This window comes from Amia ocellicauda, unplaced genomic scaffold (assembly GCF_036373705.1).
Source record: "Amia ocellicauda isolate fAmiCal2 unplaced genomic scaffold, fAmiCal2.hap1 HAP1_SCAFFOLD_61, whole genome shotgun sequence".
Lineage (NCBI taxonomy): Eukaryota > Metazoa > Chordata > Actinopteri > Amiiformes > Amiidae > Amia > Amia ocellicauda.
Genome location: NW_027102991.1, coordinates 256182 through 325571, shown reverse-complemented (window position 1 = coordinate 325571; position 69390 = coordinate 256182). Strand labels below are relative to the sequence as shown.

General features: G+C 44.1%; 13 non-coding genes and 28 pseudogenes across 13 annotated transcripts; all 41 read left to right on the top strand.

The window, feature by feature from the left end:
- The first annotated feature begins 32785 nt into the window (after positions 1-32785).
- Positions 32786-32904, top strand: LOC136739554 (uncharacterized; annotated as a pseudogene).
- A 208-nt stretch (positions 32905-33112) lies between these two features.
- LOC136739481 (uncharacterized) lies at positions 33113-33231 on the top strand (annotated as a pseudogene).
- A 210-nt stretch (positions 33232-33441) lies between these two features.
- Positions 33442-33560, top strand: LOC136739414 (uncharacterized; annotated as a pseudogene).
- A 209-nt stretch (positions 33561-33769) lies between these two features.
- LOC136739549 (uncharacterized) lies at positions 33770-33888 on the top strand (annotated as a pseudogene).
- A 210-nt stretch (positions 33889-34098) lies between these two features.
- Positions 34099-34217, top strand: LOC136739415 (uncharacterized; annotated as a pseudogene).
- A 210-nt stretch (positions 34218-34427) lies between these two features.
- Positions 34428-34546, top strand: LOC136739588 (5S ribosomal RNA). The gene has a single exon (XR_010812912.1). It is a non-coding gene; the product is annotated as a 5S ribosomal RNA (ribosomal RNA).
- A 227-nt stretch (positions 34547-34773) lies between these two features.
- LOC136739628 (5S ribosomal RNA) lies at positions 34774-34892 on the top strand. The gene has a single exon (XR_010812951.1). It is a non-coding gene; the product is annotated as a 5S ribosomal RNA (ribosomal RNA).
- Positions 34893-35101: 209 nt separating this feature from the next.
- Positions 35102-35220, top strand: LOC136739487 (uncharacterized; annotated as a pseudogene).
- A 540-nt stretch (positions 35221-35760) lies between these two features.
- Positions 35761-35879, top strand: LOC136739540 (uncharacterized; annotated as a pseudogene).
- Positions 35880-36100: 221 nt separating this feature from the next.
- On the top strand, positions 36101-36219 carry LOC136739569 (5S ribosomal RNA). The gene has a single exon (XR_010812910.1). It is a non-coding gene; the product is annotated as a 5S ribosomal RNA (ribosomal RNA).
- A 220-nt stretch (positions 36220-36439) lies between these two features.
- LOC136739427 (uncharacterized) lies at positions 36440-36557 on the top strand (annotated as a pseudogene).
- Positions 36558-36773: 216 nt separating this feature from the next.
- On the top strand, positions 36774-36892 carry LOC136739563 (uncharacterized; annotated as a pseudogene).
- Positions 36893-37101: 209 nt separating this feature from the next.
- LOC136739601 (5S ribosomal RNA) lies at positions 37102-37220 on the top strand. The gene has a single exon (XR_010812925.1). It is a non-coding gene; the product is annotated as a 5S ribosomal RNA (ribosomal RNA).
- Positions 37221-37429: 209 nt separating this feature from the next.
- On the top strand, positions 37430-37548 carry LOC136739514 (uncharacterized; annotated as a pseudogene).
- Positions 37549-37758: 210 nt separating this feature from the next.
- On the top strand, positions 37759-37877 carry LOC136739546 (5S ribosomal RNA). The gene has a single exon (XR_010812908.1). It is a non-coding gene; the product is annotated as a 5S ribosomal RNA (ribosomal RNA).
- Positions 37878-38096: 219 nt separating this feature from the next.
- Positions 38097-38215, top strand: LOC136739544 (uncharacterized; annotated as a pseudogene).
- A 213-nt stretch (positions 38216-38428) lies between these two features.
- LOC136739515 (5S ribosomal RNA) lies at positions 38429-38547 on the top strand. Its single transcript, XR_010812905.1, has one exon. It is a non-coding gene; the product is annotated as a 5S ribosomal RNA (ribosomal RNA).
- Positions 38548-38763: 216 nt separating this feature from the next.
- On the top strand, positions 38764-38882 carry LOC136739472 (uncharacterized; annotated as a pseudogene).
- Positions 38883-39101: 219 nt separating this feature from the next.
- Positions 39102-39220, top strand: LOC136739404 (5S ribosomal RNA). Its single transcript, XR_010812889.1, has one exon. It is a non-coding gene; the product is annotated as a 5S ribosomal RNA (ribosomal RNA).
- Positions 39221-39430: 210 nt separating this feature from the next.
- LOC136739482 (uncharacterized) lies at positions 39431-39549 on the top strand (annotated as a pseudogene).
- Positions 39550-39763: 214 nt separating this feature from the next.
- On the top strand, positions 39764-39882 carry LOC136739585 (uncharacterized; annotated as a pseudogene).
- A 215-nt stretch (positions 39883-40097) lies between these two features.
- Positions 40098-40216, top strand: LOC136739501 (uncharacterized; annotated as a pseudogene).
- Positions 40217-40427: 211 nt separating this feature from the next.
- Positions 40428-40546, top strand: LOC136739413 (uncharacterized; annotated as a pseudogene).
- A 227-nt stretch (positions 40547-40773) lies between these two features.
- Positions 40774-40892, top strand: LOC136739562 (uncharacterized; annotated as a pseudogene).
- Positions 40893-41102: 210 nt separating this feature from the next.
- Positions 41103-41221, top strand: LOC136739580 (5S ribosomal RNA). The gene has a single exon (XR_010812911.1). It is a non-coding gene; the product is annotated as a 5S ribosomal RNA (ribosomal RNA).
- A 211-nt stretch (positions 41222-41432) lies between these two features.
- LOC136739412 (uncharacterized) lies at positions 41433-41551 on the top strand (annotated as a pseudogene).
- A 221-nt stretch (positions 41552-41772) lies between these two features.
- On the top strand, positions 41773-41890 carry LOC136739627 (5S ribosomal RNA). Its single transcript, XR_010812950.1, has one exon. It is a non-coding gene; the product is annotated as a 5S ribosomal RNA (ribosomal RNA).
- A 216-nt stretch (positions 41891-42106) lies between these two features.
- On the top strand, positions 42107-42225 carry LOC136739578 (uncharacterized; annotated as a pseudogene).
- A 218-nt stretch (positions 42226-42443) lies between these two features.
- Positions 42444-42562, top strand: LOC136739467 (uncharacterized; annotated as a pseudogene).
- Positions 42563-42772: 210 nt separating this feature from the next.
- Positions 42773-42891, top strand: LOC136739609 (5S ribosomal RNA). The gene has a single exon (XR_010812933.1). It is a non-coding gene; the product is annotated as a 5S ribosomal RNA (ribosomal RNA).
- A 215-nt stretch (positions 42892-43106) lies between these two features.
- Positions 43107-43225, top strand: LOC136739591 (5S ribosomal RNA). The gene has a single exon (XR_010812915.1). It is a non-coding gene; the product is annotated as a 5S ribosomal RNA (ribosomal RNA).
- A 229-nt stretch (positions 43226-43454) lies between these two features.
- Positions 43455-43574, top strand: LOC136739527 (uncharacterized; annotated as a pseudogene).
- A 214-nt stretch (positions 43575-43788) lies between these two features.
- Positions 43789-43907, top strand: LOC136739455 (uncharacterized; annotated as a pseudogene).
- A 221-nt stretch (positions 43908-44128) lies between these two features.
- LOC136739566 (uncharacterized) lies at positions 44129-44247 on the top strand (annotated as a pseudogene).
- Positions 44248-44468: 221 nt separating this feature from the next.
- LOC136739519 (uncharacterized) lies at positions 44469-44586 on the top strand (annotated as a pseudogene).
- Positions 44587-44802: 216 nt separating this feature from the next.
- On the top strand, positions 44803-44921 carry LOC136739574 (uncharacterized; annotated as a pseudogene).
- A 214-nt stretch (positions 44922-45135) lies between these two features.
- Positions 45136-45254, top strand: LOC136739470 (uncharacterized; annotated as a pseudogene).
- Positions 45255-45470: 216 nt separating this feature from the next.
- LOC136739497 (5S ribosomal RNA) lies at positions 45471-45589 on the top strand. Its single transcript, XR_010812903.1, has one exon. It is a non-coding gene; the product is annotated as a 5S ribosomal RNA (ribosomal RNA).
- A 208-nt stretch (positions 45590-45797) lies between these two features.
- On the top strand, positions 45798-45916 carry LOC136739530 (uncharacterized; annotated as a pseudogene).
- A 221-nt stretch (positions 45917-46137) lies between these two features.
- On the top strand, positions 46138-46256 carry LOC136739465 (uncharacterized; annotated as a pseudogene).
- A 6449-nt stretch (positions 46257-52705) lies between these two features.
- Positions 52706-52820, top strand: LOC136739598 (U5 spliceosomal RNA). Its single transcript, XR_010812922.1, has one exon. It is a non-coding gene; the product is annotated as a U5 spliceosomal RNA (small nuclear RNA).
- The last annotated feature ends 16570 nt before the right edge of the window (positions 52821-69390 follow it).

Here is a 69390-nt window from a genome sequence, read left to right as displayed (position 1 = left end):
TAAAAAAAAGTTCTTTGTTTTCATATTAAAAGAAAACATTTGTATTTTCTCTGCACACTTCACAGCTCCAATTAGCACACTCAACTAATCCCTGCCCCCCTCAGAACCGTCACTAAAGAAAGGTACTCACAGTCATTTTAAATATGACATCCTGTAGTGCTTGTTTTCAAAATATGATCTTATTATCACTTGAACCAAATAAATCCTTTGACCCACTAATACCAAATTACAGTTAGGGGGGCCACAGATGTGATTTGAAAATACGATCTTCCATGTCTTTCTGTTGTGTTTTGACCTGGGGATCTGTAATTGTCCAAGTGGCTACTGCACATGTACTTATTTAATGTTAAATGTGTTATTTAATTAGGCTTGGTTCTGGTGAGCATGTACAAGACGTCAGCTTTTTAAATAACTGTGTGTATTGGATCATACACATTTTAGAAATACTCTCTCAAACTTCCCGCATTGGTACCTCACCAGGGAGGTAGAAAACAGCAATAGCATTGAAAAAGTGTGATTGTAGTTCTGCTCTTCTGCAATATATTTCTACAATATCTTTAACATCTTCTTTAACATTGTTTTAAAGGCTGGGACCAATATGGTGGAATATCTCCAACACACGGACATTGAGAGACTCGACCCCTTTGTGCTGCTGCTCAGAGACCAACTCTCAGTTGTCTCTGAGTAGGCTATGGATCAACTTCCTTTCCTAATATGAAGGAGACCATGGATACAAAACCTATGAAAAACAGGTGATTATTGTTATTCTTCTCATTATAAACTACTTAATACATCTCTCGCATAAAGTACAACAGGATAGTGGTGACGTCATTCAGGATTGGATTGCCATTGGTCAAAAGCCCTCTGAGAGAAATTGTGTGGCGACACTCCACACTCTTAGAAGAAATTGTTCTGCACAGAACCATAAAGGGTTCCTCGAGTAATCGCTCTGGTGGATCCCTTTATGGTTCTATGTAGAACCCCTTCAAAGGGGTTACATGAAGAACCCCCAAACATAGCGTTCTACACAGAACCATTCGTTTTAAAATGTTATATATAGAACCCATTCAAAAGGGGGACACGTGCTATACCTGAATTTGTTTTCCAAATACAATCTTTAAAAAATGTATGAGTTCATATATACAAACACACATACACAACGTAGAAATCGCACTACTAGTGAAGTAACTTCATTTACATTATATGCCACAACTCCTCAATTTGGAACGCAAAAACAAGACATCTGATGTAAAAGTGTAAACTAATTACGAACAGCACTTTTGATTTTTATCTTCAATTCAGGGGCTACTTATTCGAACAGTAAACTGTATTCTCTCTTCAGAGTGACTGGAATGTTTTTGCCTACATTCAACTTAAATATGAAAGTTTCCAAAAACGGCATAGTTTTCTTTAAGGCTATTCAATGCCAAACACAAAATTCTCTCTGCTTTCAGTGCTTGTCCTTCAGCACAATTACACAGGTTCATGATGTTCTCATTTCAATACATTGTTTTCTTATTTAAACTATTTGACTTTGAGCTTACATTGAGAATAAAATCACTTTTGCAAGTAAAACCTGGCCAAGAAAGGAAGCAGCACTACAATAAAACAATACACAGAATACAAAGCAGTTCCTTCAAAAGTGAAAGTGATAAAGAGTGATGTCTGTCAGTAAATTACGTTGAGATACATATTGGTTATTTTGAATTAGGAGTCCAACTTCAATAACTTCTATTAACAAGCCAAAATACAGATCAGAATTACGGGTAATTGAAAATAATATGTAGCGCCTAGGTAAGCTTGGATGTGTTCAGAGAAACACTAAAAACGGACCTTCCTCACACCCGTCTTGTTGAGGTGGACGTGGTCATACAGGTGATGTGGCTGGATGTCTCAGTGGTGTGCCAGGTGGACGTTGGGGAGGAGGGCACATCTTCGGGATACTTCTGCGTTGATGGCCTGGATGATGTGCAGGGGCACGTCTGTGCGGGGCAGCAGTGTGGAGATGGTGATTTTGGCAGTTTGGAATTCCTCTGTGGCTTTCTTTGCCACCTGTCTCAGGGCTGAGGCCACATCGCCCCTGCGGGCACTCAGGTCGTTAGTGCCGGTGTGGATGAGGATGTGTTTGACCTGGCACAGCCTCCTCTTGGAGAGCAGCTCCAGGGCTCTCTGTGCTGTCGGGCACCAAAGCTTTTTCACTTTTCGCCCAGGGAAGAGGCGCCTCTCATCCAGGAACTTCCCATTGGAGTCGCTCAGAATGACCACCTCTGTGTTGACCTGCCACTCCGGGTTTTGCGTCGGGAGTGGTGGGGGCAGCGGGTGTGTTTTAGGGGAGTGGCGTTTCAGGGGTTTGTGTATTAGTGGCAGGTCTGGTGATAGTGGGGGTGTCAGGAGTGGTGGGGAGTGTGGGTGGATCAGTGGGTGCGTCAGTGGGTGCGTCAGGGGTTGTAGGTGTTGTGGGGTCAGTGCAGTGCAGTCTCTGTGCTCCTCTCTTAGCTTCTCCAGCTGGCTCTGCAGGCTCCTCAGCTGGCAGTGCTGGGGTGTCCTGGTCAGCTCCTCCCTCGCTCTGTGCAGCTCCGTCCTCAGGGTTTGGCTCTGCTCCTCCTGGTCTCTCACTGCTGCTCTCAGCTCATGGATCTCAGCCTTGTGGTGCATCTTTAGTCCCTGAACTCCGCAAACTTCAGCTCCAGCACTGATAGGCATTCCTTTAGTGTTTTAATGTTGCTGGAGAGTTTTGGGGAGACAGGGGGGCAGTCTGTGGGAGATGGGGCACTGTCTGGCTCCGTGTGGCTGGGGGCAGACTGCAGGGTGGCCGGCTCTGGCTCGTGTTTCTCTACCTCAGTCTCCTGCTTTGAGGTGTGGAAGCCGAGAGCTAATTGGTCCAGGCTGCTCTCGCTGTCCTGCACCATGATGGTCCCGTTGTGGTATACATTAAAAGTGAGCATCACACTGTCTGTGTCTTTCTCTACCAGCACTGAGATCTGCCTGCCTCTGCTAATGCCCCTCTTGTTGTTATTGGCGTATGTTTGGCACAGGGTTTTGTGAAAGGCGGTGGGGTACTGAGTGTAGAACAGTAGATTGTTCTTGACCCTGTTTTCTCCTTTACCGGTGTAGTCTAGGATGAGGGTCTCAGGAGATGCTCTCATCACAGCTTGTTTGTAGTCCTTCTTAGCCTGTGCAGAGCGAATGTCTTCAGGGTATCGGATTTCAAAAGGCAGCTCTGCAGTCAGACTGCTGTTCGATAGATTTGTATCAGTCTCAGTGGCAGTTGGGCTCTCTCCTACTGTCACTCTATTCAAATTGGAGCTCTGCATTTTCATTGGCTGAGTCAACTACTGAGAATGCTTATTTATTTTATTAATACATATTTTTTTGTTTAATTATTTGTCTCTATAGGTGAAAGGTCTTACCTCCAATTCTTGTCTTCAGCTTTTCTTTTCTGACTTTTCTTCCTGAACTGTCTCTCTGCTTTCTTCTTTTTGTGTTTCTCTTAAAATTATTATTTTTTGAATACTTTTTCTTCTGAATTTCTATTCCATGTCTTCTGTGTATGTTTATAGTGCTATATATTCATTTGTAAATGACAAATTAAATCCGCTTATGTATAAAAACAAATGTTTTTTAGGAGCTCATATTCCTCTCTCTCTCTCTCTCTCTCTCTCTCTCTCTCCCTCTCTCTCTCTCTTTCTCTCTCTCCCTCTCAATTCAATTCATTTGTATTGTCAAAGCAATTGGACATACATACATATACATACATACATACATACATACATACATACATACATACATCTACACGGAAAATAAATAATAGAATTATGAATCACAATAAGATGTAATGAAGTACAGAAAATGAAAATGTAAAAAAATGTGATCTTTAATACATACAAATAAAGAAAATAGGTTTACTATTTCCAGATTCCTTTTTTGAAATACAATGACATGCATAACAAACAAGTATTTACATTATATTTACAGCCGGTGCTCGTGTGTCACTGTGTCCCTCAGGCTGTGGTAGGCGCTGACATATTGGGCAGCCAGGGTGGCTGTGTGTCCCTCCCCCAGGAGGACTGGCGTTTTTCTTTTTTCTCAGTTTTGTCACAGGTTGGGTGGGCATCCATTATGTTGTTACAGAATTTGTCCCTTATTTTGGGCTAAAGCTTTCCGTGGAGGGGAACGTGGATCAGTTTGTACCATTTTTGGGAGAATCTGCCTTGTTGGGGCGGAGCTGTGACCAGGTGAACAGTAGATCGGGCATAGGTGGGCATGTGGGCAGAGGAGTTGGAAGGCCGGTCAAGCAAATAAGCTTGCTAAGGTACGCAGCAGCAGCAAGCATCCCCCACATCCAGCCAGCCAGCCAGTCTGGCTGGCAGTGACTGAGTGGTTGTCAGACGGCAAGCAACGGAATGTACGTGCTCTGTGATGTCATAGCAGTCAGCTGAGAGAGGCTCGTGATGTCATCGCTGAGCTGGCTGGCTGGCTGGCTCTGTGTGTGTGTGTGTATGTCTGTGTGTGTGTGTGTGTGTCTGTTTGTCTGTTTTTCAGTCTGTCTGTCTCTCTCTCTCTCTCTCTCTCTCTCTCTCTCTCTCTCTCTCCCTCTCAATTCAATTCATTTGTATTGTCAAAGCAATTGGACATACATACATTCATACATACATATATATATATATATATATATATATATATATATATATATACATACATACATGCATACATGCTAGAAAGTCATTACTATGTTATCTTAAAGGCTAACTAAGCAGAACATATATCATTATAGAACAGAGTCCATAGGTCTACACATGGTTTTAGGGAACAGGCACGTAGGTCATACCGTTTGACATTGTTTCCAAGGTTCTCATCGTAAATAACAAACAGAAATCAAACTAGCTTCTGGCCTGACCTTCTAGCTTGACTCTATCTTTCCGCCTTATATACTTGGTGAATAATTGAGGAAGTAGCACCAAGTGACTACATTAGGCTGCCTGAGGGTTTCTGGGGAGTGTAGTTGTCTAGGGTCGGTTTTCTTCCCTAGAGTGCAGACCTTGCAGCAGACCTGGCCTGACATATCTGCCATGTATGACCCTGCCCCTTGGTTGGTCCCACATCCTCCCCCCCAGCTGCGACCCCATAGGTCGAGCGACAGCCGCAAAAAAGCATGCACCCGGGACAGCCCATCAACATTCCCCATGGCCTTCCCTGGCCTGTGCTGCAGGGTGAAATGAAAATGTTGGAGACTCAAAAACCACCTCATCACACGGGCATTCCTGTCTTTCGAACGATGCATCCAAGTGAGGGGGGCATGGTCAGTGATCAGGGTGAAGTGCCTGCCCAACAAATAGTATCGAAGACTGTCCAAAGCCCACTTCACTGCCAAACATTCTTTTTCAACTACCAAATAATTTATTTCATTGGATTCCAACTTTCTGCTAAGGAACAACACCGGGTGTTCGTGATCACCCATTCTTTGGGACAAAACCACTCTGATCCCCACCTCAGAGGCGTCCGTCTGGACTATAAATTCTTTCTGAAAGTCAGGTACCATTAAAACGGGGTTGCGGCAGAGCGCCTCCTGTAGGCTCCGGAAAGCCCGGTTTGCTGTATCACCCCATCTAACCATATTGGGTTCTGTAGCCTTAGTCATATCAGTCAGAGGGGCCGCTAAGGTAGCATAGTTGGGAATAAACCTCCGGTAATACCCAGTTAACCCTAAAAATGCCCTAACCTGCTTTTTATTGACAGGCCTAGGCCAAGAGTTTATGGCTTCAACCTTGGATATTTGGGGTTTCACCATACCCCTCCCTACTGTATAGCCCAAGTATTTGGCCTCTTCCAACCCCAAATTGCATTTGGTTGGATTAGCCATCAGGCCTGCTGCATGTATTGAATCCAATACCGCTTGGAGCTGAGACAAATGTGATTCCCAATCTGGACTGTGAATGACCACATCATCTAAATATGCTGCCGCATACGTCCTGTGTGGTCTAAGTATGTGGTCCATCAACCTTTGAAAGGTGGCAGGAGCACCATGCAGGCCAAAGGGCATCACTGTGTAGTGAAACAGACCATCTGGGGTTGCAAAGGCTGTTTTTTCTTTGGCACCCGGGGTCAAGGGAATCTGCCAGTAGCCCTTGGCTAAGTCAATAGTTGAAATATAGCGAGCATTCCCAATATTCTCTAACAATTCATCTACTCGGGGCATTGGGTATGCATCAAACTTTGAAATTTCATTAACCTTTCTAAAATCATTACAGAATCTCCAGGAGCCATCAGGTTTGGAAACCATGACTATAGGGCTGGACCACTCACTGTGGGATTCTTCAATAACCCCTGCCTCCAGCATTTCCTTAACCTCATTTCTAATAGTGTTCCTGCGAGCTTCTGGTACCCTGTAAGGCCTCATATTTACCTTCTTTCCTGGGAGAGACACAATGTTGTGAGAGACTAAATGGGTACGCCCCGGTATGCCTGAGAAAACTTCCCTATTACGTATTATCAAGTCGTTCACCTCCTTCAACTGGTCAGGTGACAAGGCAGCTGCAATATTCACCTTCGGTGTCCCTAGTGGCTGAGGGGGGTAAGTCAACATCAACACTTCCCTGTCCTTCCAGGCTTTTATTAAGTTGACATGATATATTTGTTCTGGGGGTCGGCGGCCGGGTTGCTGAACCTTATAGTTCACTTCCCGTATTCGCTCTATAATCTCATAAGGTCCCATCCACGTAGCCAGAAATTTACATTCTACAGTGGGAACCAACACCAACACCCTATCACCAGGCTGGAACACCCTCAGTGTAGCCTGACGATTATAGGCGAATTGTTGGTGTTCCTGTGCCTGCCTTAGGTGCTCTCTCACAATGGGAGTGACTGTGGCTATTCTCTCTTGCATAGCATTGATGTGCTCGACTACACTCCGGAAAGGAGTGGACTCTTGTTCCCACGTTTCACGGGCTATGTCTAATATCCCCCTGGGGTGCCTCCCATATAACAGTTCAAAAGGCGAAAAGCCCAGGGAAGCCTGTGGGACTTCCCTAATGGCAGACATCAAGTAGGGCAGCATGAATTCCCAATTTTTCCCATCCTTATCGATTACCTTTCTTAGCATGGACTTCAGGGTCCTATTAAATCTCTCAACCAACCCATCTGTTTGTGGGTGGTAGACTGATGTTCTCAACTGCTTAACCTGCAACAATTTACACAGATCGGTCATAACCTTAGACATAAAGGGTGTGCCCTGATCTGTTAATATCTCCCTCGGTATCCCCACCCTACTACACATCAACATTAGCTCTTTTGCAATACCTTTTGAAGCCATGGTCCGCAGTGGAATGGCTTCTGGGTACCTGGTGGCATAATCCAAAATAACCAGTATATACTGATGCCCTCTGGCTGATTTCGGGAGAGGTCCCACCACATCCATAGCTATCCTAGCAAAGGGGGTCTCTATGATGGGCAAAGGGACCAGTGGGCTTCTGAAGGCTGGTTTAGGAGCATGTAGTTGACATTCAGGACATGAGCTACAATGTTCTGTCACGTCTGCATGTACGCCTGGCCAGTAAAACCTCCTCAGGAGTCTATCCTTGGTTTTGTCCATCCCCAGATGTCCCCCCAGGATATGCCCATGTGCCAGATTGAGAACTGTTCGTCTGAATGGGGTGGGAACTAGCAATTGCTCCACAATGTCCACCCCTATCTTATTTACACGGTACAATAGGTCATTTTTTACCATAAAATAAGGATAAGCTGTTGGCGGGTCTGCAGTAGTCATAGGGGTCCCATTTACTACCTTCACATTTTCTTTAGCATAGTGTAGAGTGAGATCTCGCACCTGTGCGCTGCCAAAATCAGTGGGGAGTCCCTCTAACACTGACACTTCTACATTGTCAGCTTCAGGGGTCTCTATGAATGGATTCTCACCCACCCTGCTAGTGCTGGGTTCCTCACCCTCCATAGGGTCATCTACGTCACTACATTCCACCCCTATGTTTTCAGTTTAATTTTCCCCAACCAAAACCTTCACTGTCGACTCAACTGGAACCAGGTCTACTTTTAGCTCTAGTTGTGGGATCGAGGCAACTTCTGGCTTACAGTTTTCAGTGTGCATTTCCAATTTACTATGTTTTCTATCTAGTTTTCCAAAATTAGGAAAATATCGTCCCAGTATCACATCATATGGCATGTTGGGTACCACACCGACTTCGTAATCTAGTTTCCCGGCCTCTGTCTGTATGTTTACAAGGGCTGTGGGATAGGGGCGTGTGTCACCATGTGTGCATGTGATACTGAGCTCCTGATGTCTATCCAGCTTGTTGGTCGCTACTAATTTTTCTGTGACCAGTGTAACCATACTGCCAGAGTCGAGTAGAGCAGCCACTTCTTTCTCATCGACTATCACTGTACACATGTGTTTTGGATTAGGTACTCCGCCTATGAAAACATCCGTCCCAACAGGGCAGGCATAAAATACCGGTTTCTCTTTCCCCATATCACACACATTACATTGCATTGGTTCCTCTCTACCTGGGCAGTGGGCCGCAATATGTCCTACTTTGTCACAATTGTAGCAGACAATTGGTTGTGATGGTGACCCCCTATAACCCTTAGTCTCGGCTTTAGGCCCCACCTTTGCCCCCCCCAGTCTTGCTCTTTTCTTCCAACCCAGCGCGTCATGTTTCCCAGAGTACTTTGGAACCATCTTACCCGGTCCGCTGGTTCGTCATGGCCTGGGGAATGAGTTTTTAACCTCCGGTACATGCTCTGCTGCTCCGGCTGTATAGAACCGCTCTACAATGGCCACCAAGGTGTCAGCGGACAGCACCTCATTCTGGCCAACCCAGCGTCGAACGTCCTTGGGCAAACAGCGTTGGTAGTTGTCAAGGACTATGGCCTCCACCACCTCGGCTGATGAATGGACCTCTGGCTGTAGCCATTTCCTGGCCAGATGGATCAGATCAAACATCTGCGTTCGGATTGGTTGTCCTGGTTGGTAGGCCCACTGCTGAAACCGATGTGCCCTCACTGCGGTGGTCACGCCCAATCGGGTCATTATCTCCGCTTTCAATTTATCATAGTCCTGGGCGTCCTTCAGCTCCAGATCAAAGTACGCTTTCTGTGCATCCCCTGCCTGATAAGGTGCCACAAGCCCTGCCCAGGAATCTTTTGGCCATCCCTCTCTCTGCTGTCCTCTCAAAGGTCATAAGGAAGGCCTCAACATCGTCCTGTTTTGTCATTTTCTGCAGAAAGTGATTGGTGCGGGGAGTGGAATGGGTTGCAGCCCCCTGTGGACCAATCCTGGTTGCAAGTGCTTCAACACTCTCTTTCAGCTCTTTAGTCACCTTTTCCTGCTCTTCTCTAAACATTTTATTTGTATCATGCTGGACCTGCAGTGCTTCCTGATGCATCCGCATAGCATCCTGGTGAGCCACCTGCTGCACCCTGGTCGCTTCCTGTTGGGCTATTACAGCCTGTAGTTTTTTTTTTTTGGATAAAAAAATTCACTCAGCCAGTCTGGGTTTCATGAGGTGCTGCCCGCATTCTACACCAAATGTGACAAAACGCCTTGGCTGTACACATGTGCGGGTCTTCTCTGTGATCTTCTTAGGAGTAAAAACCAGTCATGACCCAGGGAGGAGGTTGCAAATACAGGGCTGTGCCTGTATGTTTACTTCAAACAAAACAAATCTGAAAACAAAACCTAACTCACACTGGAGTTGTAACTAATCTTACATAATCATTCTATTTTAAACAAAGTCTGGAATAAATAAGTCTTGGCTTTCTCCTTATGAGCTACCTCTGTTTTCCAGATAACTCACCCTATTGTCTCTCACTTCTCTCTCTCTCAGGCCCGCCTTATATACCTGGTGAATAATTGAGGAAGTAACACCAAGTGACCACATTAGGTGCTAGAATGGCTGCCTGAGGGTTTCTGGGGAGTGTAGTTGCCTAGGGTCGGTATTCTACCCTAGAGTACACACCTTGCAGCAGACCTGGCCTGACATATCTGCCATGTATGACCCTGCCCCTTGGTTTGTCACAATACATACATACATACATATACACGGAAAATAAATAATAGAATTATGAATCACAATAAGATGTAATGAAGTACAGAAAAAGAAAATGTAATAAAATGTGATCTTTAATACATACAAATAAAGAAAATAGGTATACCATTTCCAGATTCCATTTTTTGAAATACAATGACATGCATTACAAACGAGTATTTACATTATATTTACAGCCGGTGCTCGTGTGTCACTGTGTCCCTCAGGCTGTGGTTGGCGCTGACATATTGGGCAGAATGTGTCCCTTATTTTGGGCTAAAGCTTTCTGTGGAGGGGAACGTGGATCAGTTTGTACCATTTTTGGGAGGATCTGCCTTGTTGGGGCGGAGCTGTGATCCAGGTGAACAGCAGATCGGGCATAGGTGGGCATGTGGGCAGAGGAGTAGGAAGGCCGGTCAAGCAAATAAGCTTGCTAAGGTACACAGCAGCAGCAAGCAGCCCCCCCATCCAGCCAGCCAGCCAGTCTGGCTGGCAGTGACTGAGTGGTTGACAGACGGCAAGCAACGGAATGTTCATGCTCTGTGATGTCATAGCAGTCAGCTGAGAGAGGCTTGTGATGTCATCGCTGAGCTGGCTGGCTGGCTGGCTGGCTGGCTGTGTGTGTGTCTGTGTGTGTGTGTGTGTGTGTGTGTGTGTGTGTGTCTGTTTGTGTTTGTCAGTCTGTCTGTCTGTCTGTCTCTCTCTCTCTCTCTCCCTCTCAATTCAATTCATTTGTATTGTCAAAGCAATTGGACATACATACATTCATACATACATGCTAGAAAATCATTACTATGTTATCTTAAAGGCTAACTAAGCAGAACATATTTCATTATAGAACAGAGTTCATAGATCTACACATGGTTTTAAGGAACAGGCACGTAGGTCATACCGTTTGACATTGTCTCCAAGGTTCTCATCGTAAATAACAAACAGAAATCAAACTACCTTATGGCCTCCTGACCTTCTAGCTTGACCTTATCTTTCTTAAGTATACAAGAGAGAAAAACAGGTTTGAGAAAATAATTTCTAACTTTCCTTCCATACAATAATACATACATACATACATACGGAAAATAAATAATAGAATTATGAATCTCAATATAATGTAATGAAGTACAGAAAAAGAAAATGTAATAAAATGTGATCTTTAATACATTCAAATAAAGAAAATAGGTTTACTATTTCCAGATTCCTTTTTGAAATACAATGACATGCATTACAAACGAGTATTTACATTATATTTACAGCCGGTGCTCGTGTGTCACTGTGTCCCTCAGGCTGTGGTAGGCGCTGACATATTGGGCAGCCAGGGTGGCTGTGTGTCCCTCCCCCAGGAGGACTGGCGTTTTTCTTTTTTCTCAGTTTTGTCACAGGTTGGGTGGGCATTCGTTATGTTGTTACAGAATGTGTCCCTTATTTTGGGCTAAAGCTTTCCGTGGAGGGGAACGTGGATCAGTTTGTACCATTTTTGGGAGGATCTGCCTTGTTGGGGCGTAGCTGTGATCCAGGTGAACAGCAGATCGGGCTTAGGTGGGCATTTGGGCATAGGAGTAGGAAGGCCGGTCAGGCAAATTAGCTTGCTAAGATACGCAGCAGCAGCAAGCAGCCCCCCCATCCAGCCAGCCAGCCAGTCTGGCTGGCAGTGACTGAGTGGTTGACAGACGGCAAGCAACGGAATGTACGTGCTCTGTGATGTCATAGCAGTCAGCTGAGAGAGGCTCGTGATGTCATGGCTGAGCTGGCTGGCTGTCTGTCTGGCTGGCTCTGTGTGTGTGTGTGTGTGTGCGTGTGTCTGTCTGTCTGTCAATTCATTTCAATTCAATTCAAAGGTTCTTTATTGGCATGATCTATCACAATATTGCCAAAGCAGATACAAATGTTCTATCAATCAAGACAAAACATTGCAATACAAGATTCAATGGAACAAATATAGTACACATTGAAATAAAATTAAGTAGGATATAAACCATATTTGTTGTTTGTATCAAAATTTGTGTCATGACATCAGAAAAATCACTGTTTTTATTTTGTTTTGCAAATGGAGTGCCACAGGCTGGTGTCTACACACTGTCTCGCAGGCTGTGGCAGGTGGATACATATTGCGCTGCTAAGAAGGCAGTGCGCTCCTCCTCTCCCAGCAGGACGGGGAGTTTGCAGCAATCGGGGATCATGCTGAACTCAGGGATATGCATTTTTAATATTTTAAAGTATGTCTCCCTGATTTTTGTGTATTTAGGGCAGGACAGCAGGAAATGCGCCTGTGTTTCGACCTCCCCTAGGTCACACTGGCTGCACAGCCGCTCTTCTCTGGCAACCCAGAATTTTCTGTAGCGGCCTTTTTCAATGGCGAGGCTGTGGTCACTGAGCCTGTATTTAGTTAGATTTTGTCTCTCTTTTATATTTTGGATTTTTAAGTATTCAGCCAATGTAATGTTTCTATTCAGGGCCCGGTAGCATTCCAATTTGTTTTGTAATTCTAATTCGTGTCTCTAATCTTTTGTGTATTTGCTTTTCAGGTACATGTCAATTTTCCCAATTGTTGTTGTTTTGGTCATTGTGTGTTCGGGCTCTGTGAGCCTCAGAGCCGTGGGGGCGTTTCTGTGTACGTGTAAGATGTTTTTATTAAATTCTAGGTGGAATATTTCCATGGGGCTTTTGTCCCAATTGTTGTTATTGAGGTTCATGAGGGGACCCCACACTTCGCTCCCATATAGCAGGATTGGTTGGATGATGGAGTTTAATATTTTAATCCAAATAGTTATTGGTATTGTTGTTTTCCCAAATTGTGTCTTTATGGCATAAAATGCCCGGCGTGCCTTGTCTTTTAATGCGTTTATAGCCAGGCTGAAGCTCCCTGACGCACTGATGGTCAGGCCAAGGTAGTTGTATCTGGTGCAGTGCTCTAATCCAGTGCTGCCCAGAGTGAAGCGGTACCTGTTTCCCTGAGATGGGGCTTTTTTCTGGAAAACCATAACTCTGGTCTTGTCCAGATTGACTGCCAGGGCCCATTTCTGACAGTACTGCTCTAGCAGCGCCAGGTTCTGCTGAAGCCCCTGCTCTGTAGGCGACAGCAGCACCAGGTCGTCTGCGTAGAGCAGGAACTTGATCTCTGTGTCATGGAGAGTTAGGCTGCGGGCGTCAGACTGCTCCAACACTGTGGCCAACTCGATGATGTAGATGTTGAACAGTGTTGGACTCAGACTGCAGCCCTGTCTCACTCCCCGCCCCTGAGTGAAGAACTCTGTTCTTGAGTTGCCAATTTGAACTCCGCATTTGTTTTCAGAATACATTGATTTAATGATGTCATAAACTTTACCCCCTACACCACTCTGTAGAAGTTTATAAAATAATCCCTTGTGCCAGATTGAGTCAAATGCCTTTCTAAAGTCTACAAAACAGGCAAATATTTTTCCTTTATTGTTTTGGGTATATTTATTTATGAGGGTGTGTAGAGTGTAAATATGATCGGTTGTGCGGTGTTTTGGTAGGAAGCCAATCTGACTCTTATTCAGGACACTGTGCTTGGTAAGGAAGGCCAGTATCTGGGCGTTGATGATACTGCAGAACACCTTCCCCAGGTTACTGCTCACACAGCTGCCCCAGTAGTTATTGGGGTCTAATTTGTCTCCACTTTTAAAAATCGGGGTGATCAATCCTTGATTCCCGACCTCAGGGAAACACCCGGCTCTCAGCACCAGGTTAAAGAGTTTGAGCAGAGCCTCCTGCAGCTGCGGGCTGCTGTGCTTCAGCATCTCAGGGCTGATGCTGTCGGGGCCGCTGGCTTTCCTGGGTTTGAGGATTTTGAGTTGATGTTTTAGTTCCTGTATTGTAAATGGGTTATCTAAGGGATTTTGGTTATTCTTAATGATTTCTTCCAATTTATTTAGGTTTTTTAATATTTTAACCTGTTCTGGCTTTGGATTGTTTTCAACATTTTGGTAAAGTTTTTCAAAGTGTGTTTTCCAGATTTCTCCATTTTGAATTGGTATTTCATTTTTTGTTTTTGGGGTATTTATTCCGCCCATATAGTGGTCTTTTTTCTTACTGAGGAGTTGCTTGTAGTGCCGCAGGGCCTGGCAGTAGCTGAGGCGAGCCTCCTGGTTGTCGGGCTCTCTGTGTTTAGTGTTGGAGAGATGTCTCAGGTGTTTCCTAGAAGTTTCACACTCCTGGTCACACCACTGTTCTTTTTTTCTTTTAGACGATTTCATATTTTGGTTTTTAATTGTTTTAATGTTTGATTTTAAAGCCAGTCTCTCAAATATTTCATTCAGTGTTTTGGTGGCTGAGTTTATTCCGTTTTGGTTTATTTGATAGTGTGAGGATTGATATCTGTCTAACATGTTTTCAATCTCATCACTATTCAGGGCTCTTGTGTAGTTCTCTGTGCTGGGCTCTGACCATCTCTAACTGGGTGGCAGGGAGACCAGTTTTGTGGGAAGTTTGGCTCTGACTTGTGGCTGCGCTGATCTTTTTAGGTAAAGTGTTATTTGGCTGTGGTCTGATAGTGGAGATTGTTGTCTGACTATAAACGCATTGTTGGCTTGTGGGTCCAGGTCAGTTATGGCGTAGTCCACCACACTGCTGCCCAGAGCCGAGCAGTATGTGAATCTCCCCAGAGAGTACCCCCTGGTCCTGCCATTGATGATATATAGACCCAGGCTTTTACATAGGCGCACTACCTGCTTCCTGCTCTTGTTTACCACGCTGTCGTGGCTGTGTCAGTGTGGAGGTGTGTGTGTGGCACAGCGGGGAGTCTCCGAACAGGTGTGTGTTCCCCTCTGTATTGATGTAGTCCATCTCTCTGCCAGTCCTGGCATTGAGATCGCCACACAGCAGTACAGAGCCCAGGGTCTGGAAGTGGCAGATTTCGTTTTGAAGCTCATGAAAGCCTTCCTCATTATAGTAGGGGGAGTCTGCGGGTGGCATATAAATTGCACATAGGTATATATCTGTGTTATTTTGTAGGGTGTCTTTTCTGATTTTCATCCACAGGTGTGTGTCTCCTCTCTGTACTGGGCATAGGGCTGCTCGGAGCTCCTCCCTGTACCACACGATAATCCCCCACGAGGCCCTGCCACACCTGACTTTGGGTTTTTTATAGGAGGGCACAATCAGCTCCCTGTATCCATTGTATCCATCCAGTGTATAGACATATCTGCACAGCACCAAGTCTCTACAAGAATGAAAACATCTGAACTATTTACAGTGTTGATCAGTTCAGGGCCTGTGCTCTTCATTCCAAAAGTTGAGGAGCGTAAACCCTGCATATTCCAACTGCTTATTTTAAAGGACATGTTAATATATTTTATTATACTTGTCTCTTCTACATAAGAAAGTTTAATTTGTGGTCTACAACTGATATTATATTACTATTAATAATTATATATGGATATACATAATAATCACACAAAGATTTTATCTTTGCATCAAAATATCAGAATAATTAAATCACATTTTTTCTTACTCTCCATCTCCACAACCATATATATGTGTGTTGAGGCTCAGTTAACTCAGCAGTGTGGTACAGATGACACTGAGGAGTTGCCTTATCTGGGCCAGCTGGGCAGCATCGGGCCTCCAGGCTCTGGAAGGCGCTGCTGCGTGGCTGTGTGGCTGTGCTGGTCCCCGGCTGTCCGCTCTGCTGTGCTGGACGGGCCCTCTGGGGATGGGGGGGTGGGGAATGGGGCCGCGGGGTCTCAGGGGCTGGGGCTGGGGTGGAGCCGGTGGCTGGGGATGTGGCCGGGGGCTGGGGGGGTTGCTCCTGGTCTCGAGGTGGGGGTGTGTGGGGTTTCGGCCCAGGGTTGTGTCCTTGAGGACCTTTGAGATGATCCTCACACCCGTCTTGTTGAGGTGGACGTGGTCATACAGGTGATGTGGCTGGATGTCTCAGTGGTGTGCCAGGTGGACGTTGGGGAGGAGGGCACATCTTCGGGACACTTCTGCGTTGATGGCCTGGATGATGTGCAGGGGCACGTCTGTGCGGGGCAGCAGTGTGGAGATGGAAATTTTGGCAGTTGGGAATTCCTCTGTGGCTTTCGTTGCCACCTGTCTCAGGGCTGAGGCCACATCGCCCCTGCGGGCACTCAGGTCGTTAGTGCCGGTGTGGATGAGGATGTGTTTGACTTGGCAAAGCCTCCTCTTGGAGAGCAGCTCCAGGGCTCTCTGTGCTGTGGAGCACCAAAGCTTTTTCACTTTTCGCCCAGGGAAGAGGCGCCTCTCAACCAGGAACTTCCCATTGGATTCGCTCAGAATGACCACCTCTGCGTTGACCTGCCACTCCGGGTTTGCGTCGGGAGTGGTGGGGGCAGCGGGTGTGTTTTGGGGGAGTGGCGTTTCAGGGGGTTGTGTATTAGTGGCAGGTCTAGTGATAGTGGGTGTGTCAGGAGTGGTGGGGAGTGTGGGTGGATCAGTGGGTGCGTCAGGGGTTGGAGGTGTTGTGGGGTCAGTGCAGTGCAGTCTCTGTGCTCCAGTGATGTGTAGCTCCTCTCTTAGCTCCTCCAGCTGGCTCTGCAGGCTCCTCAGCTAGCTGTGCTGGGGTGTCCAGGTCAGCTCCTCCCTCGCTCTGCGCAGCTCCGTCCTCAGGGTTTGGCTCTGCTCCTCCAGGTCTCTCACTGCTGCTCTCAGCTCATGGATCTCAGCCTTGTGGTGCATCTTTAGTCCCTGAACTCCGCAAACTTCAGCTCCAGCACTGATAGGCATTCCTTTAGTGTTTTAATGTTGCTGGAGAGTTTTGGGGAGACAGGGGGGCAGTCTGTGGGAGATGGGGCACTGTCTGGCTCCGTGTGGCTGGGGGCAGACTGCAGGGTGGCCGGCTCTGGCTCGTGTTTCTCTACCTCAGTCTCCTGCTTTGAGGTGTGGAAGCCGAGAGCTAATTGGTCCAGGCTGCTCTCGCTGTCCTGCACCATGATGGTCCCGTTGTGGTATACATTAAAAGTGAGCATCACACTGTCTGTGTCTTTCTCTACCAGCACTGAGATCTGCCTGCCTCTGCTAATGCCCCTCTTGTTGTTATTGGCGTATGTTTGGCACAGGGTTTTGTGAAAGGCGGTGGGGTACTGAGTGTAGAACAGTAGATTGTTCTTGACCCTGTTTTCTCCTTTACCGGTGTAGTCTAGGATGAGGGTCTCAGGAGATGCTCTCATCACAGCTTGTTTGTAGTCCTTCTTAGCCTGTGCAGAGCGAATGTCTTCATGGTATCGGATTTCAAAAGGCAGCTCTGCAGTCAGACTGCTGTTCGATAGATTTGTATCAGTCTCAGTGGCAGTTGGGCTCTCTCCTACTGTCACTCTATTCAAATTGGAGCTCTGCATTTTCATTGGCTGAGTCAACTACTGAGAATGCTTATTTATTTTATTAATACATATTTTTTTGTTTAATTATTTGTCTCTATAGGTGAAAAGTCTTACCTCCAATTCTTGTCTTCAGCTTTTCTTTTCTGACTTTTCTTCCTGAACTGTCTCTCTGCTTTCTTCTTTTTGTGTTTCTCTTAAAATTATTATTTTTTGAATACTTTTTCTTCTGAATTTCTATTCCATGTCTTCTGTGTATGTTTATAGTGCTATATATTCATTTGTAAATCACAAATTAAATCCGCTTATGTATAAAAACAAATGTTTTTTAGGAGCTCATATTCCTCTCTCTCTCTCTCTCTCTCTCTCTCTCTCTCTCTCTCTTTCTCTCTCTCCCTCTCAATTCAATTCATTTGTATTGTCAAAGCAATTGGACATACATACATATACATACATACATACATACATACATACATCTACACGGAAAATAAATAATAGAATTATGAATCACAATAAGATGTAATGAAGTACAGAAAATGAAAATGTAAAAAAATGTGATCTTTAATACATACAAATAAAGAAAATAGGTTTACTATTTCCAGATTCCTTTTTTGAAATACAATGACATGCATAACAAACAAGTATTTACATTATATTTACAGCCGGTGCTCGTGTGTCACTGTGTCCCTCAGGCTGTGGTAGGCGCTGACATATTGGGCAGCCAGGGTGGCTGTGTGTCCCTCCCCCAGGAGGACTGGCGTTTTTCTTTTTTCTCAGTTTTGTCACAGGTTGGGTGGGCATCCATTATGTTGTTACAGAATTTGTCCCTTATTTTGGGCTAAAGCTTTCCGTGGAGGGGAACGTGGATCAGTTTGTACCATTTTTGGGAGAATCTGCCTTGTTGGGGCGGAGCTGTGACCAGGTGAACAGCAGATCGGGCATAGGTGGGCATGTGGGCAGAGGAGTTGGAAGGCCGGTCAAGCAAATAAGCTTGCTAAGGTACGCAGCAGCAGCAAGCATCCCCCACATCCAGCCAGCCAGCCAGTCTGGCTGGCAGTGACTGAGTGGTTGTCAGACGGCAAGCAACGGAATGTACGTGCTCTGTGATGTCATAGCAGTCAGCTGAGAGAGGCTCGTGATGTCATCGCTGAGCTGGCTGGCTGGCTGGCTCTGTGTGTGTGTGTGTATGTCTGTGTGTGTGTGTGTGTCTGTTTGTCTGTTTTTCAGTCTGTCTGTCTCTCTCTCTCTCTCTCTCTCTCTCCCTCTCAATTCAATTCATTTGTATTGTCAAAGCAATTGGACATACATACATTCATACATATATATATATATATATATATATATATATATATATATATATATATATATATATATACATACATACATGCATACATGCTAGAAAGTCATTACTATGTTATCTTAAAGGCTAACTAAGCCCATAGGTCTACACATGGTTTTAGGGAACAGGCACGTAGGTCATACCGTTTGACATTGTTTCCAAGGTTCTCATCGTAAATAACAAACAGAAATCAAACTAGCTTCTGGCCTGACCTTCTAGCTTGACTCTATCTTTCCGCCTTATATACTTGGTGAATAATTGAGGAAGTAGCACCAAGTGACCACATTAGGCTGCCTGAGGGTTTCTGGGGAGTGTAGTTGTCTAGGGTCGGTTTTCTTCCCTAGAGTGCAGACCTTGCAGCAGACCTGGCCTGACATATCTGCCATGTATGACCCTGCCCCTTGGTTTGTCCCACATCCTCCCCCCCAGCTGCGACCCCATAGGTCGAGCGACAGCCGCAAAAAAGCATGCACCCGGGACAGCCCATCAACATTCCCCATGGCCTTCCCTGGCCTGTGCTGCAGGGTGAAATGAAAATGTTGGAGACTCAAAAACCACCTCATCACACGGGCATTCCTGTCTTTCGAACGATGCATCCAAGTGAGGGGGGCATGGTCAGTGATCAGGGTGAAGTGCCTGCCCAACAAATAGTATCGAAGACTGTCCAAAGCCCACTTCACTGCCAAACATTCTTCTTCAACTACCAAATAATTTATTTCATTGGATTCCAACTTTCTGCTAAGGAACAACACCAGGTGTTCGTGATCACCCATTCTTTGGGACAAAACCACTCCGATCCCCACCTCAGAGGCGTCCGTCTGGACTATAAATTCTTTCTGAAAGTCTGGTACCATTAAAACGGGGTTGCGGCAGAGCGCCTCCTGTAGGCTCCGGAAAGCCCGGTTTGCTGTATCACCCCATCTAACCATATTGGGTTCTGTAGCCTTAGTCATATCAGTCAGAGGGGCCGCTAAGGTAGCATAGTTGGGAATAAACCTCCGGTAATACCCAGTTAACCCTAAAAATGCCCTAACCTGCTTTTTATTGACAGGCCTAGGCCAAGAGTTTATGGCTTCAACCTTGGATATTTGGGGTTTCACCATACCCCTCCCTACTGTATAGCCCAAGTATTTGGCCTCTTCCAACCCCAAATTGCATTTGGTTGGATTAGCCATCAGGCCTGCTGCATGTATTGAATCCAATACCGCTTGGAGCTGAGACAAATGTGATTCCCAATCTGGACTGTGAATGACCACATCATCTAAATATGCTGCCGCATACGTCCTGTGTGGTCTAAGTATGTGGTCCATCAACCTTTGAAAGGTGGCAGGAGCACCATGCAGGCCAAAGGGCATCACTGTGTAGTGAAACAGACCATCTGGGGTTGCAAAGGCTGTTTTTTCTTTGGCACCCGGGGTCAAGGGAATCTGCCAGTAGCCCTTGGCTAAGTCAATAGTTGAAATATAGCGAGCATTCCCAATATTCTCTAACAATTCATCTACTCGGGGCATTGGGTATGCATCAAACTTTGAAATTTCATTAACCTTTCTAAAATCATTACAGAATCTCCAGGAGCCATCAGGTTTGGAAACCATGACTATAGGGCTGGACCACTCACTGTGGGATTCTTCAATAACCCCTGCCTCCAGCATTTCCTTAACCTCATTTCTAATAGTGTTCCTGCGAGCTTCTGGTACCCTGTAAGGCCTCATATTTACCTTCTTTCCTGGGAGAGACACAATGTTGTGAGAGACTAAATGGGTACGCCCCGGTATGCCTGAGAAAACTTCCCTATTACGTATTATCAAGTCGTTCACCTCCTTCAACTGGTCAGGTGACAAGGCAGCTGCAATATTCACCTTCGGTGTCCCTAGTGGCTGAGGGGGGTAAGTCAACATCAACACTTCCCTGTCCTTCCAGGCTTTTATTAAGTTGACATGATATATTTGTTCTGGGGGTCGGCGGCCGGGTTGCTGAACCTTATAGTTCACTTCCCGTATTCGCTCTATAATCTCATAAGGTCCCATCCACGTAGCCAGAAATTTACATTCTACAGTGGGAACCAACACCAACACCCTATCACCAGGCTGGAACACCCTCAGTGTAGCCTGACGATTATAGGCGAATTGTTGGTGTTCCTGTGCCTGCCTTAGGTGCTCTCTCACAATGGGAGTGACTGTGGCTATTCTCTCTTGCATAGCATTGATGTGCTCGACTACACTCCGGAAAGGAGTGGACTCGTGTTCCCACGTTTCACGGGCTATGTCTAATATCCCCCTGGGGTGCCTCCCATATAACAGTTCAAAAGGCGAAAAGCCCAGGGAAGCCTGTGGGACTTCCCTAATGGCAGACATCAAGTAGGGCAGCATGAATTCCCAATTTTTCCCATCCTTATCGATTACCTTTCTTAGCATGGACTTCAGGGTCCTATTAAATCTCTCAACCAACCCATCTGTTTGTGGGTGGTAGACTGATGTTCTCAACTGCTTAACCTGCAACAATTTACACAGATCGGTCATAACCTTAGACATAAAGGGTGTGCCCTGATCTGTTAATATCTCCCTCGGTATCCCCACCCTACTACACATCAACATTAGCTCTTTTGCAATACCTTTTGAAGCCATGGTCCGCAGTGGAATGGCTTCTGGGTACCTGGTGGCATAATCCAAAATAACCAGTATATACTGATGCCCTCTGGCTGATTTCGGGAGAGGTCCCACCACATCCATAGCTATCCTAGCAAAGGGGGTCTCTATGATGGGCAAAGGGACCAGTGGGCTTCTGAAGGCTGGTTTAGGAGCATGTAGTTGACATTCAGGACATGAGCTACAATGTTCTGTCACGTCTGCATGTACGCCTGGCCAGTAAAACCTCCTCAGGAGTCTATCCTTGGTTTTGTCCATCCCCAGATGTCCCCCCAGGATATGCCCATGTGCCAGATTGAGAACTGTTCGTCTGAATGGGGTGGGAACTAGCAATTGCTCCACAATGTCCACCCCTATCTTATTTACACGGTACAATAGGTCATTTTTTACCATAAAATAAGGATAAGCTGTTGGCGGGTCTGCAGTAGTCATAGGGGTCCCATTTACTACCTTCACATTTTCTTTAGCATAGTGTAGAGTGAGATCTCGCACCTGTGCGCTGCCAAAATCAGTGGGGAGTCCCTCTAACACTGACACTTCTACATTGTCAGCTTCAGGGGTCTCTATGAATGGATTCTCACCCACCCTGCTAGTGCTGGGTTCCTCACCCTCCATAGGGTCATCTACGTCACTACATTCCACCCCTATGTTTTCAGTTTAATTTTCCCCAACCAAAACCTTCACTGTCGACTCAACTGGAACCAGGTCTACTTTTAGCTCTAGTTGTGGGATCGAGGCAACTTCTGGCTTACAGTTTTCAGTGTGCATTTCCAATTTACTATGTTTTCTATCTAGTTTTCCAAAATTAGGAAAATATCGTCCCAGTATCACATCATATGGCATGTTGGGTACCACACCGACTTCGTAATCTAGTTTCCCGGCCTCTGTCTGTATGTTTACAAGGGCTGTGGGATAGGGGCGTGTGTCACCATGTGTGCATGTGATACTGAGCTCCTGATGTCTATCCAGCATGTTGGTCGCTACTAATTTTTCTGTGACCAGTGTAACCATACTGCCAGAGTCGAGCAGAGCAGCCACTTCTTTCTCATCGACTATCACTGTACACATGTGTTTTGGATTAGGTACTCCGCCTATGAAAACATCCGTCCCAACAGGGCAGGCATAAAATACCGGTTTCTCTTTCCCCATATCACACACATTACATTGCATTGGTTCCTCTCTACCTGGGCAGTGGGCCGCAATATGTCCTACTTTGTCACAATTGTAGCAGACAATTGGTTGTGATGGTGACCCCCTATAACCCTTAGTCTCGGCTTTAGGCCCCACCTTTGCCCCCCCCAGTCTTGCTCTTTTCTTCCAACCCAGCGCGTCATGTTTCCCAGAGTACTTTGGAACCATCTTACCCGGTCCGCTGGCTCGTCATGGCCTGGGGAACGAGTTTTTAACCTCCGGTACATGCTCTGCTGCTCCGGCTGTATAGAACCGCTCTACAATGGCCACCAAGGTGTCAGCGGACAGCACCTCATTCTGGCCAACCCAGCGTCGAACGTCCTTGGGCAAACAGCGTTGGTAGTTGTCAAGGACTATGGCCTCCACCACCTCGGCTGATGAATGGACCTCTGGCTGTAGCCATTTCCTGGCCAGATGGATCAGATCAAACATCTGCGTTCGGATTGGTTGTCCTGGTTGGTAGGCCCACTGCTGAAACCGATGTGCCCTCACTGCGGTGGTCACGCCCAATCGGGTCATTATCTCCGCTTTCAATTTATCATAGTCCTGGGCGTCCTTCAGCTCCAGATCAAAGTACGCTTTCTGTGCATCCCCTGCCAGATAAGGTGCCACAAGCCCTGCCCAGGAATCTTTTGGCCATCCCTCTCTCTGCTGTCCTCTCAAAGGTCATAAGGAAGGCCTCAACATCGTCCTGTTTTGTCATTTTCTGCAGAAAGTGATTGGTGCGGGGAGTGGAATGGGTTGCAGCCCCCTGTGGACCAATCCTGGTTGCAAGTGCTTCAACACTCTCTTTCAGCTCTTTAGTCACCTTTTCCTGCTCTTCTCTAAACATTTTATTTGTATCATGCTGGACCTGCAGTGCTTCCTGATGCATCCGCATAGCATCCTGGTGAGCCACCTGCTGCACCCTGGTCGCTTCCTGTTGGGCTATTACAGCCTGTAGTTTTTTTTTTTTGGATAAAAAAATTCACTCAGCCAGTCTGGGTTTCATGAGGTGCTGCCCGCATTCTACACCAAATGTGACAAAACGCCTTGGCTGTACACATGTGCGGGTCTTCTCTGTGATCTTCTTAGGAGTAAAAACCAGTCATGACCCAGGGAGGAGGTTGCAAATACAGGGCTGTGCCTGTATGTTTACTTCAAACAAAACAAATCTGAAAACAAAACCTAACTCACACTGGAGTTGTAACTAATCTTACATAATCATTCTATTTTAAACAAAGTCTGGAATAAATAAGTCTTGGCTTTCTCCTTATGAGCTACCTCTGTTTTCCAGATAACTCACCCTATTGTCTCTCACTTCTCTCTCTCTCAGGCCCGCCTTATATACCTGGTGAATAATTGAGGAAGTAACACCAAGTGACCACATTAGGTGCTAGAATGGCTGCCTGAGGGTTTCTGGGGAGTGTAGTTGCCTAGGGTCGGTATTCTACCCTAGAGTACACACCTTGCAGCAGACCTGGCCTGACATATCTGCCATGTATGACCCTGCCCCTTGGTTTGTCACAATACATACATACATACATATACACGGAAAATAAATAATAGAATTATGAATCACAATAAGATGTAATGAAGTACAGAAAAAGAAAATGTAATAAAATGTGATCTTTAATACATACAAATAAAGAAAATAGGTATACCATTTCCAGATTCCTTTTTTGAAATACAATGACATGCATTACAAACGAGTATTTACATTATATTTACAGCCGGTGCTCGTGTGTCACTGTGTCCCTCAGGCTGTGGTTGGCGCTGACATATTGGGCAGAATGTGTCCCTTATTTTGGGCTAAAGCTTTCTGTGGAGGGGAACGTGGGTGAGTTTGTACCATTCTTGGGGGGCTCTGCCTTGTTGGGGCGGAGCTGTGATCCAGGTGAACAGCAGATCGGGCATAGGTGGGCATGTGGGCAGAGGAGTAGGAAGGCCGGTCAAGCAAATAAGCTTGCTAAGGTACACAGCAGCAGCAAGCAGCCCCCCCATCCAGCCAGCCAACCAGTCTGGCTGGCAGTGACTGAGTGGTTGATAGACGGCAAGCAACGGAATGTTCATGCTCTGTGATGTCATAGCAGTCAGCTGAGAGAGGCTTGTGATGTCATCGCTGAGCTGGCTGGCTGGCTGGCTGGCTGGCTGTGTGTGTGTCTGTGTGTGTGTGTGTGTGTGTGTGTGTGTGTGAGTCTGTCTGTCTGTCTGTCTCTCTCTCTCTCTCTCTCTCTCTCCCTCTCAATTCAATTCATTTGTATTGTCAAAGCAATTGGACATACATACATACATACATACATGCTAGAAAATCATTACTATGTTATCTTAAAGGCTAACTAAGCAGAACATATTTCATTATAGAACAGAGTTCATAGATCTACACATGGTTTTAAGGAACAGGCACGTAGGTCATACCGTTTGACATTGTCTCCAAGGTTCTCATCGTAAATAACAAACAGAAATCAAACTACCTTATGGCCTCCTGACCTTCTAGCTTGACCTTATCTTTCTTAAGTATACAAGAGAGAAAAACAGGTTTGAGAAAATCATTTCTAACTTTCCTTCCATACAATAATACATACATACATACATACGGAAAATAAATAATAGAATTATGAATCTCAATATAATGTAATGAAGTACAGAAAAAGAAAATGTAATAAAATGTGATCTTTAATACATTCAAATAAAGAAAATAGGTTTACTATTTCCAGATTCCTTTTTGAAATACAATGACATGCATTACAAACGAGGCTTAGGTGGGCATTTGGGCATAGGAGTAGGAAGGCCGGTCAGGCAAATTAGCTTGCTAAGGTACGCAGCAGCAGCAAGCAGCCCCCCCATCCAGCCAGCCAGCCAGTCTGGCTGGCAGTGACTGAGTGGTTGACAGACGGCAAGCAACGGAATGTACGTGCTCTGTGATGTCATAGCAGTCAGCTGAGAGAGGCTCGTGATGTCATGGCTGAGCTGGCTGGCTGTCTGGCTGGCTGGCTCTGTGTGTGTGTGTGTGTGTGTGTGTGTGTGTGTGTGTGCGTGTGTCTGTCTGTCTGTCAATTCATTTCAATTCAATTCAAAGGTGCTTTATTGGCATGATCTATCACAATATTGCCAAAGCAGATACAAATGTTCTATCAATCAAGACAAAACATTGCAATACAAGATTCAGTGGAACAAATATAGTACACATTGAAATAAAATTAAGTAGGATATAAACCATATTTGTTGTTTGTATCAAAATTTGTGTCATGACATCAGAAAAATCACTGTTTTTATTTTGTTTTGCAAATGGAGTGCCACAGGCTGGTGTCTACACACTGTCTCGCAGGCTGTGGCAGGTGGATACATATTGCGCTGCTAAGAAGGCAGTGCGCTCCTCCTCTCCCAGCAGGACGGGGAGTTTGCAGCAATCGGGGATCATGCTGAACTCAGGGATATGCATTTTTAATATTTTAAAGTATGTCTCCCTGATTTTTGTGTATTTAGGGCAGGACAGCAGGAAATGCGCCTGTGTTTCGACCTCCCCTAGGTCACACTGGCTGCACAGCCGCTCTTCTCTGGCAACCCAGAATTTTCTGTAGCGGCCTTTTTCAATGGCGAGGCTGTGGTCACTGAGCCTGTATTTAGTTAGATTTTGTCTCTCTTTTATATTTTGGATTTTTAAGTATTCAGCCAATGTAATGTTTCTATTCAGGGCCCGGTAGCATTCCAATTTGTTTTGTAATTCTAATTCGTGTCTCTAATCTTTTGTGTATTTGCTTTTCAGGTACATGTCAATTTTCCCAATTGTTGTTGTTTTGGTCATTGTGTGTTCGGGCTCTGTGAGCCTCAGAGCCGTGGGGGCGTTTCTGTGTACGTGTAAGATGTTTTTATTAAATTCTAGGTGGAATATTTCCATGGGGCTTTTGTCCCAATTGTTGTTATTGAGGTTCATGAGGGGACCCCACACTTCGCTCCCATATAGCAGGATTGGTTGGATGATGGAGTTTAATATTTTAATCCAAATAGTTATTGGTATTGTTGTTTTCCCAAATTGTGTCTTTATGGCATAAAATGCCCGGCGTGCCTTGTCTTTTAATGCGTTTATAGCCAGGCTGAAGCTCCCTGACGCACTGATGGTCAGGCCAAGGTAGTTGTATCTGGTGCAGTGCTCTAATCCAGTGCTGCCCAGAGTGAAGCGGTACCTGTTTCCCTGAGATGGGGCTTTTTTCTGGAAAACCATAACTCTGGTCTTGTCCAGATTGACTGCCAGGGCCCATTTCTGACAGTACTGCTCTAGCAGCGCCAGGTTCTGCTGAAGCCCCTGCTCTGTGGGCGACAGCAGCACCAGGTCGTCTGCGTAGAGCAGGAACTTGATCTCTGTGTCATGGAGAGTTAGGCTGCGGGCGTCAGACTGCTCCAACACTGTGGCCAACTCGATGATGTAGATGTTGAACAGTGTTGGACTCAGACTGCAGCCCTGTCTCACTCCCCGCCCCTGAGTGAAGAACTCTGTTCTTGAGTTGCCAATTTGAACTCCGCATTTGTTTTCAGAATACATTGATTTAATGATGTCATAAACTTTACCCCCTACACCACTCTGTAGAAGTTTATAAAATAATCTCTTGTGCCAGATTGAGTCAAATGCCTTTCTAAAGTCTACAAAACAGGCAAATATTTTTCCTTTATTGTTTTGGGTATATTTATTTATGAGGGTGTGTAGAGTGTAAATATGATCGGTTGTGCTGTGTTTTGGTAGGAAGCCAATCTGACTCTTATTCAGGACACTGTGCTTGGTAAGGAAGGCCAGTATCTGGGCGTTGATGATACTGCAGAACACCTTCCCCAGGTTACTGCTCACACAGCTGCCCCAGTAGTTATTGGGGTCTAATTTGTCTCCACTTTTAAAAATCGGGGTGATCAATCCTTGATTCCCGACCTCAGGGAAACACCCGGCTCTCAGCACCAGGTTAAAGAGTTTGAGCAGAGCCTCCTGCAGCTGCGGGCTGCTGTGCTTCAGCATCTCAGGGCTGATGCTGTCGGGGCCGCTGGCTTTCCTGGGTTTGAGGATTTTGAGTTGATGTTTTAGTTCCTGTATTGTAAATGGGTTATCTAAGGGATTTTGGTTATTCTTAATGATTTCTTCCAATTTATTTAGGTTTTTTAATATTTTAACCTGTTCTGGCTTTGGATTGTTTTCAACATTTTGGTAAAGTTTTTCAAAGTGTGTTTTCCAGATTTCTCCATTTTGAATTGGTATTTCATTTTTTGTTTTTGGGGTATTTATTCTGCCCATATAGTGGTCTTTTTTCTTACTGAGGAGTTGCTTGTAGTGCCGCAGGGCCTGGCAGTAGCTGAGGCGAGCCTCCTGGTTGTCGGGCTCTCTGTGTTTAGTGTTGGAGAGATGTCTCAGGTGTTTCCTAGAAGTTTCACACTCCTGGTCACACCACTGTTCTTTTTTTCTTTTAGACGATTTCATATTTTGGTTTTTAATTGTTTTAATGTTTGATTTTAAAGCCAGTCTCTCAAATATTTCATTCAGTGTTTTGGTGGCTGAGTTTATTCCGTTTTGGTTTATTTGATAGTGTGAGGATTGATATCTGTCTAACATGTTTTCAATCTCATCACTATTCAGGGCTCTTGTGTAGTTCTCTGTGCTGGGCTCTGACCATCTCTAACTGGGTGGCAGGGAGACCAGTTTTGTGGGAAGTTTGGCTCTGACTTGTGGCTGCGCTGATCTTTTTAGGTAAAGTGTTATTTGGCTGTGGTCTGATAGTGGAGATTGTTGTCTGACTATAAACGCATTGTTGGCTTGTGGGTCCAGGTCAGTTATGGCGTAGTCCACCACACTGCTGCCCAGAGCCGAGCAGTATGTGAATCTCCCCAGAGAGTACCCCCTGGTCCTGCCATTGATGATATATAGACCCAGGCTTTTACATAGGCGCACTACCTGCTTCCTGCTCTTGTTTACCACGCTGTCGTGGCTGTGTCAGTGTGGAGGTGTGTGTGTGGCACAGCGGGGAGTCTCCGAACAGGTGTGTGTTCCCCTCTGTATTGATGTAGTCCATCTCTCTGCCAGTCCTGGCATTGAGATCGCCACACAGCAGTACAGAGCCCAGGGTCTGGAAGTGGCAGATTTCGTTTTGAAGCTCATGAAAGCCTTCCTCATTATAGTAGGGGGAGTCTGCGGGTGGCATATAAATTGCACATAGGTATATATCTGTGTTATTTTGTAGGGTGTCTTTTCTGATTTTCATCCACAGGTGTGTGTCTCCTCTCTGTACTGGGCATAGGGCTGCTCGGAGCTCCTCCCTGTACCACACGATAATCCCCCACGAGGCCCTGCCACACCTGACTTTGGGTTTTTTATAGGAGGGCACAATCAGCTCCCTGTATCCATTGTATCCATCCAGTGTATAGACATATCTGCACAGCACCAAGTCTCTACAAGAATGAAAACATCTGAACTATTTACAGTGTTGATCAGTTCAGGGCCTGTGCTCTTCATTCCAAAAGTTGAGGAGCGTAAACCCTGCATATTCCAACTGCTTATTTTAAAGGACATGTTAATATATTTTATTATACTTGTCTCTTCTACATAAGAAAGTTTAATTTGTGATCTACAACTGATATTATATTACTATTAATAATTATATATGGATATACATAATAATCACACAAAGATTTTATCTTTGCATCAAAATATCAGAATAATTAAATCACATTTTTTCTTACTCTCCATCTCCACAACCATATATATGTGTGTTGAGGCTCAGTTAACTCAGCAGTGTGGTACAGATGACACTGAGGAGTTGCCTTATCTGGGCCAGCTGGGCAGCATCGGGCCTCCAGGCTCTGGAAGCCGCTGCTGCGTGGCTGTGTGGCTGTGCTGGTCCCCGGCTGTCCGCTCTGCTGTGCTGGACGGGCCCTCTGGGGATGGGGGGTTGTGGAATGGGGCCGCGGGGTCTCAGGGGCTGGGGCTGGGGTGGAGCCGGTGGCTGGGGATGTGGCCGGGGGCTGGGGGGTTTGCTCCTGGTCTCGAGGTGGGGGTGTGTGGGGTTTCGGCCCAGGGTTGTGTCCTTGAGGACCTTTGAGATGATCCTCACACCCGTCTTGTTGAGGTGGACGTGGTCATACAGGTGATGTGGCTGGATGTCTCAGTGGTGTGCCAGGTGGACGTTGGGGAGGAGGGCACATCTTCGGGACACTTCTGCGTTGATGGCCTGGATGATGTGCAGGGGCACGTCTGTGCGGGGCAGCAGTGTGGAGATGGAAATTTTGGCAGTTGGGAATTCCTCTGTGGCTTTCGTTGCTACCTGTCTCAGGGCTGAGGCCACATCGCCCCTGCGGGCACTCAGGTCGTTAGTGCCGGTGTGGATGAGGATGTGTTTGACTTGGCAAAGCCTCCTCTTGGAGAGCAGCTCCAGGGCTCTCTGTGCTGTGGAGCACCAAAGCTTTTTCACTTTTCGCCCAGGGAAGAGGCGCCTCTCAACCAGGAACTTCCCATTGGATTCGCTCAGAATGACCACCTCTGCGTTGACCTGCCTCTTCGGGTTTGCGTCGGGAGTGGTGGGGGCAGCGGGTGTGTTTTGGGGGAGTGGCGTTTCAGGGGGTTGTGTATTAGTGGCAGGTCTGGTGATAGTGGGTGTGTCAGGAGTGGTGGGGAGTGTGGGTGGATCAGTGGGTGCGTCAGGGGTTGGAGGTGTTGTGGGGTCAGTGCAGTGCAGTCTCTGTGCTCCAGTGATGTGTAGCTCCTCTCTTAGCTCCTCCAGCTGGCTCTGCAGGCTCCTTAGCTGGCTGTGCTGGGGTGTCCTGGTCAGCTCCTCCCTCGCTCTGCGCAGCTCCGTCCTCAGGGTTTGGCTCTGCTCCTCCAGGTCTCTCACTGCTGCTCTCAGCTCATGGATCTCAGCCTTGTGCTGCATCTTTAGTCTGTGCATCTCATCCCGGAGCTGATCGCACAAGGAGGTCTGGGCCAGGGTGCTCAAGGTCTGCTCCCTGAACTCCGCAAACTCCAGCTCCAGCACTGATAGGCATTCCTTTAGTGTTTTAATGTTGCTGGAGAGTTTTGGGGAGACAGGGGGGCAGTCTGTGGGAGATGGGGCACTGTCTGGCTCCGTGTGGCTGGGGGCAGACTGCAGGGTGGCCGGCTCTGGCTCTTGTTTCTCTACCTCAGTCTGCTGCTTTGAGGTGTGGAAGCCGAGAGCTAATTGGTCCAGGCTGCTCTCGCTGCCCTGCACCATGATGGTCCCGTTGTGGTATACATTAAAAGTGAGCATCACACTGTCTGTGTCTTTCTCTACCAGCACTGAGATCTGCCTGCCTCTGCTAATGCCCCTCTTGTTGTTATTGGGGTATGTCTGGCACAGGGTTTTGTGAAAGGCGGTGTAGAACAGTAGATTGTTCTTGACCCTGTTTTCTCCTTTACCGGTGTAGTCTAGGATGAGGGTCTAAGGAGATGCTCTCATCACAGCTTGTTTGTAGTCCTTCTTAGCCTGTGCAGAGCGAATGTCTTCAGGGTATCGGATTTCAAAAGGCAGCTCTGCAGTCAGACTGCTGCTCTCCTACTGTCACTCTATTCAAATCGGAGCTCTGCATTTTCATTGGCTGAGTCAACTACTGAGAATGCTTATTTATTTTATTAATACATATTTTTTTGTTTAATTATTTGTCTCTTACCTCCAATTCTTGTCTTCAGCTTTTCTTTTCTGACTTTTCTTCCTGAACTGTCTCTCTGCTTTCTTCTTTTTGTGTTTCTCTTAAAATTATTATTTTTTGAATACTTTTTCTTCTGAATTTCTATTCCATGTCTTCTGTGTATGTTTATAGTGCTATATATTCATTTGTAAATCACAAACTAAATCCGCTTATGTATAAAAACAAATGTTTTTTAGGAGCTCATATTCCTCTCTCTCTCTCTCTCTCTCTCTCTCTCAATTCATTTCATTTGTATTGTCAAAGCAATTGGACATACATACACATACATACATATACACTCACCTAAAGGATTATTAGGAATACCTGTTCAATTTCTCATTAATGCAATTATCTAATCAACCAATCACATGGCAGTTGCTTCAATGCATTTAGGGGTGTGGTCCTGGTCAAGACAATCTCCTGAACTCCAAACTGAATGTCTGAATGGGAATGAAAGGTGATTTAAGCAATTTTGAGCGTGGCATGGTTGTTGGTGCCAGACGGGCCGGTCTGAGTATTTCACAATCTGCTCAGTTACTGGGATTTTCACGCACAACCATTTCTAGGGTTTACAAAGAATGGTGTGAAAAGGGAAAAACATCCAGTATGCGGCAGTCCTGTGGGTGAAAATGCCTTGTTGATGCTAGAGGTCAGAGGAGAATGGGGTGACTGATTCAAGCTGATAGAAGAGCAACTTTGACTGAAATAACCACTCGTTACAAACGAGGTATGCAGCAAAGCATTTGTGAAGCCACAACACGTACAACCTTGAGGCGGATGGGCTACAACAGCAGAAGACCCCACCGGGTACCACTCATCTCCACTACAAATAGGAAAAAGAGGTGAGACATTCAGATGGTAGAGTCAGAATTTGGCGTAAACAGAATGAGAACATGGATCCATCATGTCTTGTTACCACTGTGCAGGCTGGTGGTGGTGGTGTAATGGTGTGGGGGATGTCTTCTTGGCACACTTTAGGCCCCTTAGTGCCAATTGGGCATCGTTTAAATGCTACGGCCTACCTGAGCATTGTTTCTGACCATGTCCATCCTTTTTTGACCACCATGTACCCATCCTCTGATGGCTACTTCCAGCAGGATAATGCACCATGTCACAAAGGTCGAATCATTTCAAATTGGTTTCTTGAACATGACAATGAGTTCACTGTACTAAACTGGCCCCCACAGTCACCAGATCTCAACCCAATAGAGCATCTTTGGGATGTGGTGGAACGGGAGCTTCGTGCCCTGGATGTGCATCCCACAAATCTCCATCAACTGCAAGATGCTATCCTATCAATATGGGCCAACATTTCTAAAGAATGCTTTCAGCACCTTGTTGAAGCAATGCCACGTAGAATTAAAACAGTTCTGAAGGCGAAAGGGGGTCAAACACAGTATTAGTATGGTGTTCCTAATAATCCTTTAGGTGAGTTCATCGTAGCTCTTAATACTCTCTTTCTGTCTGGAGGAGATATAATTGAAGTATTGTACACGTACCCGGCTACTTTCAACACCCATTGCTGCACTGATATTTTTCCCTCCATTTTTCTTTATCCATTTTTTTTTTGCTGGCAGTTCCGTCAATACCCGCCAGCCTTTAAGAGACATCATGCAGCCAGGCATCTCGGCTTGCGGCCACACCGTCCTGAATGCGCCCAATCTCGTCAGATCTCGGAAGCTAAACGGGGCAGGACCTGGTCAGTACATGAATGTGAGACCTCCTGGAAATACCTAGTGCTGCAAGCTTTTACGTCTCCTGGGTAACTTTATCGTAGCTCTTAATACTCTCTCTCTGTCTGGAGGAGATATAATTGAAGTATTGTACACGTACCCGGCTACTTTCAACACCCATTGCTGCACTGGTATTTCTCCCTCCATTTCTCTTTTTTTTTTTGCTGGCTGTTCCGTCAATACCCGCCAGCCTTTAAGAGACATCATGCAGCCAGGCATCTCGGCTTGCGGCCACACCATCCTGAACGCGCCCGATCTCGTCAGATCTCGGAAGCTAAACGGGGCAGGACCTGGTCAGTACTTGATTGTGAGACCTCCTGGAAATACCTAGTGCTGCAAGCTTTTACGTCTCCTGGGTAACTTTATCGTAGCTCTTTATACTCTCTATCTGTCTGGAGGAGATATAATTGAAGTATTGTACACGTACCCGGCTACTTTCAACACCCTTTGCTGCACTGATATTTTTACCACCATTTCTCTTTTTTTTTATTTGCTGGATGTTCCGTCAAAACCCGCCAACCATTAATAGACATCATGCAGCCAGGCCTCTTGGCTTGCAGCCACACCGTCCTGAACGCCCCCGATCTCATCAGATCTTGGAATTTAAACGGGGCAGGGCCTGGTCAGTACTTGGATGGGTGACCTCCTGGAAATGCCAGGTGCTGCAAGCTTTTTACGTCTCCTGGGTAACTTCATCGTAGCTCTTAATACTCTCTTTCTGTCTGGAGGAGATATAATTGAAGAATTGTACACGTACCCGGCTACTTTCAACACCCTTTGCTGCACTGGTATTTTTCCCTCTATTTTTCTTTTTTTTTTTTCTGGCAGTTCCGTCGATACCCGCCAGCCTTTAAGAGACATCATGCAGCCAGGCATCTCGGCTTGCGGCCACACCGTCCTGAACGTGCCCGATCTTGTCAGATCTCGGAAGCTAAACGGGGCAGGACCTGGTCAGTACTTAAATGTGAGACCTCCAGGAAATACCAGGTGCTGCCAGCTTTTTACGTCTCCAGGGGAACTTCATCGTAGCTCTTAATACTCTCTTTCTGTCTGGAGAAGATATAATTGAAGAATTGTATACGTACCCGGCTACTTTCAACACCCTTTGCTGCACTGGTATTTTTCCCTCTATTTTTCTTTTTTTTTTTTGCTGCCAGTTCCGTCAATACCCGCCAGCCTTTAAGAGACATCATGCAGCCAGGCCTCTCGGCTTGCGGCCACACCATCCTGAACGCCCCCGATCTCATCAGATCTTGGAATTTAAACGGGGCAGGGCCTGGTCAGTACTTGGATGGGTGACCTCCTGAAAATGCCAGGTGCTGCAAGCTTTTTACGTCTCCTGGGTAACTTCATCGTAGCTCTTAATACTCTCTTTCTGTCCGGAGGAGATATAATTGAAGAATTGTACACGTACCCGGCTACTTTCAAAACCCATTACTGCACTGATATTTTTCCCTCCATTTTTCTTTTTTTTTTTTGCTGGCTGTTCCGTCAATACCCGCCAGCCTTTAAGAGACATCATGCAGCCAGGCATCTTGGCTTGCGGCCACACCGTCCTGAACGCGCCCGATCTCGTCAGATCTCGGAAGCCAAACGGGGCAGGGCCTGGTCAGTACTTGGATGGGTGTCCTCCTGGAAATACCAGGTGCTGCAAGCTTTTTACGTCTCCTGGGTAACTTCATCGTAGCTCTTAATACTCTCTTTCTGTCTGGAGGAGATATAATTGAAGAATTGTACACGTACCCGGCTACTTTCAAAACCCATTACTGCACTGATATTTTTCCATCCATTTTTCTTTTTCTTTTTTTTTTTTTTTTTTTTTTTGCTGGAAGTTCCGTCAATACCCGCCAACCTTTAAGAGACATCATGCAGCCAAGCCTCTCGGCTTGTGGCCACACCGTCCTGAATGCGCCCGATCTCGTCAGATCTCGGATGCTAAACGGGGCAGGGCCTGGTCAGTACTTGGATGGGAGACCTCCTAGAAATACCAGGTGCTGCAAGCTTTTTACGTCACCTGGGTAACTTCATCGTAGCTCTTAATAGTCTCTTTCTGTCTGGAGGAGATATAATTCAAGTATTGTACACGTACCCGGCTACTTTCAACACCCTTTGCTGCACTGGTATTTCTCCCTCCATTTCTCTTTTTATTTTTGCTGGCAGTTCCGTCAATACCCGCCAGCCTTTAAGAGACATCATGCAGCCAGGCATCTCGGCTTGCGGCCACATCATCCTGAACGCGCCCGATCTCGTCAGATCTCGGAAGCTAAACGGGGCAGGACCTGGTCAGTACTTGAATGTGAGACCTCCTGGAAATACCTGGTGCTGCAAGATTTTACGTCTCCTGGGTCACTTTATCGTAGCTCTTAATTCTCTCTTTCTGTCTGGAGGAGATATAATTGAAGTATTGTACACGTACCCAGCTACTGTCAACACCCTTTGCTGCACTGATATTTTTCCATCCATTTTTCTTTTTTTTTTTTTTGCTGGCAGTTCCGTCAATATCCGCCAGCCTTTAAGAGACATCATGCAACCAGGCCTCTCGGCTTGCGGACACACAGTTCTGAATGAGCCCGATGTCAGAAGATCTCGGAAACTAAACGGGGCAGGACCTGGTCAGTACTTGGATGGGAGATCTTCTGGAAATACCAGGTGCTGCCAGCTTTTTACGTCTCCTGGGAAACCTCATCGTAGCTCTTAATACTCTCTTTCTGTCTGGAGAATATATAATTGAAGAATTGTACACGTACCCGGCAACTTTCAAAACCCTTTGCTGCACTGGTATTTTTCCCTCTATTTTTCTTTTTTTTTTTTGCTGGCAGTTCCGTCGATACCCGCCAGCCTTTAAGAGACATCATGCAGCCAGGCCTCTTGGCTTGAGGCCACACCGTCCTGAAGACGCAAGATCTCGTCAGATCTCGGAAGAAAAACTGGGCAGGGCCTGGTCAGTAATTGGATGGGTGACCTCCTGGAAATACCAGGTGCTGCAAGCTTTTTACATCTCCTGGGTAACTTCAGCGTAGCTCTTAATACTCTCATTCAGTCTGGAGGAGATATAATTGAAGAATTGTACATGTACCCGGCTACTTTCAACACCCTGTCCTGCACTGATATTTTTCCCTCCATTTTTCTATTTATTTATTTTTTATTTTTTGCTGGAAGTTCCGTCAATACCCGCCAGCCTTTAAGAGACATCATGCAGCCAGGCCTCTTGGCTTGCGGCCACATCGTCCTGAACACGCCCGATCTCGTCAGATCTCGGAAGCTAAACGGGGCAGGGCCTGGTCAGTACTTGGATGGGAGACCTCCTGGAAATACCTGGTGCTGCAAGCTTTTTACGTCTCCTGGGAAACTTAATCGTAGCTCTTAATACTCTCTATCTGTCTGGAGGAGATATAATTGAAGTATTGTACACGTACCCGGCTATTTTCAACAGCCATTGCTGCACTGATATTTTTCCCTCCATTTTCCATTTTTTTTTTTTTTTTTTTTTGCTGGAAGTTCCGTCAATACCCGCCAGCCTTTAAGAGACATCATGCAGCCAGGCCTCTTGGCTTGCGGCCACACCGTCCTCAACGCGCCCGATCTCGTCAGATCTCGGAAGCTAACGGGGCAGGACCTGGTCAGTACTTGGATGGGTGACCTCCTGGAAATACCAGGTGCTGCAAGCTTTTTACGTCTCCTGGGTAACTTCATCATAGCTCTTAATACTCTCTTTCAGTCTGTAGGAGATATTATTGAAGAATTGTACACGTACCCGGCTACTTTCAAAACCCTTTGCTGCACTGATATTTTTCCCTCCATTTTTCTTTTTTCTTTTTTTTTTTGCTGGAAGTTCCGTCAATACCCGCCAGCCTTAAAGAGACATCATGCAGCCGGGCCTCTTGGCCTTCAGCCACACCGTCCTGAACGCGCATGATATCGTCAGATCTCGGAAGCTAAACGGGGCAGGGCCTGGTCAGTACTTGGATGGGAGACCTCCTAGAAATACCAGGTGCTGCAAGCATTTTACGTCTCCTGGGTAACTTCATCGTAGCTCTTAATACTCTCTTTCTGTTTCCAGGAGATATAATTGAAGAATTGTACACGTACCCGGCTACTTTCAACACCCTTTGCTGCACTGGTATATTTCCCTCTATTTTTCTTTTTTTTTTTGCTGGCAGTTCCGTCAATACCCGCCAGCCTTTAAGAGACATCATGCAGCCACGCATCTCGGCTTGCGGCCACACCATCCTGAACGCGCCCGATCGCGTCAGATCTCGGAAGCTAAACGGGGCAGGGCCTGGTCAGTACTTGGATGGGAGACCTCCTAGAAATACCAGGTGCTGCAAGCTTTTTACGTCTCCAGGGTAACTTCATCGTAGCTCTTAATACTATCTTTCTGTCTCCAGGAGATATAATTGAAGAAGTGTACACGTACCCGGCTACTTTCAACACCCTTTGCTGCACTGGTATATTTCCCTCTATTTTTCTTTTTTTTTTTGCTGGCAGTTCCGTCAATACCCGCCAGCCTTTAAGAGACATCATGCAGCCAGGCATCTCGGCTTGCGGCCACACCATCCTGAACGCGCCCGATCTCGTCAGATCTCGGAAGCTAAACGGGGCAGGACCTGGTCAGTACATGAATGTGAGACCTCCTGGAAATACCTCGTGCTGCAAGCTTTTACGTCTCCTGGGTAACTTTATCGTAGCTCTTAATACTCTCTATCTGTCTGGAGGAGATATAATTGAAGTATTGTACACGTACCCAGCTACTGTCAACACCCTTTGCTGCACTGATATTTTTCCATCCATTTTTTTTTTTTTTTTTTTGCTGGAAGTTCCGTCAATACCCGCCAACCTTTAGGAGACATCATGCAGCCAGGCCTTTCGGCTTGTGGCCACACCGTCCTGAATGCGCCCGATCTCGTCAGATCTCGGAAGCTAAACGGGGCAGGGCCTGGTCAGTACTTGGATGGGAGACCTCCTAGAAATACCAGGTGCTGCAAGCTTTTTACGTCTCCTGGGTAACTTCATCGTAGCTCTTAATACTCTCTTTCTCTCTCCAGGAGATATAATTGAAGAATTGTACACGTACCCGGCTACTTTCAACACCCTTTCCTGCACTGATATTTTTCCCTCCATTTTTCTATTTTTTTTTTTTTTTTTTTGCTGGAAATTCCGTCAATACCCGCCAGCCTTTAAGAGACATCATGCAGCCAGGCATCTCGGCTTGCGGCCACACCATCCTGAACTCGCCCGATCTCGTCAGATCTTGGAAGCTAAACGGGGCAGGACCTGGTCGGTACATGAATGTGAGACCTCCTGAAAATACCTGGTGCTGCAAGCTTTTACGTCTCCTGGGTAACTTTATCGTAGCTCTTAATACTCTCTATCTGTCTGGAGGAGATATAATTGAAGTATTGTACACGTACCCAGCTACTGTCAACACCCTTTGCTGCACTGATATTTTTCCATCCATTTTTTTTTTTTTTTTTTTTTTGCTGGAAGTTCCGTCAATACCCGCCAACCTTTAAGAGACATCATGCAGCCAGGCCTCTCGGCTTGCGGCCACACCGTCCTGAATGCGCCCGATCTCGTCAGATCTCGGAAGCTAAACGGGACAGGGCCTGGTCAGTACTTGGATGGGAGACCTCCTAGAAATACCAGGTGCTGCAAGCCTTTTACGTCTCTTGGGTAACTTCATCGTAGCTCTTAATACTCTCTTTCTGTCTCCAGGAGATATAATTGAAGAATTGTACACTTACTAGGCTACTTTCAACACCCTTTGCTGCAATGATATTTTTCCCTCCATTTTTCTTTTTATTTTATTTTTTTGCTGGAAGTTCCGTCAATATCCGCCAGCCTTTAAGAGACATCATGCAGCCAGGCCTCTTGGCTTGTAGTCACACCGTCCTGAACGCGCCCGATCATATCAGATTTCGGAAGCTAAACGGGGCAGGGCCTGGTCAGTACTTGGATGTGTGACCTCCTGGAAATACCAGGTGCTGCAAGCTTTTTACGTCCCCTGGGTAACTTCATCGTAGCTCTTTATACTCTCTATCTGTCTGGAGGAGATATAATTGAAGAATTGTACACGTACCCGGCTACTTTCAACACCCTTTGCTGCACTGATATTTTTCCCTCCATTTTCCTTTTTTTTTTGTTTTTTTTTTGCTGGAAGTTCCGTCAATACCCGCCAGCCTTTAAGAGACATCATGCAGCCAGGCCTCTTGGCTTGCGGCCACACCGTCCTGAACGCGCCCGATCTCGTCAGATCTCGGAAGGTAAACGGGGCAGGGCCTGGTCAGTACTTGGATGGCTGACCTCCTAGAAATACCAGGTGCTGCAAGCTTTTTACGTCTCCTGGGTAACTTCATCGTAGCTCTTAATACGCTCTTTCTGTCTGGAGGAGATATAATTCAAGTATTGTACACGTACCCGGCTACTTTCAACACCCTTTGCTGCACTGGTATTTCTCCCTCCATTTCTCTTTTTTTTTATTGCTGGCAGTTCCGTCAATACCCGCCAGCCTTTAAGAGACATCATGCAGCCAGGCATCTCGGCTTGCGGCCACACCGTCCTGAACGCGTCCGATCTCGTAAGATCTCGGAAACTGAGTGGGGCAGGGCCTGGTCAGTACTTGGATGGGAGACCTCCTGGAAATACCAGGTGCTGCAAGCTTTTTACGTCTGCTGGTTAAGTTTATCGTAGCTCTTAATACTCTCTTTCTGTCTGGAGGAGATATAATTGAAGTATTGTACACGTACCCGGCTACTTTCAACACCCATTGCTGCACTGATATTTTTCCCTCCATTTTTCTTTTTTTTTTTTTTTTGCTGGAAGCTCCGTCAATACCCGCCAACCATTAAGACACATCATGCAGCCAGGCCTCTCGGCTTGCGGCCACACCGCCCTGAACACCCTCAATCTCGTCAGACCTCGGAAGCTGAACGGGGCAGTGCCTGTTCAGTACTTGCATGGGAGACCTGCTGGAAATAAAAGGTGCTGCAAGCATCTTACGTCTCCTGAGTAACTTCATCGTAGCTCTTAATACTCTCTTTCTGTCTGGAAGAGATATAATTGAAGAATTGTACACGTACCCGGCTACTTTCAACACCCTTTGCTGCACTGATATTTTTCCCTCCATTTTTCTTTTTTCTTTTTTTGTTGCTGGCAGTTCCGTCAATACCCGCCAGCCATTAAGAGACATCATGCAGCCAGGCCTCTCGGCTTGCGGCCACACCGTCCTGAACGCGCCCGATCTCGTCAGATCTCGGAATTTAAACGGGGCAGGGCTTGGTCAGTACTTTTATGGGTGACCTTCTGGAAATACGAGGTGCTGCAAACTTTTTACGTCTCCTGGGTAACTTCATCGTAGCTCTTAATTCTCTCTTTCAGTCTGGAGGAGATATAATTGAAGAGTTGTACACGTACCTGGCTACTTTCAACACCCTTTGCTGCACTGATATTTTTACCACCATTTCTCTTTTTTTTTATTTGCTGGATGTTCTGTCACAACCCGCCAACCATTAAGAGACATCATGCAGCCAGGCCTCTCGGCTTGCAGCCACACCGTCCTGAACGCCCCCGATCTCATCAGATCTTGGAATTTAAACGGGGCAGGGCCTGGTCAGTACTTGGATGGGTGACCTCCTGGAAATGCCAGGTGCTGCAAGCTTTTTACGTCTCCTGGGTAACTTCATCGTAGCTCTTAATACTCTCTTTCTGTCTGGAGGAGATATAATTGAAGAATTGTACACGTACCCGGCTACTTTCAAAACCCATTACTGCACTGATATTTTTCCCTCCATTTTTCTTTTTCTTTATTTATTTATTTATTTTTTTGCTGGAAGTTCCGTCAATACCCGTCAGCCTTTAAGAGACATCATGCAGCCAGGCCTCTTGGCTTGCGGCCACATTGTCCTGAACGCGCCCGATCTCGTCAGATCTGGGAAGCTAAACGGGGCAGGGCCTGGTCAGTACTTGGATGTGTGACCTCCTGGAAATACGAGGTGCTGCAAACTTTTTACGTCTCCTGGGTAACTTCATCGTAGCTCTTAATTCTCTCTTTCTGTCTGGAGGAGATATAATTGAAGAGTTGTACACGTACCCGGCTACTTTCAACAGCCTTTGCTGCACTGATATTTTTCCCTCCATTTCTCTTTTTTTTTTTTGCTGGCTGTTCCGTCAATACCCGCCAGCCTTTAAGAGACATCATGCAGCCAGGCATCTTGGCTTGCGGCCACACCGTCCTGAACGCGCCCGATCTCGTCAGATCTCGGAAGCCAAACGGGGCAGGGCCTGGTCAGTACTTGGATGGGTGTCCTCCTGGAAATACCAGGTGCTGCAAGCTTTTTACGTCTCCTGGGTAACTTCATCGTAGCTCTTAATACTCTCTTTCAGTCTGGAGGAGATATAATTGAAGAATTGTACACGTACCTGGCTACTTTCAACACCCTTTGCTGCACTGATATTTTTACCACCATTTCTCTTTTTTTTTATTTGCTGGATGTTCCGTCACAACCCGCCAACCATTAAGAGACATCATGCAGCCAGGCCTCTCGGCTTGCAGCCACACCGTCCTGAACGCCCCCGATCTCATCAGATCTTGGAATTTAAACGGGGCAGGGCCTGGTCAGTACTTGGATGGGTGACCTCCTGGAAATGCCAGGTGCTGCAAGCTTTTTACGTCTCCTGGGTAACTTCATCGTAGCTCTTAATACTCTCTTTCTGTCTGGAGGAGATATAATTGAAGTATTGTACACGTACCCGGCTACTTTCAACAGCCTTTGCTGCACTGATATTTTTCCCTCCATTTTCCATTTTTTTTTTTTTTTTTTTTTTGCTGGAAGTTCCGTCAATACCCGCCAGCCTTTAAGAGACATCATGTAGCCAGGCCTCTCGGCTTGCGGCCACACCGTCCTGAACGCGCCTGATCTCATCAGATCTCGGAAGCTAACGGGGCAGGGCCTGGTCAGTACTTGGATGGGTGACCTCCTGGAAATACCAGGTGCTGCAAGCTTTTTACATCTCCTGGGTAACTTCATCATAGCTCTTAATACTCTCTTTCAGTCTGTAGGAGATATTATTGAAGAATTGTACACGTACCCGGCTGCTTTAAAAACCCTTTGCTGCACTGATATTTTTCCCTCCATTTTTCTTTTATCTTTTTTTTTTTGCTGGAAGTTCCGTCAATACCCGCCAGCCTTAAAGAGACATCATGCAGCCAGGCCTCTCGGCTTTCGGCCACACCGTCCTGAACGCGCATGATATCGTCAGATCTCGGAAGCTAAACGGGGCAGGACCTGGTCAGTACTTGAATGTGAGACCTCCTGGAAATACCAGGTGCTGCAAGCTTTTACGTCTCCTGGGTAACTTTATCGTAGCTCTTAATACTCTCTTTCAGCCTGCAGGAGATATAATTGAAGAATTGTACACGTACCCGGCTACTTTCAACACCCTTTCCTGCACTGATATTTTTCCCTCCATTTTTCTATTTATTTTTTTTTTTTTTTGCTGGAAGTTCCGTCAATACCCGCCAACCTTTAAGAGACATCATGCAGCCAGGCCTTTCGGGTTGTGGCCACACCGTCATGATTGCGCCCGATCTCGTCAGATCTCGGAAGCTAAACGGGGCAGGGCCTGGTCAGTACTTGGATGGGAGACTTCCTAGAAATACCAGGTGCTGCAAGCTTTTTACGTCTCCTGGGTAACTTTATCGTAGCTCTTAATACTCTCTATCTGTCTGGAGGAGATATAATTGAAGAATTGTACACGTACCCGGCTACTTTCAACACCCTTTGCTGCACTGGTATATTTCCCTCTATTTTTCTTTTTTTTTTTTGGTGGCAGTTCCGTCAATACCCGCCAGCCTTTAAGAGACATCATGCAGCCAGGCATCTTGGCTTGCGGCCACACCATCCTGAACGCGCCCGATCTCGTCAGATCTCGGAAGCTAAACGGGGCAGGGCCTGGTCAGTACTTAGATGGGAGACCTCCTGGAGATACCAGGTGCTGCAAGCTTTTTACATCACTTGGGTAACTTCATCGTAGCTCTTAATACTCGCTTTCTGTCTGGAGGAGATATAATTGAAGAATTGTACACGTACCCAGCTACATTTAACACCCTTTGCTGCACTGATATTTTTCCCTCCATTTTTCTTATTTCTTTTTTTTTTGCTGGAACTTCCGTCAATACCCGCCAGCCTTTAAGAGACTTCATACATCCAGGCATCTTGGCTTGCGGCCACACCGTCCTGAACGCGCCCGATCTCGTCAGATCTCGGAAGCTGAACGGGGCAGGGCCTGGTCAGTACTTGGATGGGTGACCTCCTGGAAATACCAGGTGCTGCAAGCTTTTTTCGTCACTTGGGTAACTTCATCGTAGCTCTTAATACTCTCTTTCTGTCTGGAGGAGATATAATTGAAGTATTGTACACGTACCTGGCTACATTCAACACCCTTTGCTGCACTGATATTTTTCCATCAATTTTTTTATATTTTTATTATTATTATTTATTTTTTCTGCTGGAAGTTCCGTCAATACCCGCCAACCTTTAAGAGACATCATGCAGCCAGGCGTCTTGGCTTGTGTGCCACACCATCCTGAATGCGCCCGATCTCGTCAGGTCTCGGAAGCTAAACGGGGCAGGTCCTGATCAGTACTTGGAAGGGAGACCTCCTGGAAATACCAGGTGCTGCAAGCTTATTACGTCACTTGGGTAACTTCATCGTAGCTCTTAATACTCTTTCTGTCTGGAGGAGATATAATTGAAGAATTGTACACGTACCCGGCTACTTTCACCACTCTTTGCTGCAGTGATATTTTTCCCTCCATTTTTCTTATTTCTTATTTTTTTTGCTGGAAGTTCCATCAATACCCGCCAGCCTTTAAGAGACATCTTGCAGCCAGACCTCTTTGTTTGCGGCCACACCGTCCTGAACGTGCCCGATTTCGTCAGATCTCGGTACCTAAACGGGGCAGGGCCTGGTCTGTACTTGGATGGGAGACCTCCTGGAAATACCAGGTGCTGCAAGCTTTTTACGTCTCCTGGGGAACTTCATCGTAGCTCTTAATACTCTCTTTCTGTCTGGAGGAGATATAATTGAAGAATTGTACACGTACCCGGCTACTTTCAACACCCTTTCCTGCACTGATATTTTTCCATCCATTTTTCTATTTTTTTTATTATTTTTTTTTGCTTGAAGTTCCGTCAATACCCGCCAGCCTTTAAGAGACATCATGCAGCCAGGCCTCTTGGCTTGAGGCCACACCGTCCTGAATACGAAAGAACTCGTCAGATCTCGGAAGAAAAACTGGGCAGGGCCTGGTCAGTAATTGGATGGGTGACCTCCTGGAAATACCAGGTGCTGCAAGCTTTTTACGTCTCCTGGGTAACTTCAGCGTAGCTCTTAATACTCTCATTCAGTCTGGAGCAGATATAATTGAAGAATTGTACACGTACCCGGCTACTTTCAACACCCTTTGCTGCACTGATATTTTTCCCTCAATTTTTCTATTTTTTTTATTATTTTTTTTTGCTGGAAGTTCCATCAATACCCTCCAGCCTTTAAGAGACATCATGCAGTCAGGCCTCTTGGCTTCCAGCCACACCGTCCTGAACGCGCCTGACCTCGTCAGATCTCGGAAGCTAAACGGGGCAGGGCCTGGTCAGTACTTAGATGGTGACCTCCTGGAAATACCAGGTGCTGCAAGCTTTTTACGTCTCCTGGGTAACTTCATCGTAGCTCTTAATACTCTCTTTCAGTCTGGAGGAGATATAATTGAAGAATTGTACACGTACCCGGCTACTTTCAACACCCTTTCCTGAACTGATATTTTCCACTCCATTTTTATTATTTCTTCTTTTTTTTGCTGGAAGTTCCGTCAATACCCTCCAGCCTTTAAGAGACATCATGCAGCCAGGCCTCTTGGCATGCGGACACATTGTCCTGAACGCGCCAGAACTCATCCGATCTCGGAAGCTAAACGGGGCAGGACCTGGTCAGTACTTGAATGTGAGACCTCCTGGAAATACCTGGTGCTGCAAGCTTTTACGTCTCCTGGGTAACTTCATCGTAGCTCTTTATACTCTCTTTCTGTCTGGAGGAGATATAATTGAAGTATTGTACACGTACCCGGCTACTTTTAACACCCTTTGCTGCACTGATATTTTTCCCTCCATTTTTCTTTTTTCATTTTTTTTTGCTGGAAGTTCTGTCAATACCCTCCAGCCATTTAGAGACATCATGCAGCCAGGCCTCTTGGCTTGCGGCCACACCGTCCTGAACGCGCCCGATCTCGTCAGACCTTGGAAACTAAATGGGCCAGGGCCTGGTTAGTACTTGGATGGGTGACCTCCTGGAAATACCAGGTGATGCAAGCTTTTTACTTATCCTGTGTAACTTCATCGTAGCTCTTAATACTCTCTTTCAGTCTGGAGGAGATATAATTGAAGAATTGTACACGTACCCGGCTACTTTCAACATCCTTTGCTGCACTGATATTTTTCCCTCCATTTTTCTTTTTTCTTTTTTTTTTTGCTGGAAGGTCCGTCAAAACCCGCCCGCCTTTAAGAGACATCATGCTGCCAGGCCTCTCGGCTTGCGGCCACGCCGTCCTGAACGCGACCGATCTCATCAGATCTCGGAAGCTAAACAGGGCAGGGCCTGGTCAGTACTTGGATGGGTGACCTCCTGGAAATACCAGGTGCTGCAAGCTTTATACGTCTCCTGGGTAACATCATCGTAGATCTTAATACTCTCTTTCTGTCTGGAGGAGATATAATTGAAGAAATGTACACGTACCCGGCTACTTTCAACACCCTTTGCTGAACTGATATTTTTCCCTCCATTTTTCTTTTTTATTTGCTGGAAGTTCCGTCAACACCCGTCAGCCTTTAAGAGACATCATGCAGCCAGGCCTCTCGGCTTGCGGCTACACCGTCCTGGACGCACCCTGTCTCGTCAGATCTCGGAAGCTAAACGGGGCATGGCCTGGTCAGTACTTGGATGGGAGATCTCCTAGAAATACCAGGTGCTGCAAGCTTCTTACGTCTCCTGGGTAACTTCATCGTAGTTCTTAATACTCTCTTTCTGTCTGGAGGAGATATAATTGAAGAATTGTACACGTTCCCGGCTACTTTCAACACCCTTTCCTGCACTGTTATTTTTCCCTCCATTTTTTTATTTTTTTATTTTTTATTTTTTGCTGGAAATTCCGTCAATACCCGCCAGCCTTTAAGAGACATCATGCAGCCAGGCATCTCGGCTTGCGGCCACACCGTCCTGAACGTGCCCGATTTCGTCAGACCTTGGAAACTAAACGGGCCAGGGCCTGGTTAGTACTTGGATGGGTGACCTCCAGGAAATACCAGGTGATGCAAGCTTTTTACGTCTCCTGGGTAACTTCATCGTAGCTCTTAATACTCTTTATCTGTCTGGAGGAGATATAATTGAAGTATTGTACACTTTGTCTTAGGGACAGTCTGGCTAGCAGTGACTGAGTGGTTGACAGACGACAAGCAACGGAATGTACGTGCTCTGTGATGTCATAGCAGTCAGCTGAGAGAGGCTCGTGATGTCATCGCTGAGCTGTCTGTCTGTCTGTCTGTCTCTCTCTCTCTCTCTCTCTCTCTCTTCCTCTCAATTCAATTCATTTGTATTGTCAAAGCAATTGGACATACATACATACATATATATATATATATATATATATATATACATACATACATCCATACATGCTAGAAAGTCATTACTATGTTATCTTAAAGGCTAACTAAGCAGAACATATATCATTATAGAACAGAGTTCATAGGTCAACACATGGTTTTAGGGAACAGGCACGTAGGTCGTACCGTTTGACAATGTCTCCAAGGTTCTCATCGTAAATAACAAACAGAAATCAAACTATCTTCTGGGCTGACCTTCTAGCTTGACCGTATCTTTCTTAAGTATACAAGAGAGAAAAACAGGTGTAAGAAAATAATTTCTAATTTTCCTTCTACACATATATACATACATACATACATATGTAGCGTTATGTTGGGTGTATTTGGATAAGAGCATTTGGGCTCTGAGCTGAAGCACTGATCTAAAGAAGACCTCTCCCCCCCAAAGTTATCAGATTTCCTTAGCTCATCAGCTTGGAACTGGTTTGCATCAAAGTGACAGTTTTGGGGAGGATGGCACCGAGAAGAGGCCAAATAGTTTGGAATTCTGCTATGAGATGTCTGGAGAAAGGGGCCTGTAGGTGATAAAAACTCTTTGAAGTGGATGAGAGCCGAAATCCCGACATAGAGCTACGAACCCAGGCCAACCGGCATTTCCAAAAGATGGCATGGATTGACATCAGTCATAAATAAAGCCTCCCTCCAATAGGACACTGGGGGCTGAAACCGAAATCCAATCTCAAGAACTCAGGGACCAATCACCTACTGATCTGACAGACTATAAGGAACAGCGGACAGTCTTTCTCTCTCTCTCTCTCTCACCTGAACCAGAAACTCGCTGCCACAGCTCAACCTGTAGCTCTGTTTCCAGAACCGGAATCAGAAACCAACCAAGTCTTTGCCGGCAACAGAAGAGTTAAACTGGGAGAAGGAGATTGAGCGAAGAATTCTTTTAAAGGACTTTATTAAATAAATAACTTCACAGACCCACCTGATCAGTGGAGTTTTACAGCTGGACAATTGACTAAGTCGACTGAATACGAAAGTGTCAGTCACTTAAATAGCTATTTGAGTCTTAAGAAACTTGACCCTTGGAACAAACAGGGCCCTGCTTTCCTCAAAGACTTTGTCTTCAAGTAACTACGGTGGAACCCTGCTTACAAAGAAGATTTTGTGCACAACCTTGGAGCCTTCAAACCAATGGAAAATCTGTTTGGAAAAGACTCTACATTCGCGAAACCCCAACTTCCAGGTGCATCGACTGAGTGGAAGTTCTTGGACAAAGCCGAACCGGACTGCCTTTGTTCCAAACCACACGGACCTCGAGCCGTGTGCTGTTATCTGAGCCCGAAGCCAGAGAGGCCTCTCTGCGACGAAGTTCACATAAGTTTAACAGTTTGGAGTTTGTGATTCATGACATTTGAGAAATCAATTAGAAATGTTAATCTGTGATTCATAACTCTAGAATGTGTAATATCATTTAGTTTTCTTAAATATAAATGTGAGTTGCATTAAACTGTTTTGTTGATAATTTTAGAAATAAAATCTGTCAACGCCGAGAAATATCTTCTCATTCCTGTTTAACTGTTTAGTCTGAAATTGACACAAGTTAATAGACATTAGATTATAGGTGGCCCTGCCTATCCTTAATCATTGAATAATAATCAGTTAAGGGAAATTGTGGTAACAAATAGGATCTTTCTCGGCACCTAAACGTAAATGAGACTGATATATATATAACGAGAAGTTACCTGACATAAATACTAACCTGCGTAGTAATAATACTAACGAGAGACTCACCTTCGTCTTACTAACCGGTATTGTAGTCAATGTGTTTATAACCTTTTTTGTTTAACGATTTGTTAAACGGAATGTACGTGCTCTGTGATGTCATAGCAGTAAGCTGAGAGAGGCTCGTCATGTCATCGCTGAGCTGGCTGGCTGGCTCTCTGTGTGTGTGTGTGTGTGTGTGTGTGTGTCTCTCTGTCTGTCTGTCTGTCTGTCTCTCTCTCTCTCTCTTACTCTCTCTCTCTCCCTCTCAATTCAATTCATTTGTATTGTCAAAGCAATTGGACATGCATACATACATACATACATATATATGGAAAATAAACAATATGTGTACATCTCTTTCTGCATTAGTGGTGCCCTCACAGATGTGCAAGTTACATGACAGACAGACAGACAGACACACACACACTTTCACACACAGACAGACAGACACAGACACACACACACATACTTTGACAGACAGACAGACAGACACACGCATATTATGGGTCTTTGTTGGGTAGTGAAATGGGTAGCATCAGTCGCAGTGTGGGTAATGTCAGGGAGCCAATCATAGTCCCCGTTATTTGCATATCGTGGCGCAAAGCATTCTGGGAAAAGCAACTAAACACGTTTAGTCATGTATTTGTCCATAGTTTACACATGAGATGAAAGAGACAGTATGACGTATTGAGCACCTAGGATTCCTCATGTGTATGTGAGGGGCAGAGGAACCGGATCCCAAGTGTGCGTCCCAGGTGCTATAGGTTTCAAAGCATGCAGGGGAATAGGCACCCCACCCTGACACCTATAGAAGACTGGATAGGGAGATATAAATAGCAATGGGGAGACTCTTGTACTTGGTGTGGCTCTATCCATATAGTGGGGCCAGCAGGTGCAGCAATAGAAGCTCAGCCTGGGGAGACTGGATTTAGCATTTCCTCTCCATTTTGATAACTATCCATAATCATTTCTGCAAAATACTTCTATGATACCTATGTATGTTTTTTACTTGTACTATATTATACTATCAAGTATCAGTGTACACATACAATGTGACCTGTTACATTAATACAGAGGCCACGGAAGGCCAGATCACTAATAGCCACTGTCCCCTGATATTACACTTTTTTACAATCACTTTGGCACTCATTTCAGAACCTTGATGTCATTTTTCAAAACTCTAGACACTAAACTCACACCCGATGATCAAAATGCACATTTTTCAAAACTCTAACACTTTTTTACAATTGCTTGGATACAATACACATCAACCTCAGATCATTTGTTCATTGAACTAAAATGACACAACTTAACATCAAAGTATTACCATTTCAAAATGCAATTCACACATTACATCTGAGATCACTGTCTATTCATTTCATTACAAAGATCTAACTATCAATTGATACAGCTGCTCAAAATGATAAGTGACTGTTGCATTACTCTTAATGCATAATTTTATGGAAACTGACAAACAATATTCCATGTTTCGATCATGAAAGTTTCAGGATAATGAGATCCATTGACATCAATAAACGAGGAGCATGAACCAGTTGGACTACATTATCTATGGATGTAATATTTCATCATCATTCATCATCATGTAGCACTTTTCCACACCATGTTTGCAGTGTGGAAGGAAAGTTAGAAATGTTTTCTCTAATACCTGTTTTTCTCTCTTGTATACTTAAGAAAGATAAGGTCAAGCTAGAAGGTCAGGCCAGAAGGTAGTTTGATTTCTGTTTGTTATTTACGATGAGAATCTTGGAGACAATGTCAAACAGTATGATTGAAGTGCCTGCTCCCTAATCCATGTGTTGATCTATGAACTCTGTCCTATAATGATATAAATTCTGCTTAGCTAACTTTTAAGATAACATAGTAATGACTTTCTGATTATAACCAGCTCTTTGATTTTTGTGTATAAAAGCTCTGACTGTTAAAATGAAGGCAGAGCGACTTTGGGATCTACTTGAGTCACTGTTCCTCTCTACGCTGCGTGTATTAAAGGCATTGCAACTAACGCTCCAACCTGGTTGAAGATGATTGTTCTTCCACATCAGATTTGACATTACTGTATGTATGCAGGCCCTTGTAATTGCTTTTCCAATACTGCCAACTGGTTATTGATGATTGATTTCACATTGTGGTACGAGTATCGAGTGAAATGAGTGCTATCCACCCCAGCAACACAGTGATAACATGGAGCCGGCAAGTCATCCAGGTCACAATAGAGGTCAAGCAGTGGGAGGAGGAAGACGTGGTGGTCAAAGGAATGGAAGGGGACATGCACCCCTTCTGAGAGGTGGTCGTGGGCCTCGTCATAGAGGAGGGCTTAGGCCTCACCAGAGAGGCAGCCATGGGCCTAATTTGAGAGGTGTTGGGGGAACGTGGTAGAGGACAAGGCCACGGACCAGACAGCGGCAGCAACAGCAAATAGTGTCCAGTGAAATCCGAGAAATAGTTGTAGAGCATGTTGTAAATCATGGCATGACCATGACTGAGGCAGCTACAATGATTCAATCAAACCTCAGAATCAACTCAGGATCAACTGTGGCCTCAATCATCAGAAATTTCCGTACTGAGAAGCGGCAAGTCTTCAGCATGCACTAAACATTAGGCTACTCTCAATTGTCAAATGACTGTATACTGCATACCAATGTGTAGCACAGAGTATAGTGTGCCTTTTGAAAGAAATGCAGACAGAGTGAAGCAGCTGATGACTGAGTATGTTCAGGTATGTTCAGTTTCAAGATGCCTCTTGTGAAAAATGGTTGTGAGAACCTGAACCTGAACACAGGGCTGATGGAAATTCAGAAGTACAGTAATCAATCCTTTGTTTTACACTAAGCCAGGTGAGGAACACTGCAGTTGACATTTTACTGTAGTTTTGTTCTTTTTTGTAGCTAATTATTGTTGCATGGCTTCAAAGAAACCTATGGTGTGATTTGATTGTATTGCATCAATACATTTCAGATTTTGTTCAATGATTCCACTGTGTCTGTAGTATTCTCTCTACTAGTCCTTTTACAGTGATGTATTTATGTGTAGTACCATAATGAAACATGTATCACATATTTTGTACTACAATATTTAATGATTGTACGAACAACTACACAGTGAAACTATCGGTATCTTCTGTGTGGGTGATCTAAATAAATGTTACTATGGTATTTCATGATAAATGAATTATTTGAACCAACAAGTCTGCAAGTGCAAGGTTTCTTTAAAGATATGAATGCACAATGCAATGTTTTGAACATTGGACAGCCTGTGTTACAAGTGATGACCGTTTTGAGTTTTGTGTCTAGAGTTTTGAAAAATGACATCAAGGTTCTGAAATGAGTGACAAAGTGATTGTAAAAAACTGTATATTCATCCTATTTAATGTGCTCTTTTAAAATGTACTTTTCTTTTTTATGTTGCCATTTCTGTTCTACCAATGTTTCAGTTGTTAGCCAAAGATTGACAGAGTACATCTCATACACACAGGCCAGACAGCAAGGATTTCTTTTTGAAATTCAATTACAAATGCTGCATGAACTCATCAATACGATTAGAGATCCTGAAAGCAATATAACTAACTCACTCTACAGCATCTCATTAGCAGTGAAAAGAAACCAAGAAAGTTGGGACAGTCGACTGTTTACCACTATGTAACATCACCTTTTCTTTTCATAACACTTATTAAGCACTTGGGCACTGAAGACACCACTTGGTTAAGTTTAGCAAGTGGGATTTCCCCCCATTCATCCATTATGCATTTCCTCAGCTGCGCAACTGCACAGGGCCTTCGTTGTCTTAATTTGCACTTCATAGTGCGCCACACATTCTCAATTCGGAGACAGGTCAGGACTGCAGGCAGGCCATGCTAGCACCCGCACTCTCTGCCTACGCAACCATGCGCTTGTAATCTGGGCAGAATTTGGTTTGGCGTTATCCTGCTGAGAAATGCAGGGATGTCCCTGGAAAAGACGATGTCTGGATGGCAGCATATGTTGCTCCAAAATGTGTACATCTCTTTCTGCAAAAATGGTGCCCTCACAGATGTGCGAGTTACATGACAGACAGACACTCATACACACTGTCACACCCACACACACACACACACTTTCACAGACAGACACACGCACACACACTCACTTTCACACAGAGACAGACACACAAACACAGAGACAGACACACACACACTCACTTTCACACAGAGACACACAAACACATACACTTTCACACAGACACACACACACATACATACATACATACATACATATATAAGGAAAAGAAACAATACATTTAAAAATCACAAAAAGATGTAATAAAGTACAGAAAATCTAAATGTAATAAAATGTGATCTTTAATACACACAAATATGTATGGCTGGTCGGATGCGTCTTGGACTCGGGTTCCTCTTCATTACGTATAATGCTTTTGCCTTTTGCTATAGCTTTCCGTGGAGGGGATCGTGGGTGAGTTTGTACCATTCTTGGGAGGCTCTGCCTTGTTGGGGCGGAGCTGTGATCCAGGTGAACAGCAGATCGGACATAGGTGGGCATGTGGGCGGAGGAGGAAGGCCGGTCAAGCAAATAAGCTTGCTAAGGTACGCAGCAGCAGCAAGCAGCCCCACCATCCAGTCAGCCAGCCAGTCTGGCTGGCAGTGACTGAGTGGTTGACAGACGGCAAGCAACGGAATGTACGTGCTCTGTGATGTCATAGGAGTCACCTGAGAGAGATGTTTGTGATGTCATCGCTGAGCTGGCTGGCTCTGTGTGTCTTGCTGGCTGTGTGTGTGTGTGTGAGAGAGAGAGAGACTTTTTGACTTTTATCAGACTTCATTGCCTGTTTGCAACACGCAATAATTCATACAAAAGAAAATAAATAAATAAATAAAAAATAGTGTTCCCCTTTGTTTGTCTCCCCCCAACAAGCATTAACTCCGCCACTGATCTGTACACTTTTAAAGAAAGCAACCCAATACACACAACAAAACAACCATCAAATACTAAACCCTATAAATGAATTACATAATAAAAACCAACTCCCCGTCATACAATTCACAAAGGGCATCATTAATACACCAGACCTGTTCAAAACTCTCCAAATCATTCATCAGCCTGTAATAGTTAAACTCTAGTCTGACTCTGCACTTGACCAGCATGGCAAACACTCTCACTGCATCCTCACTGCCCTCCCCACACACTCTGTTCTTCCTAGTCTTATAGACGGCCATTTTAGCCTGGCCCAGCAAGAAGTTTACCAGCTGGTCCACATGTTTGGTCCTTCTGGTGTATCGCGCCCCTAAAATAAAAACCTTTGTGTTAAAAATCAGGTTAAGATCAGTAAAAAGACGAGTTAAAAGACTAAAAATGGGTGACAACCGAGAGCAAGTGCTGAAACAGTGAAACACGGTCTCTCTCTGAGCACAGAATGGGCAGGCGTCGGACACAGCAGGGTTAAGAACAGTAATAAAAGAATTGACAGCAATAATGGTGAGTAACACCCTCCACTGCAGATTGCCAGCTCTCTTATTGAGGGGGGCTTGTACAGGCTTCTCCAGGCGGGCGCAGTGTCTTCCCCCAGCCCCAGCCTGTAAAGTAATTTTAGGAATCACAAAGAAACAGTTGAAAGTGCTAAATAAGTATTTTGATGCACCATATTAATTTAGGAAATTTACATGTTGTTTTTCATCAGCTTCTGTATCTGATGGCTCCACATCACTGGCTGGATTGACAGCAACGACACTCTAAAAAAAGAAGTGTTAAGTTTGAGCATTCAGGACTTGTTTTGAAGATCCTGAATATCACTGGTCCACAATTTATCTGTGAAACTATGGGTTAATCTCCATATACAAAATACTTTTCACACACACTTTAAATTTACAACTAAATTTACATGTTGATGTCTTTCGTCAGCTTCTGTATTTGATGGCTCAATATAACTGGTTGCATTAACAGCAACGGCACACTACAAGAAAATAACATTATATTTAAACATTCAGGACTGGTTTAGCATCACCTCGAATATCCCTAGCCCTTGAGGTCGATTGTTATTGTGGTCTTCAAGACCAGTGCTTCTCAACCTTAGTCCTGGAGGAGGCCCACTGTCTGCTGATTTTCATTACAACAACATTGTAGGTTATATCAGTGACTGTGGTCCTAAAGTACCCCTATGCCTGCTGTTTTTTTTCCAGTTGAGCTCTTAATTACCTAATTGGCTTAACTGAAGCCATTTAACCCTTTTCCCAGGTCTTTGGTTGTTGATGAGTTACAAAGAGCTGGATTGTGGCCCGCCATGACTGGAAGTGAAGAACACTCACTCTAGGCCTTTAACTTAATGTTCATATGTAGGGGCCTATCCATCTGATTTGTTGTTGCACATTTATTAACAGAAAAATTGATGGTACGTGAAATCATCTGAGCTGAAAAATATAATGTTCCACCAATAATAAAATAAATGTATTAATTAAAATTATAGAGATAATAGAATGTTCACAGATTATTAGTTCAGAAAACAAAATATTTTTTTATATCTTAAATAGAATTAACACTCAAATCAGTTGTAGGGTAAACAAGGTCTATTTTTTGGATTGATTTTATAATTATACATGTATGGCTGCATGAAGCTTACCTGAGAATCTGATATTTTAGTAACTTTGTTGCTTCTTGTTGGGTAGTCCACGTTTGCCGCCGTTCTTTTTCTGTAAATGTAAATCAAAAGGCAATAATTACATACTGTAATTAAAATACAAAAAGTATAAACATTGTATTATTATTTTTGTATCCTGTTTCTCCATCTCGATGCTGTTCTTTTTGGAATTGCATATCTAGGTTTACTTAAATACTGTTTATAAGATTGTAAACTCATCATCCAAATTTCTTCATTTGCCAAACTTTATGTAGTGCGCTTGCAGTTTCAGAAGAAGAAAAAAAACTGTAACAGATGGGATATGTAGTACTTTATACTCGAGTGGTCTATGCGATTACACCCTGTTGGTGTTATTAAGAACGCCAAGTACCAGAATGCAGAGCGGGACTGTTTTTTGTGCCGTGACTTGTCGGGGGAAAAAGGCGCAGAAAAAACGGACGAGAAGGTGAAGGTAGTATGGCGGTGATGCACGCGTTGGTGAAGTGGGAAAGCGGGGTCGACAAAGACTCTTACAGCGTGATTCCCACTGCTTGCTTTCGCAATTTTGATTTATTCAGCATTGCTGATGATGACGAAGAGACGACTCGAAACTTCAGAGCAGAGTGGAGAGACACGAACAAACCTCCAAAAGGTGGATGGCCTGTCCATGAAGCGCAGATCATTATGACTGGTAACAATGTTTATTTAAAAAAAAAAAATATTAAAGTCTTTACATGCTATTTGATATATACAATCACAGTATATTTGAAATGAATGTTTAAGTTATTAATGTGTTGTACTTCTAACATACTCTTATAACATGGTAGGTGGTGGTGAGGGCGCTAAAAACTCGTCATACTTGACTGGCATTTGTAAGAACGATTTATTGTGTGTTGTGCTTTACAATAAAATCCCCCAAATCACAAAATAAATTAAACCAGATATAATTTAACTTCAGTTTTGATTCAGTGTTGGCTGTTCATCTTAATTTGTGTGGTCAAAGCACAGTATTTTTATGACAAATAAATATAATCCCCAAATATCTGTGGACATAATGCAGGGTTTTATTTATTTTATTTTTATTTTAGGAAAAGAAGGCGAACTAAGAAGAAAACTTAATGACCTAACAAAAATGCCCTGTCCTAAAATGAAGAGAGTACCTAAACCAAACAAAAAACTTCAAATTTCAGATGATAGTGACCTTGATGAACCACAGTTACCGGTGAGATAATTACTGCAAATATTAAATAAATGTATTGCAGGATTGTTTTTTTTTAATCATATTCATATATATATATATTTTCATTTTAAACTCTTTTCCTCTCTGAATACAGCACAAAATAAGAAAGAAAACCGATGGAGCTTCAAGAATTAGATCCCGTCATATTCTACAGACATTTAAAGAGTCCAGTGAAGTTGAGCTACAGCAAAACGTTAAGCAGCTCGAAAAGGAAAACACAAGACTTAAAAATGAAAACCAATGTCTTCGAAACCGTATGATTGATGGTAAGTTTTTTTATTTATAGCAAATAATTCCTTACCTTGATAAATGTTATTCTTCAGTAATTTAGATTCCAGAGTAATGTATTATAGTTGATCATACTGAAGTAATCTAGAACCACAATACAGACTCTTAATGTGCACTGTCTAATAGTTTAATAATACTGATTATTAAATAAAGTTTTTCAACATAACTTCATAATCCTACATTAATGACTATATGCATTACATTAGACCTGGTAATTCTTGTATTTTATCTCTTTTATTTTTTTCGTAGCTAATGTTAATGACCCACAAAAAGGTCAGTTTGCCAATAACATAGAGCAAGTCTCTCAAGTATAATTGCAGGCATTGATGGTTTTGTTTTCACTTTGTATTAAATATATTACTAGAAATGATTATCATTTAATACTAAGGTTTTTTTCTCCAGAGATTCCAGACCTTTTGGACAATCTGAAAAAAATTGTAACAAAAGCCACATTTATCAGCAATGAAGACAAAAGTGTGTCACCATCAAGTGGTTCTGACAGCCCCACAGCAAATTGTTCTGAATCTGACAAAGAATCACCAAAACAGGTATAACACTCTTGGTCTACAATATTACAAAGACAAGGTAAAAATATATATATTGAAAACAAATATTGGTTGTAAACAATCTAATGATGCTACATTATCAGTTATATTCATAGTTATAGTTGATAATAAGAATGTAATTGAATTATGGGTGTCACAGATTCACTGACTTTATTATGTCTGTAAATTAATAAACTTAGAATTGAGACATACTGTGGTCTTTAATAACACATTTCTGTAACAAAATCACAGCCTTACTGATAATGTATTCCACTTAACATAATATAAGAATAGTTTGGGGATAAACTTGTTTTTTATTTACCATTGTCTTTTAGGTGGAAATATTCCCAGGCACTGGAGTTTACATTGACAAACTGTCCTGGATCCTTGCAGAGAGGTGCAGCACGAATACGTCATATGCAAGAACCCTGACGGTTGCTGTCTTTGACTTTCCAACATTACTAAAGAGCAATCTTCGTGGTGGTGGCAGCAAGAGAGATCCAACTTCGGAGACATTAAGATCCTCATTGATGTTATTGAGGATCATATACAGCTGCCTTCGGAAGGACACGACGTGTTTCAGTTGCGGGGCTTTGCAGCCCAGCGGGACCCTCTTAATGCCGGACATCAGCTGCCCGAGCCGGTGCGGATGAACGGAGGGACGTTAGACAGCGTTACCTTCCGGGCAGGAGCAGCGAGCGGCAACACCGGGGTGAAAGTGTCGTCTAACACTGTGCCATTAGCCACTAGCTGATTGAGCAGATCAGTGGTTTTTAAGAAGATAACAATGGCAGCAGACTTGATATTTTCACACCCTGCTACCTCCCCAACCGCTAACACACACTGCTCTAGGGGGCAGAACTGCACCGGAGCGATCTTGACTCCATGGCGTCGGGTCAGTTTTTCAAAAGACGCATTCAGGGGGTCCGACCCCCCGACCCGGGAAGAACTACCGGTACTCCCCCCTCCCCTCCCCTGTTCCCCCACAATAAGAAAAGCACTGAAAACAGAAGACAAAATAAACAAACTGAAAAAAGTAAAGCAACAAAAAAACGCAGCCAAAGGACAGAGCTCTCAGCAGCACTCCCGCTCACTGCAGACCCCTCCCACACACTCCCAGCTGAGAGAGAGAGAGAGAGAGAGAGAGAGAGAGAGAGAGTTAGTGTCTGTCTCTCTCTCTCTCTCTGTAGATGCATCATAGGGAACATACGTAACAATCTCTCTTTTTGTTTACCAAAAATGAGAATGAACGTATTTCAAGTGGGTGTTGCCTTGGTTGGAAACGTTTTAAGATTATTTATGAAGTGTAAAGTGGATTTGTCTCAGTTCTCCGTAGTTTTCAATGTATGTGCCATTCAGTAGCGTTCATGTTACAGATGTGCCCTATGCAGTGGTAGGGTCAATAAAATGTCAGTAAAACTTTATTTTAGCAATTATGGAGGGGAAGAACTGCAAATAGAGGGTCCCCACTAATTATCTAACTTACCAACAACGTTTAAAATTAGGTCTTGCGAAGCTGCCAAATAATGCTGTATAATCGTATGTGTCTTCATACACCGGCTGCTATAGTCTGATAGCTTTGATTATATATATATATATATATTTTCTCGTGAACCACAAATGCTATTTGCTTGATTTTTACAGAGTATGTTATAAATACCATTCTTATGAAGCCTGACAAATTGTATGCTGTAATTATGAATATTTTCAAATCATTTGTTTGTTTTTCCTAACATGTTACAAATGTTCCCTATGTGAAAGATGCATTATATCTTAATAACGTCTAAACAATTAAAGATATACAGATTATTATTTTTGGTAAAGTTATAATACATTGCTATTAACTATGTGTGTCAGTAAAAGTTTAAATTTCTTAAAGGATTTTTATTGATCTTGCAAAATAAGTGTTTAGGGAACATTTGTAACATAGAGGTGGGTTAGCCACCGGCTACGGGCAGCGGCTCCGGCTCCAGCACCGTCACCATGTCGCTGGAAAAGCGCTAAGTGAGCTCACAGTGAGCTCAGTGTAATGTCTGCTCTGGTGAGCTCACAGTGTGACCTAGTCGTGAGTTCACGTCTTCACTGGGTAGTCCTTGACAACTTAATTGACTCAAATCTTGGGCTTAATTGGTCAAAATGACCATTGGTTGAAGGTACTCAGGGACTGATGTGTAGAGAGACTTATTAAACCTGCAGGATTGTGGTTTTCCCAGATCAGAATTAACCAGATCACCACAAAGGAACATGGTAGGTGCTATTGCAACACAGATTACACAAATACATTGAAATCCAAGTTTGCAGTGGTCCTTGGGCCATTGTGTGGTGATCCAGATCACTTCAGCAGGAATTTTGCAGTGGTCTGGACTACAACTCTCTCTCTCTCTCTCTCTCTCTCTCTCTCTCTCTCTCTCTCTCTCTCTCTCTCTCTCAATTCAGTGCATTTGAATTGTCAAAGCAATTGGACATGCATACATACATACATACATATACACTCACCTAAAGGATTATTAGGAACACCTGTTCAATTTCTCATTAATGCAATTATCTAATCAACCAATCACATGGCAGTTGCTTCAATGCATTTAGGGGTGTGGTCCTGGTCAAGACAATCTCCTGAACTCCAAACTGAATGTCTGAATGGGAATGAAAGGTGATTTAAGCAATTTTGAGCGTGGCATGGTTGTTGGTGCCAGACGGGCCGGTCTGAGTATTTCACAATCTGCTCAGTTACTGGGATTTTCACGCACAACCATTTCTAGGGTTTACAAAGAATGGTGTGAAAAGGGAAAAACATCCAGTATGCGGCAGTCCTGTGGGCGAAAATGCCTTGTTGATGCTAGAGCTCAGAGGAGAATGGGCCGACTCGATTCAAGCTGATAGAAGAGCAACTTTGACTGAAATAACCACTCGTTACAACCGAGGTATGCAGCAAAGCATTTGTGATGCCACAACACGTACAACCTTGAGGCGGATGGGCTACAACAGCAGAAGACCCCACTGGGTACCACTCATCTCCACTACAAATAGGAAAAAGAGGCTACAATTTGCACAAGCTCACCAAAATTGGACAGTTGAAGACTGGAAAAATGTTGCCTGGTCTGATGAGTCTCGATTTCAGAGTCAGAATTTGGCGTAAACAGAATGAGAACATGGATCCATCATGCCTTGTTACCACTGTGCAGGCTGGTGGTGGTGGATGTAATGGTGTGGGGGATGTTTTCTTGGCACACTTTAGGCCCCTTAGTGCCAATTGGGCATCGTTTAAATGCCACGGCCCGTTGTTTCTGACCATGTCCATCCCTTTATGACCACCATGTACCCATCCTCTGATGGCTACTTCCAGCAGGATAATGTACCATGTCACAAAGGTCGAATCATTTCAAATTGGTTTCTTGAACATGACAATGAGTTCACTGTACTAAACTGGCCCCCACAGTCACCAGATCTCAACCCAATAGAGCATCTTTGGGATGTGGTGTGTAGCGTTATGTTGGGTGTATTTGGATAAGAGTATTTGGGCTCTGAGCTGAAGCACGGATCTAAAGAAGACCTCTCCCCCCCAAAGTTATCAGATTTCCTTAGCTCATCAGCTTGGAACTGGTTTGCATCAAAGTGACAGTTTTGGGGAGGATGGCACCGAGAAGAGGCCAAATAGTTTGTTATTCTGCTATGAGATGTCTGGAGAAAGGGGCCTGTGGGTGATAAAAACTCTTTGAAGTGGATGAGAGCCGAAATCCCGACATAGAGCTACGAACCCAGGCCAACCGGCATTTCCAAAAGATGGCATGGATTGACATCAGTCATAAATCCAAAGTCACAAAAGATTAAGTCTGTTTTAGTTACTTGTGATAAATTGTTGATATCCTAAGCGTTGGCATTAGAGTCATTAGGTGATTAATCGAGTACTGTTCTGTTGGGTTGTTACTGAATAGCCAAAACAATGATTACCCAAATGTCCCCATGTGAAGCATTGATTGTTAAGGTACCAGGAACAGAGATTCCTGAATTCCTTGGACGCCTAGGCAGTTTGGACTTTGAAGTAGAGTCGCGTCGAACTCAGTTGGTAAACGACACTACGACGCAACTCGAAAAAGAGTCGATAGAGGTGATGAAAGTTATGGCTAGCTTAGCACTTGCGAGCTCAAGGGTAGTGAACTGGATCATAAGCAAGTTTGAAAAACTGAAAAAGCTAGGAGAAAAGTATGCTAAAGCGAAAGAAGAAAGAGCCAAACGGCATGGAATGGTTTTAGAATTTGAAGGAAAGCTAGATACTTGTGGAAAACAAGTCATTGTGTTGAATGCTGAAAAATAGGACTTAATTGAACAGAGAGAGCAATTAGGAAATGATTTAAGACAATGTCAAGTTGAATTGGAAACAACTCTGATCCAAGTAAAAGGTCTGCAAAATGACAGATGTAAAGCGGTTGAAAATGAAAGGATAGTTTTGAAGGACCGGGATGTTTTGGAAATGCGTCTTTGCAAAACAGTCAGGAAGAAAGATTTGGGCACGGTAAAAATGGAGATACTCGAAGGCGAGGTCATACATTTAAAAAGGGACAGTGAAGAAATGAGGAGAGTAAATCAGGTGCTTAGGGGAGAACTCAAATCAACTGAAGTTGAAAATGAGCGTCTCAAGCAACAAATAGGGGCCCTGAAAGCTGCCTCTTGGTGGGCTGCAAAGCTGACACCTGACAGCATAAAGGAACAGCCGGAACCGGCCAATGCACGGAGTCGCACACCGTCTCCACATTTAGGCCCCGGGTTGCCTCGTCCTGATCGTACCCCTCCCTGTAGTCTTTCTCCACCCAGGGTAAGAAGCTCGTCGCACAGACGAACTTCCTCTCCCGAGAGTCCAGACCGAAAGGTTAACATGCGCCAGTTGAGAGAACTGGCTAAAGATTGTGAAACCTTTAACCCAGCAGACAAGAAAGGAAATGTGGAAGCGTATATTAAGGACATTAAGTATGCTTTGAGTTTCTATCCTGAGGCTACGGAGAAGGAAAAGGTTCTCCTAATCCGCAAAACTACCTCTCGCCAAGTCCATTCTTGGATGGAGAGGCAAGGGTCCATGGTCTGCGATAGGTTTCAACGCTTGTGCAGAGCATTAGTTAGGGACTATTCCAGGTTCATTGATCCAGTGGCAGCAGTGACTGCCGCACACCAGATCAAACAGGGTAAGCATGAGTCCCCCCGTGATTACTATGAAAAGCTTAGGAAAACCTATTTTGCGGGTCAAGATCGACCCGGGGCCGAGGAAGAGGTGAGCTTTAAAGGGTTGTTTGTTGCTAATTTGTTCCCAACGATTAAGGAAATGATCATATTACATGCAGACGCAACGTATATGAACATAGCTGAAATTCGAAAAAATGGCACAGAAAGCTTGGGAAAGCAAGTACAATAGCACTTCTGATCGTAAAGATTCAAGCACCCAAGTACTGGCAAGGCGCTCTGAGAGCCCTATTTCTCCACTGGAGTTAGAGGGGACAGAGATTCAAAGAAGGAAAGAACCTCCCAAGGATGGAATCCAAGACACCCAGGCTTACAATAAAAAAAAGAAATCTGCTCCTAGCCTAGGTGGGTTAACTCAGTCTCTGAGCAATGTTGCAGTTTCTGAGCTACTGCTACGCTTAGCTCTGCTCCCTTTGCCCCCTCTTCCCAAACTGGAAGTTAGTAGCCAGGGTAAAGGGCCGGACTCGCCACCTAAGGAATGACTAGCTCTGGAACCACCCCCTGTCCCCGCCTCTGTGTTTTTGATTGGATGTGAGGAACAGCAGGGGGGTTTCTCTGACACATCAGCCCACTGGGACCTCCCAGTGGGGGAAGTTGCCTGCAGGCAAGCTGAACCTTTGGTGATGTTACTGGGTGATCTGACACAGAGAGGCAGAGCCAAGCAAGTTTACATAGAAGTGACCATTGAGAATGTGTGGGAGTGAGGAGCCTTGTTGGACACTGGGGCTGAAATTTGTTTAATGTCTGCCACCACAATGGGCAACCTGAAACAAATTATGGAAACCTCAGACCAACGACTGAAAGTGGAAGCTTGTAGTGTGAACATTACAAGTTACACAGAGACTAAGGCACAGCTCACTCAAAAGGCATTGTTAGAGTTCACCTTTGGGAAGATTAAGTTGGTTCATCCAGTTTATATTTCCAAATTTGAAACAGAGAAGTTGATCATTGGTTAGGATCTATTGAACAGGTTGTGGGCTCAAGTTGAATCACCAAAGCCTGTGGAATTGAATGACAGATATGATACAGCCACCAAGGTACAACTTCCCAATGAGACCATTTTTTGTGCATGTCCCTAAAGGGGGCACCGGCTTACCATGTAAGCCAACCATTCGAACCCAGGTCCCTACCAACTATTATAGACATAGTGAAGGTCAGGTGCCTGAATAACACCTGAATTCCCAGTCACCTCCCTCTGTTAATCAACTTCCACCTATTGGTTACCGTCAGTAACCATACTCAATACTGAGTAATACCAATTGTTTTTTTGTTTTAATGTACTTGTGTTATAATATGTAACCTGTATATGTGCTAGTATAGGATTGTCAATTTGATTGGAATACATTCTGCTTAAATAATGAACTATTAGTTTGTTTTCTTTGATTTCTCGGGGTCATGAATGGTGAAGTCCACTGTTGAATTCTGTTACATAACTTTGAGATAAATGCTTAACGTCTTATTTTGTCTTGAAGGGGATAACGCCCTAGTCGACCTCAGTCCCATTCAAGAAAGGGGGTATGTAGCGTTATGTTGGGTGTATTTGGATAAGAGTATTTGGGCTCTGAGCTGAAGCACGGATCTAAAGAAGACCTCTCCCCCCCAAAGTTATCAGATTTCCTTAGCTCATCAGCTTGGAACTGGTTTGCATCAAAGTGACAGTTTTGGGGAGGATGGCACCGAGAAGAGTCCAAATAGTTTGTTATTCTGCTATGAGATGTCTGGAGAAAGGGGCCTGTAGGTGATAAAAACTCTTTGAAGTGGATGAGAGCCGAAATCCCGACATAGAGCTACGAACCCAGGCCAACCGGCATTTCCAAAAGATGGCATGGATTGACATCAGTCATAAATCAAGCCCCCCTCCAATAGGACACTGGGGGCTGAAACCGAAATCCAATCTCAAGAACTCAGGAACCAATCACCTATTGATCTGATAGACTATAAAGGACAAACACGGCCTTTCTTTCTCTCTCTCTCTCACCTGAACCAGTAACTCGCTGCCACAGCTCAACCTGTAGCTCTGTTGCCCGAACCGGAACCAGAAACCAACCAAGTCTTTGCCGGCAACAGAAGAGTTAAACTGGGAGAAGGAGATTGAGCCGTACAAAGAATTCTTTTAAAGGACTTTATTAAATAAAGAACTTTACAGACTGTGCTGCCCGCCTGTGCCCACCTGATCAGTGGAGTTTTACAGCTGGACAAATGACTAAGTCGACTGAATACGAAAGTGTCAGTCATTTAAATAGCTATTTGAGTTTTAAGAAACTTGACCCTTGGAACAAACAGGGCCCTGCTTTCCTCAAAGACTTTGTCTTCAAGTAACTACGGGGGAAACCTGCTTACAAAGAAGATTTTGTGCACAACCTTGGAGCCTTCAAACCAGTGGAAAATCTGTTTGGAAAAGACTCTACATTCGCGAAACCCCAACTTCCAGGTGCATCGACTGAGTGGAAGTTCTTGGACAAAGCCGAACCGGACTGCCTTTGTTCCAAACCACACGGACCTCGTGCCGTGTGCTGTTATCTGAGCCCGAAGCCAGAGAGGCCTCTCTGCGACGAAGTTCAGATAAGTTTAACAGTTTGGAGTTCATGATTCATGACATTTGAGAAATCAATTAGAAATGTTAATCTGTGATTCATAACTCTAGAATGTGTAATATCATTTAGTTTTCTTAAATATAAATGTGTGTTGCATTAAACTGTTTTGTTGATAATTTTAGAAATAAAATCTGTCAACGCCGAGAAATATCTTCTCATTCCTGTTTAACTGTTTAGTCTGAAATTGACACAAGTTAATAGACACCAGATTATAGGTGGCCCTGCCTATCCTTAATCATTGAATAATAATCAGTTAAGGGAAATTGTGGTAACAAGTAATGATAGGGTCTTTCTCTCCACCTAAACGTTAATGAGACTGATATATATATAACGAGAAGTTACCTGACATAAATACTAACCTGCGTAGTTATTTAATGTCTGACTAATAATACTAACAAGAGACTCACCTTCATCTTACTAACTGGTATTGTAGTCAATGTGTTTATAACCTCTTTTGTTTAACGATTTGTGTTATCATATGCGATCCCATGGTCTTTGATTTGGTCACGGAAGTGATTTGTCTTTGATTTGTTGATATAGAGTTGAATTTTAATTAGTTTTTCCCTTTTGTATAATTAGTGTAGTGCTACATTTAGTCTTTGTTTTGAATAAATTTGACAATTTATATCTTTGGAATTGGTGTCTGTGTCCAATTATTACAGAAATTGAGTTCTACAAGATTCCAGGATTCATGATAAGGTGATACTATAAATTCACTTCTTTAATTGAAATGTATAAGTGTACCTTACGCTACAGGTGGAACGGGAGCTTCGTGCCCTGGATGTGCATCCCACAAATCTCCATCAACTGCAAGATGCTATCCTATCAATATGGGCCAACATTTCTAAAGAATGCTTTCAGCACCTTGTTGAATCAATGCCACGTAGAATTAAGGCAGTTCTGAAGGCGAAAGGGGGTCAAACACAGTATTAGTATGGTGTTCCTAATAATCCTTTAGGTGAGTGTATATGGAAAAGGAACAATATGTGTACATCTCTGCATATGGTGCCCTAACAGATGTGCAAGTTACATGACAGACAGACACTCACACACACTTTCAAAGACAGACAGACAGACAGACACTCACACACACTTTCACAGACAGACAGACACAGACACAGACACACTCACTTTCACACAGAGACAGGCACATTTTCACACAGAGACAGACACACAAACACACACAAACAGACACAGACACATACTTTGACAGACAGACAGACAGACAGACACATGCATATTATGGGTCTTTGTTGGGTAGTGAAATGGGTAGCATCAGTCGCAGTGTGGGTAATGTCAGGGAGCCAATCATAGTTATTTGCATATTGTGGCGCAAAGCATTCTGGGAAAAGCAACTAAACACGTTTAGTCATGTATTTGTCCATAGTTTACACATGAGATGAACGAGACAGTATGACGTATTGAGCACCTAGGATTCCTCATGTGTATGTGAGGGGCAGAGGAACCGGATCCCAAGTGTGCGTCCCAGGTGCTATAGGTTTCAAAGCATGCAGGGGAATAGGCACCCCACCCTGACACGTATATAAGATTGGATAGGGAGATATAAATAGCAATGGGGAGACTCTTGTACTAGGTGTGGCTCTATCCATATAGTGGGGCCAGCAGCCACTTAGCAGGTGCAGCAATAGAAGCTCAGCCTGGGGAGACTGGATTTAGCATTTCCTCTCCATTTTGATAACTATCCATAATCATTTCTGCAAAATACTTCTATGATACCTATGTATGTTTTTTACTTGTACTATATTATACTATCAAGTATCAGTGTACACATACAATGTGACCTGTTACATTAATACAGAGGCCACGGAAGGCCAGATCACTAATAGCCACTGTCCCCTGATATTACACTTTTTTACAATCACTTTGGCACTCATTTCAGAACCTTGATGTCATTTTTCAAAACTCTAGACACTAAACTCACACCCGATGATCAAAATGCACATTTTTCAAAACTCTAACACTTTTTTACAATTGCTTGGATACAATACACATCAACCTCAGATCATTTGTTCATTGAACTAAAATGACACAACTTAACATCAAAGTATTACCATTTCAAAATGCAATTCACACATTACATCTGAGATCACTGTCTATTCATTTCATTACAAAGATCTAACTATCAATTGATACAGCTGCTCAAAATGATAAGTGACTGTTGCATTACTCTTAATGCATAGTTTTATGGAAACTGACAAACAGTATTTCATGTTTCGATCATGAAAGTTTCAGGATAATGAGATCCATTGACACCAATAACCGAGGAGCATGGTTTCTTAGGGTTACCATAGACTTGACTGTGTCTTCTTGTTTGTGAAGGAACAGGACTGTGTTTTCCTGTCTGGGTTCCCGCAGGCTTAAGTGGGTTTGACCTACTATTAGAAGAAAAAAAAAAAAGGAGCGCTAATTAATTGTTCAATATCTGATACGCCGGTGATAATATAAAATAACGTGTTTATAGTTTATAGAAGTTTATAGTGTTTATGGTAAATGAAGAAAAGTCATTAAGTTATATACAAGTTCTATAAATGCAAACATTGAAAAGCATGTTTGTTGTTATTCCTATATAGGATTTAGTATTATTTGTGTTTTCTTGTTTTTTGCTATGTTTTCTCCCCTGTCGTTTATTGTTATTTTGCGGGCTTGCACGCCTTGGTTGTTGTGTACAAAACGATACATAGAAAATGGGAAAACGTGTTACTGTGTGGGAACAGCTCTAGTAAGACGGGCGACCCGCCACTTAAAGGTACACATGTAAGGTACATGTATGATAACTATGGAGTGAAGCGGTGCGTTTGACTGGACAATAGGTGACAGAAAATTAAGGTTTCCAGAAGATGGGACTTTTGATTCAGATAGACTTGAGCACCTAAAAACGGTTTTGCAAAATAGGAATACAAAGCATTAAGAAATGAGAAACCAAAGCTAGCTATCTTAAAACATTTGTTAGAGAAAAGAAAGAAAAGACAACAGGCATAATTCAATCTGAATGCCCCGAAGACAAATTAAAAATATATATATATATGTTTTTCAGTATAAATGACAGTCCTCAAGATACTGAAGGAAAATTACTAGATAAGTAATAAATAAGGGTAGTTTGAGACACTGCAGGTCAATATAACATGCCAACCAAAACCATGGTATCTGAATTTACTATGGATATAAATTAATATGTGTCTCTTTGTATGTTTGTACGTTTTCAGTTTGCGCAAGGTAAATGTCCATATTTTGACTTTTTCATGTACTGTATAGTCCAGAATATGACTAAGAGAGTCATAAGTCACAAATAGTTACAGAATGATAGCTAAAAAACGCCAGTTAAATATGTTGTAATAACAGACCTACAAGAAAGTCAGCATTTAACTGTACACAGAATGCTATTGCAAACAGAAATAATAATACAAAATTAAGTTATTTAAATAGGTCTTACGAATACAGAAGTTAAAAGTAACATGTTAGAAATGGAATTAGAGCCAAATTTAGAAATAGGAATCCGAGGCAACCACAAACATTCGGTGAAGGTTTCTTACATATTGATAAATAGATAACCAGATACTCCAGGAAATTAACGATGTGCTCATTTGGAAGCTATGAGTTCCACAATGAAGAGTTTTTAAATCCCTAGTAATAGATCCCTAAATACAATGTGTAGGTAAGAAATTAACTATTGATCAGTTCAATCTGGATTCGGGAACAGTTCTTCTGAACCTGTACTGGTGTAGATTGGACTTCAATAGGAGGAAGTGACACAATAAAGACATGAGCCACGCAGGAGGACAGTCTTAGTGCCCACGCAGGTTCTTAGTTGGGGAAATCATTGACTGGACACATTTTTTGAAAATGTGCTTTCCTGAAGTACCTGGACATCATTATTCAGATCAATGAAAAGGCTTATTTTCCAAAGATTAAATACATTCATTAACTACAATAATGTAGTGAAATGTATATAAATAGTAATAATACAAATCGATCAAATATAACTTGCATTTTCTTGTAAGAAATTAGGAATAGGAGAAAGAACAGCTGTTGGGATGCAGTGCGATGTTATCCAAAATTGAAAGCGGTTGAGAAAGGAGAGTTTGTTCTGTGTGAGACAAATGTACTGCCACGAGAGACTCTGATGGTGATTGACTGGAATATGAGGGAAAATAATGAAGTTACTACAGGTATAACTAAAGGTGTAACATAACTAATTTAATGAAACATAGTCATGGCAAGTTATAAAACTGTTTGGAAATAGTCCTTTCACAAACAGAAATACCCTATCAATTAGGAAGAGGGGGGCAGGGGGCAAGGGCCGTATGTGCTCCTCTGCTCCCCCTGTTCGCCTGAGCAGACAAGCAGCCTGAGATGAGAGAGAGAGAGAGAGAGAGAGAGAGAGAGAGAGAGAGAGAGAGAGAGAGAGAAGTCAGAGACAAGGCAGAGACTGTAAGTACGTGTAAGGGTTCATAACTTATTACAAACAGAGCAAGAGTGTAATGAATGGTAATTTACACTGCTTGTATTAATAATGATAATAATATTGATGTTGATACAGACGA